Source organism: Alnus glutinosa, chromosome 12 (genome assembly GCF_958979055.1).
Source record: "Alnus glutinosa chromosome 12, dhAlnGlut1.1, whole genome shotgun sequence".
Lineage (NCBI taxonomy): Eukaryota > Viridiplantae > Streptophyta > Magnoliopsida > Fagales > Betulaceae > Alnus > Alnus glutinosa.
The window spans coordinates 2,112,335-2,171,281 of record NC_084897.1 but is presented as its reverse complement, the minus strand read 5'-3'; the positions used below and the strand labels follow the sequence as shown (position 1 = coordinate 2,171,281).

Here is a 58,947-nt window from a genome sequence, read left to right as displayed (position 1 = left end):
TCGACAATCGTGTTCATGGGTCAATGATGGTTGCACCCTTGTCGACTTCTCCTCTACGGTCCATATCTTTTATGAATTAGGCTTTCTAGTCGTTTAGTAGCGGCCGCATCTTTTACGAGATGCCTGTCTTGATGGACATCTCTTTTAGATGGCCCATAACCACGAGTCTAGAGATTGCTCACTTCTTATTTTTGGCGCAGGTGTGGGTGTGAGCCCTTTTAACATCGGCCGCCAATGCTAATGTCATTAAACTAAAACCAATCAAACTATATTCATCTAATCAAGAAAACAAATTAAATCACTAGAATTTGAGGCATAAAGTCCATGTTCTTCTTTTTAATTTTTTTTTTGATAAAATGTTTAAATTATAATTGTTTTCACTATAATTTTTTTATAAATTGATGTAACAGTTTACGATATATTTTCACACCATTCACAAACATTTTTTTTTTTTTTATAAATTTAAATATTTAATGCCACATTAGTGTGTCGTGCAAGGGACTGTTAAAGTTAATAGCTTGATTTAGTATGCCATCAACCTGTCAAACATCTATAAATCCAACAGATCTGTTGTGCATTAACAGTGCCATGACCGAACCTTATGGTACACTACAGCACGGCAAGTTACTAAATTAAGGATATTTCAATATTTATAAGACAGGAGGCGTGGCCAAATTATTTCTAAATTGACAAATCTATCCTCTTGTCACCGGGTCCCCCAGAATCTATGGACCCCATCCGTTTTGTTGTTTCTCATTTTCCCCGCATTTAACACGTAATTCTAAAAAATAATTTGGCACGAAAATCGAAGCGGTGGAAAAAGCCTGGAGCCAAAAAATCCAGTGGCCAGAAAAACATCAGAGAGCCTCAGAGTGGTGGTGTGGTGTAGTGTAGACCAGCTGTTTCGATCAAACCATTGGATGAGCGCCACGTGGATATATCATCAGTAGCTGGTGAGAGGTGCACTGTGCTGCTGGTGGCAGCAGGCGTACGGTGCTCCTGCACATCACAGCTGTCCATTGTATATGATTAAACCTAGTGAACCGTGTTCCTTGGTTGGTACAATTTTAACAGTCCGTACAGCTTTCTCATTACTTTTTTACTCCACCAGCCTGGCCTCCACTACCATTGGTGTGGGTCGGGCTTGTGGTAATGGGTCTCTAGTATCTTCAGTCTCGAATACCTATATACCCGACCCGTTAGACTTTATATATATATAATTTTTTTTTTTTTTTTAAATGAATAAAATTACTTTGGGGTCCTGGGGACATCAATCAAATCTGATCAGACGCCGTTAACTACTGAGGTAACTGTGCTAAATTTAATTAGAATTATATGTTTTAAAACTCATCAAAATGATAGGATGATGGTCTTTATTTATTTATTATTTTGTAATCTCATATTAAATATGATAGTTAAGGTACTCTTGAAACTTTTAAGTAACTTAACATAATTTTGGTTTATTTTTTATTTTTTATTATTTTAGAAGACATTAACGATAAGAGAATTTTACAAATTGAGTAAACTGACACTTCAAAATTGAACTCTTATTGTTATGGTAGGATCAAATGTCTAAACTTAATTTCTTACTAACTAAAAGAAAGAAAAACATCAGGATACTTTTCATTTTAAGTAAACCGAAGAGAATTAATTTCATGCTTCAAATTAGATTTCAAAAATATAAAGGTGTTAGAACAGTTGTTGAGATACCAATCAAAAATGTCTGCAAAGAGAAAAGTAAATAGCAAAAGAGCTTAACAAAACGGGCGGGCAGAGAATAGCTCAAATGCTTAAGTTAATATGAGTAGAAAGAAATAGGATTGAAATAAAGGATAAGAGAATGTCCATAATTGCCTATCACGTATCATATTTTTATTAGAGACCTTCCCTACATCGAATATGACTCTCCTTACGCTTATATTGCCTCATGCCGAGAATTATGGAGGCAGTTATTGACGTGGCATGGGAAGAGATTTTGCACGGAGCTATCTCCTCGTTTTCAAGTTTATGGGTCGATGGATCGGATAATGTCATCACGTACACCGTTAAATGAAAGACAATTAACAAAATGTCGTTCGTAAAATCGATTTCTCGGTTTCAATGGATCGTATTAAAAAGAAAACAAGATAGCTAGATCCTAATTAATATTGTAGTTGGCAAAATGTTATTATCACTTTCAATTCAACAGGAGTTGTCATGGGATGATCGAGAATAATGGAACACATGTTTCAACGAGTGTTACCTTTTTATTGCAATTTGCTAACATGCTCTCACATTGTTGTCTGTCCTCATGCTCTCACACGACGTTACTTTGAAAGTCTTGCCTCCATCCAAGACTTACATCCTACAGCTGTTGCTGTACCATCCATAACGTGAAAACTTCAAACTCTCGCGGTAGAGAAAGAGAGAAACATGTTGAGAGCGAGTGCTGTGCACCATCTCCCCCTCTTTGGTCGTCTCTCATCTCAACACTTTTTTCAATTAAATTGTTCCATTTTTTTGCTACAACAAAGATTCTTTTGTTTTTAAAAACAAATGACATTCTTAGCGCATTTGATTCTCACATTGTATGTATTGGTACAATTTTCAATATGGCCATGACAGCTTATTCGTCCCCTATAAACTTATCGTTCGGTCTCTACAAAAAATAAAAAAAAAGGTAAAGAAGATGCACCGGAAGTTGGCCGGAGTGCTTCCATCCAATGCCTAAGTCAATTGAAGGGATTGATAATGGTTGTTGATAGTAAGAGAGAGTGTATATCTCACACCTAGAATCCGCAGTATTTATACTTCCATTTGAGTTTGAAGTAAGGAACAAGAAGTCCCTAGATTCCCTCCCCTGGGGCGGACCCCCTGTTTCCGATCTTTTCCCTTCATTAAGAGAGGCACCTTTTTTTTTGCATTTATTGCATCTGCATAGATATTCCTACGTCGTCCACTGTCACGCATTGGTAGGGAAATCTCGGTGTGTCAGGGATATTCTTGCACCGTCCTTTGTCACTTTTTTGTACTGGCAGAGACATCCCGATGTGCCCACCGTAGAAGATATTCCAGCGCCCCTATACCATAGGGAGTATCTAAATGCTCGTACTCCTTTTGCACTGCTGTGGTCATTGTGCGCTTTTGGCTCATTAAATTCATGCCAAGCCCAAAAAAAATTTTCAAAATTTTGTTCCCAAATGATGTGTCACAATCTCATGTGATTTATCATTTTGGAAAATGTGTCATCATTTTTTAGAACCACTTTTGAGAATAAAAATTTGGGAAGTAGAACATTTCTCTTATTTTTTGTCCTAACGTGACACATAACGAAAGTAATTAAATGTTTTAACGGAACTTGACTTTAGAGACTAATTTTAATTTTAATTTTTTTTTTTTTTTTTTTTTTTTTTTTTTTTTTGCTTGCATATAGAGACCTTTGAATTCACTTTGAAATGACATGTAACGATTTGTAATTTAGGTCAATTATATATATACTGATTTTGCATTTTTTTTCCTTTATTAGTTAAACTTATATATGTTTTCAGAATATGTGATTCGTACATACATTTTTATCAAGATTAATGAAACATTCACTTACGCTAAAGACATATGTCAATTCAAAAAATTGAGTTAGAAGAATTTGTTCAAACCCAAATTAAAGGTTAATTGTTGCCTTTACCACTTGCGACTCTAACCGAGTCATTTTGCTTTTGTTTACCACTTCGTGTGGTCATGATGTTTTTTGAATTTACTGCCTATTGTTTATTTCTTTTTTTATTGCTTTTTTCGTTTAAGTTTTGTTGTTAAGGAGCACGCCCATTTCATTTGTTTATTCTTTTGAATCCATGTCCTATTATTGAATAGAAAAGACCCAAAAAAAAAAAAAGAAAAAAAGAAAAAAAAAAGAAAAAGAAAAAAGAAAAAAAGAAAAAGGTTAGTTAATGTTATTCTAAATGCTGAGGCATGGGGTGGTTATTTTTTAAGTGTTATTTTTTGGTCAACTAATAAATGGTCTCAATTTGTAGTCGTAAATAGTTGAGGACAGGCATGAGTGCAGAGAGAGAGAGAGAGAGAGAGAGGGGGAGTATTGAATGTTACCTGCAAATAATTCATTAAAAAAAATGCATATTTGTGTAATTTAATCGGTGTATTTTTTTGAATAAGTCGGTTGCGTCAGATTATAGACGTTAATTGGACTAGCCGTTAGCACTCCAATGTATTGACTAAAACTTCCTACCGGAAAAGGGAGCTCATTACAACGAACTGACCTTTCTCTCCTCTTCCGCCGTTGGATCATCACTGGCCAGGAACCTGATCCTAGCCGTTAGGTATTCCAATGTGTTGACTAAAACTTCCTACTGGAAAAGGGAGCCCCATTTTTTTATTATTTTTTTCAAATACCAAAGTCCTTTCATTACTTTTTTATCAAAAGAAAAAAAAAAAAAAAGAGTCCTTTCATTACAAGGAACTGACCTTTCTCTGCTCTTCGGCCGTTGGATCATCACTGGCCACGAATCTGATCCTATCTACATCTGAGAGACATTGACTGGGTCTTACTCACAAAAAGAGAAAACTTATTGACTAAGACTTCCTAATTCGAGATTTTCTTCGTACATTATCTATATATTTTAGCTTAGACAACATTTAATTCTAATTATGAGGAAATTGTCATGATATATGTTTAAAGCATATGATTTTATGTGAATTTTTAAAAATACATATGAGTGATAATATTGAGTGATAATCACATGCAATAATAATTAATATAATAGAACCTAAATCTACTGACTTAAAATTAAGTATCTTAAGTGGTATCCTAAACGTATGGATTTTAAGGTTAATTTTATTCTCTAGACATTTATGTTTTCAACAATTAGTTAAATTTGTGGCTCTTAATTAAAAACATGCATCTTATTAAACATGTGAATTTAATTATGTTGAATTCAGAAAATCGAGCAAGTACATAAGATATTCCCAATCATGCAGAATGTATCAATATTCATGTTTGTTGAGGTTTTTGCATTGTATAGTAGGGATTGTTAAAATATTGATTAAGTAATTCAACTTACTTATTTATATCAGTTTAAACTTTCGGGATAAATGATGATTTAACATGACATCAAAGAAGAAGTTTTAAGTTCGAACTCTGTCTATTTCATTTATCTTTCATTTCAATTAAATATTTCACGTATTAGGTCTCACATATTAAAAATGGGTTTAAGCCATACGTGAGGGGGAGTGTTAAAGTATCGATTAAGTGATTAAATTTACTTGTTCTTATAAGCTCTAGTGTTTTAGTAGATAAACAATGAGTTGGGAGGCATGCAAGATTAGAATATGGTTTTAGTGTCAATACAAAGCTTTATACCCTCTATCTAGATTGATGATTTTGACAAACCTTATTGGATTCCCTCTAAATCAGGTAAGTTTAATAACTTGGGAAATATTAGATTTAGATTACTAGTAGTTGCATGGTGGCAAATTGTTTGATTCTCATGTGCAATTCCAAAGCATGTTTTTATACTTTGGTTGACAATAAAAAATAGACTTGCTACCCAATATAAGATGCTGAAATGGGGATTTACATATGAATCTAAATTATATTGAGAGTAGATATATATCACCTCTACTTTTGAATCTTGATTTACTAGAAGACTATGGAAGGAAGCAATGAGAAAATGTACTAGGGGTGCTTCCGAAACGGATTGGAAAAGAATTATGGATGAGGGAATGGTGAGTTTGGGATTACGATTTCGTAAATAAAAAGTGTAATTTTCAAGCAAATCGCAGAAAATGAATAATTTAAGAATTGTGTTTTTTAAAAAGTTGTAATTCGTAATGCAGAAAATCTGCATTTTCAAATCCCAAACAATATGTTTTTTTTTTTTGAAAATGTAAAATTTTAAAAGCTAATATGCTATTTTAAAGGTCAAACTATGATTTTGACAAACACTTAAATTACATTTTTAAAAATTATTTTTTCAAATCAAACGTCTCAAATTCAAACAGACCCTAAAAAGAAAAGGGTTAAAGGCAGTAATATGTAAGTCGGTGACGGTGACAAGCGTATATCATATTTGGTTGCAAATTAAGGAACTGCATAATTTTTGGAGGGCAAGTAAATTCAGAAGAAAATATAATGAAGACCATTTTATGGGGATGTAAGAAATAAAGTCTTTTTATAAAAAGGGTTTTAAGAATAATGTACGTGTTGAATAGGGTTCTTTGTTTTGAGTGAATATATAGCACTGTAAATTTTGAATGAGTGGTCAGGAGTGAGTTAGAAGTGCTAAGAGTGTGAAATTAATTGTTTTCTTAATGGAATGACTTATTCATAATAATAATAATAATAATAATAATAATGATAATAATAATAATAATCATGATGATCATAATAATATTGAAGAAACCAAAAACAAGGTTCATGCCTTTTTGTTTTGTTACATGTTAGTGATACAAAGGATGATTAATTTTTTAATGAAGCGAAGAATTATCAAATTGATCGAGTGGTCCAAAAACCCAATTTATATTAAAAAAACAAAGGTTGCTTGCCAAATTGCGAACTGAAAACCAATGAATGATCAAGGGTTAAAAGCCATTAAAAATTAGGATTAGGAGCTTGTTCGACCAACGACATTAATATTGCATGTTACCGATAGCTAGTCTGCCAACTAATCCATTGACATTATTGTATGATGATCATTGAATAAATCCTCTGTGAAGTCCATGGGTATTTTTCATCAATATTAATCTTCAGCACATTTGCAAAACTAATATATAAATTCCTTGACTGTTTCTTTCGATCTCCTTTTTTGTTACAAGTAAGTGAAGTCACCGGGGATGATAATTGTACGTTGATAATGCTAATTAAACATTTCAGACTACTTCTAAGTAAGGATGGAGTCAGAAGCTCTTATGAGTGGGTAAGGGTCGGTGACAAAAAAAAAAAAAAAAAAAAAAAATTATTAATAGGGATTAATAGACTTTTTTTTTTTTAGAATTCGGGAGGGCTATAGCCTATACCATATACCGCCCCCCTAAATCCGTCCCGCTTCTAAGTTTTTTGTCCTTTTTTTTTTAAAAATAAATTATTTGAGAAAAGAGATGGAAGAATGGTTCCAATCTCTTTGATTACCACAAATTTTTTAAATCTCGTGCCTAATGTACATCACAATGGGGATTTTAACTTTTTATACGTGTGAATGCATCAAGATTCAAGATCACAAAACTCTTATTACTGCACAGATAGTGAACTTCATAAAGAGTAAAAAGATAAAGTTTTCTTTCGAATTGAATTGGGAAAAAAAATTTCACCTTAAAATGTATGCGAGTGATAGAACCTCACAATTAATAACATAAACATATTGATAGTATTAACTCATTTTCGGTAGGAAATATATACCACAATAGCTTCTTTTTTGGGTGATTCAGGTGCTTTAATGACAAATGTATTACGATCTTAAGTGTGATTCGGGTGCTCTAACGACAGATGTATTACGATCTTAAGTGTATCGTATGGATTCAGAAAACTTTGTAACGTGTGAAAGTTGGAATAATATCAGCTCCAACCGGACAGAACCATATAGTGGAAAATTATCCAAGAAACAGAAGGGCCTAAAATTTAGAATCGTTATTTTCATTCTGGGTCAAAATGATGATAAGGATTTGGCTATTGAATTGATCTTTTCGTAACCGCTATAATATTGCTCACCAAAGCCATAGAAATCGAGGGCCTGATAAACATACCTATTGACCTGAAGTCCACCCACCAACTGCGTGGACTGGAGCTTAAGAAAGTGAAGAAGTAAACGAAGAGGAAAGAAAGATATATAAGAAAGTGACCAATTCCTGTGTTTTAGTACATGTAATTTATCACATGAAAAAGACGCAGCTGATCATGACCAATTCCTTCTTAGCCTGCAATATTTTATGGCCGTTGCAACTTTCTTATTTGTGAATATAAACTGTTAAGAAATTAAACAAGCAATTAAGCAAGCCATATTTTTTTAAAAAGTCTTGAGCTTACCTAAGCTGCATAACGTACATGATTAGAAAAGATCGACGACTGTTGCAAATTAAGTGAACCTACCAAGTTTATGCTCCTTTGCTTGGGTCATAAATGGATCAGTCATCAGTGTAAGCTTTGTTTGGTTGCTCAGAAAGAAAAAAAGAAAAAGAAAAAGAAAGCTTTGTTTAATTTGTTTAAAGTTCAAACAATAATTGAGCTGAATATGCAAAGATTAATTGTATTTTGTACATATACAGTGTGCCTCGGGTCATTGTCATTGATCATCTTACATGGAACTAGCCAATTGTATTATCGTCAAAACCTTAATCGACACGTTCACTTGACAAAAAAGAAAGAAAACAAAAAAAAGTACGATTTCCTCATTAGAAGGTGAGATCTAAATAATGACAAGTTAATGGATGGAGACTTAAATAATATTATAATCTATAATTAAGTAGAGCGTAGCTGGTATATATATATTTAGTTTCCTTAGGTGCTAAGATATGCATGATTTGAAAGTAGAGCGTAGTTGGTATATATTTAGTTTCCTTAGATCCTAAGATATGCATGAGTTCACATAAAGAAGCATCTTTGGCCTCTTTGAACATTTTCATTCCACCTTTAGGGGGAGGTTAATTTGCAGTCAATATATCTAAGAAAACAGGCCACAACTAACAACAACGTACAAAATACGCATGGAAAGCCAACAAAGCTAGCCCTAGGGCTGAGCACCGCCCTCTACGGGCAGATTTCAACTTTAATTTACCCCAACCTCGTATTTTTCCCCCAACGAGAAGCGGTTTTAGAAAAAAGAAACAAAATCGACTGAAAAAACAAATGTACAGTGTAATTAGAGTACTCTAGATTATGGTTTGTGTGCATGTAATAGAGAGAGAGAGCTGAATTCCTTGTCATTTGGAGGGAGCTTGGGGGCTATCCAGTTGGACTTTCTCAATCTCATTTAAGAGAGGTCCAACGGCTGCCTAGGAGGAGTGTATATGCAGATGCAGTTATTCGCAATATTCGCAACTGCATCCGCAAATTGTGGATATCACTTTTGCATATCCGTATCTGGAGCCTGGACCATATTTTTACTATCTGCGCCGTTATTAAATGCGGTTATTATCTGCTATCAGCATGTTAGGTAATGGGTATTTTGAGCTTATTTTAGTCTTTTAAGCATTCTTCGGGTCTTTATTAGAACTTATTTTAAACGATTTTTAAAAATAATTTATGCTGATTTTTAGTATTTTGGGCTTATGTTAATTTTTTTTAGCCATAATCTTTTGAAAATATATTGATTTCACATTACTTTTGCCTTTTTGCCTAAGTATTACATGAGAAAGCAACACAATCAACCAAACTAATGTAAACATAATCTAAAATGACATCATTTTGGTATAAACACAAAAATGATGTCGATTTAGTAAATTTATTAGATAATATACATATTATATATAAACGGTATACGTATGCGGTTATTAACCGCATCAGCATACTCCAAAATTGCTATCCGCATATGTAAATAGCAGGTGCGGACGATTAATATCCGCCTCCATGTATACTCCTACTGCCTAGGTAGCCTCGCCAGTCTGTACAAATAACAAAAATGAAATACACCATTACTATTAAACTTCAAAACGCGAAAACTAAACCGAATGAGTCATTGATAAAGAATTATCATATCCACCGAAGAGGGCTTAGGGCTCAAGGCCTTGAGAGCTTTAGTGAGCTTTCCCAAATTTAACTCCTCCATTCTCTTCTTGTTCTCTTCTAGCCTTTGTCACTAGAACTCCTCATAGCTTCGCTTTGATTTGACCACTATTTTCCTCCTCTCCAACAACAATACTCTCTCTCTCTCTCTCTCTCTCTCTCTCTCTCTCCAAAGGAAGAGTTTTATCTCTTATCATTAGCGGCAATGAGTACGGGCGACAACGACAGTGTCAGCATGAAACGACGACATTAGATTGTGAGAGACATAGAGAAATAGATAAAATGACTTCTTAAATGCTTGCCATTAAGCAGCAGTGTGGTGCGACACGGTTATGTCTGCATCAAGCGACGAAGTTGAGAGAGTGAGAAATTGAGATATTCATATGAAAGTGTGATGCGACTATTCACACCAATTTATCATACTCATTTCACATTGGTTAACGTATCATGTTGTAAGTAGCTTTCATTTTCAGTCACTTTAAAAAAAACAAAAACAAAAAAATAAAAGGAAAAGAAAACTACTTAAAATACACTGCATCACTCGATGTAAAGTGAGTATGAAAAGTAGCATTACTCTAGATGAAATGGTTCTTTATACGCTAATGATATTCTCAAAGTTGAGAGAGAAAGAGATAGATTTTATTTTTAAAAATAAATTATAGTATAAGTATATTAATATAATATTAGATGGGCGGGCTTGCGGGTAGTATCCACAACTGCATACCTTCCGGCTTCCCCACGCTATTTGCTTGTTTTGGGTAATTTTTGCCAAAAAAAAAAATCTCGTCCGCAGTCCACCTGGGTTTTATTGAAGGGAAAATGATTTGTAGGGAATGAGAAACAGTCTTCCAGCAGGCCTTTTTTTATTAAAAAAATTAAGTTTTAATAAATAAGTGTCATTTGATGTCACATCAAAGGACACTTGACATCAAAGAACACTTTTTTATTAAAACTTAATTTTTTTAATAAAAAAAGCCTGCTGGGAGATGGTTTCCTGTCCCTTATGTATCAGGGCTCTTATTGAAGAAAAAAATCTACCCCATTACCTTTTCAATCGGACGGAACCTAACAGGCGGGCCAGTTGCAACTGGCCCAACTGGCCCGTTGAACACCCCTAGCTGGCTCTAAAGAGCAAAAAAAACAAACTCTAACAACAGACAAAGGATAAACAACAACCAGCAACAATGCATGCAACAAGGCCAGTAAGGAAGTATACAGACTACCCCAAAAGCAAAAGGCAAACAAGCCGAGAAGACATCCATACATTTAAAATCCTCAAGCAGCGGGCAAACTTCTGTCAAGGCAAGAAGCCTCAAAACAGAGAGAATCGAGACAGATTCCACTTGTTGAAGAGGCTGTGCCCATATTATTTATGCTGCCTGCAAAAATTGTGAATCCGATATGAATCTAACTTGAAATTAGTTGACTAAGATTGAAGGGTCTAACTCATTTAATTTAATGAGTCAAGTTAGAGTTGACATATATAATCACTTCGACACAATCCGAACTTGACATACAATATTTAGTGCAAATAATTTTCTACACGACCCGAAAAATCGATACAAAATTAGCAGGTTAGAATTGAAGAACTTGACCTATTTAATAAAATAAATATAATTAAAATTGATCTATATAATCTTATTTCAATAAGTAAACATGATTCCTCGTATATCAGTATGCTACTGGTTTCCAGTGCTATATTTTTTGTGGCCCATGTATGTTTAATTTGAAGTCTTCTTTTTATGCTCTATTTATGTTCCTATTTATGAAGGGGAGGCTGGAGATGAGATACTCTCTGACAAAGGTTGGTCCAATCAGGCTGTGGCCTACATAGTTTGTCTGTTTTTTAGTGTGGAGCCAACACATCAAATAAACAAGGCTCTGCCAGGCCTTGAATAGCAGCCCAACCCATACCCAATGTCTGAAGTTTGGTTTCTTAGCTCTGCCAGGCCTTTAATAGCAGAAGCCGAGTTGTTTTGATGGATTATGATTATTTATAATTATTTATTCGAATTTGAAAGAATTTATATAGGTAATTGTGAAACACCGCTTATAAGATTTACCTGATCAAATAAAAATTAGACTGTCTAACTACTTATGTGAGTTATGTCCCCCTATAGGTGGGAGATGTTGACCTCAAAGTCTCATTTTCTTGGACCGTCCGAATGTTATGAAATTTGAATAGGTAAATTTTAGGGATTTCAGTCAAAGAAATAGGTTCCTTTATGTGGGAGCTGCCCAAATTGCATACAATTTAAACATAATTTAATTAGTAATGTTGGAAATTAAATTTTTATCTCACATAGTTAACGTGACAATTTTTTTTTTTTAAAAAAAATTCTCAAATATTGGCTAGGACTACCACATCAGCATTTGGGAGATAGCTGTAATATAAAAATATAATTTTTAGCATTTCTCTAATCAAATTGCATCATCCTCACTCAATTTAAGCTAGTCGAGTTCGAGTTAACCTTGAACTTAACTAAGCTCTTAACAAGCCGAATTCAAACTACTTTTCAAAATTCGGCTCGAGCTCGAGTCGATTTCGAGGCCCTATTCTATGTCTTCGAACCAAATCCGACAGCCCCTATTCTAAGTTGATTAAGACTTATACTAGCTACTATATATTATATAAAGGGATAGTGTTAAATAAATATTCACAACAGAGTACGCCAATTGATTGTCCAACTATAATCTATACAAAAGTAACATACTAATTAACTACTAATATTTTCCAAGTTTTAAGTAGGATAAAACGACAAATGGAGATTGTTTCTTTAGTTAGTGATGGATATTTTTTGGTGAGCGTGACATGTGAAGAATATTGCCTAATCTCATGAGTTTCTTAATGATATGATGCTGTTCAAGAAAGAGACTGTAAAAGAATCCTCTAACTTGTCTAAATAAATAAATAAATAAATAAAACTTCATCATCTACTCGCTGTCCTCTTATTTCTCATGGCATATTCTGTCTAGTGTCTCACTTCCTCTCAGACGAATCTGCTCTCCTGAATTCCCCACCACACATGAACCTTTCAAAAATTGGCGAACACATTCATTTCACTAGTTTTTCAATGACTAAGATGGCATTCAACCATGTGTAAATAGTTCAACCTTCAATAACATATACCTGCCTATTTACAAAATGAAGTACTATGCCATTCTAAGAATTCAAAATATTCCATCGGTTGGATTTTGTCACCGCCAACAACGGTGGAGCCAGAGAGGGCGGGAGGCGACAAATGACCTTGGCCCGCTTAAAAACATATACATTTTACATTTCAAATTGCTTCGTGAGAGTTCTCGCACTACTCATGCATTGCAATTTGTTCGAATGCACTAATATAGTTCGGTGGGTGAAAATGCTCATATGGTCACCGATTTAACCGACACTCAGCCATAGCCACATCAATATGTAACATTAATTTTTATGAAATACATAAATAACTACGGTTTTGATGAATTGTTTATTAATTTATTTCGTTAGTTATATACTTTAATATTCTAATCTCGTCTAATAAGACTAAATTGTAACCACTAGAAAATTGCATAATGATTTTCATCAAATTATTTGGTACTTAAAAAAATACTTTTATTAAAGGCTGCGTCCTACTAATTGAGGACGTGAAAAGGATATTTGAAAATTGAAGTACATCCAGTTGGAAAGGAAAGCGACCGTTGAAAAATATGTAAAACGACACCAGAAGTATTAAAAAGCCTAAAACCACCAAGTATTTTGGGGAATATGTTTTTTTTTAGAAATGCTAGAACTCTTTTTAGTGTACTTCTAGAGTCTTCATATGCTGACATGATACCTTGTATTTTTTAATAAAAACAGGAGAGAGAAATCAATCTGTAGTTTTTTTTTTTTATATATATATATATATATTAAAAACATGGCACTATGTCAGCATAAAATGACACCAGAAAGAAATTAGAAAGAGATCTAACATTTTTTTTTCCTTATTTATTTATTTTTTAAAATTCAATTTATTAAACTGTCTTTCAAAACATGCATTTTTACATATATTTTTAATAGAATTAATACGAAAATGCTCACGTATTCTGAAAATATAAGTACGTGAATTTAACGGACCGAATTGCAAGAAAACTTTGTTAGGAGTAACATGCAGGCGCATGCCTCTTAATTAAAAAATAAAATAAAATAAAATTGATTAGGCATGTGTATGACCAGCGGCAAAGAGGGAATATGCAACAAGTCTTCACCAAAATCATTAATCATATGGAAATGAAATCTGGCATTTCCATTAGACAAATAGGCAGCTAGTGGTCCTTGAAATGCTCCACCTCCACGCCATGCACGGTTTGTGGCAAAACATACAAAAGTTCCCAATCTTAAGATGCCCCTCACATCCCACAACTACCACAAAACACCTCACTACCCAGTATCTAATTCCGTGATTTCACCACCTTCTCCACTTTTTAAAAGGTTTTTCCTTTTTTTTTTGACAAAAAAAAAAAAAAAAAAAACGGATATAATTAACGATTTAAACAATAAAAGTGAAAAAAACTCTTAATAAAATTCATTTGTTTGAATAAGAATCGACCGACCCGCTTTTTATCTGGACAGGTGAATTCGGTTCGAATTATTAACCATTTCAACCTCAAATTACCAAAAAAATCCAGATGAAGAAAATTCTCATTGCCTCGTTGACCAATTTTGTGGCCGTGACCAATATCTGTCATTTCTTGTTCCCCACCTTAACTAAAATTACACTCTTTGTTTGGGATGGAATCTAAATTATCCAATCAATGTGACTTGCACCCATGATCTAATCTCTTATTGGTCCGAGTGCAACAACACATGATTAGAGGTCAATTCGTCAGCACTAAAACTTTTATTATAAGTTTTTATAAGATTATATGTATATAATACATACACTCAATTATGGACTATATTTTGACAGAAAATAATAAGGCTCCAAGCTAAGAGGTGAGATAATATTTAGCATTTTTACAACGGATTACCGCCTGAAGAATGTAGTAATTGTTACAGCGACAAGAACATCATTAAAAGATACAAATAGCAACAACAAAAAAACTTGAAAATAAATTTTCTTAATTTTCTTGTTGGAAGGCTTTGTTGGAAGGTTTTTCTTAATTAAAATTACCGTCTGGTTATTCATAGTAAAAAAAAAAAAAAAAATTACCGCGTTGTGAGCCAAGTTCTGCTACATCGCAAGGCCCTGCGACATCACCGCAGTCTTGTAGATCTCAACGATCACCTTCTCATCGTACTCCTTGGTTGGGGCCCTCCCGAACGGGCCAATAGCATCGTACATGGCCCCACCGTACCCTCCGGCTCCAGAAGCGAACATCCGGGAGTTACCCAATCTCAGCATCATGTTCACATACCAGTCTCGAAGCCACAGCAAGAGCTTCTTGGGCGAGGAGGATCTGATGAGGAGCCGAACCTTGGGCGTGGTCTTGATCCTCCAGAAACGCCTCCGCCGATTTGAGCCGAGCTGCACGCGTGCCCTCCGCCTCCGAGCCGGCCCATTGAGCTGCTCGTAGCCTCTCCTCCTCCAGTACCCTGTAAACCCCTTGTACATGTTCGCAGACAAACCTTCCATTGTTATTCTTTGCCTTCTCTCTAGCTCGCTCTAGAGAGAAAGAATGAAAAGGTCAAAAAAAAAGAAGAAAAAAAGAAAAAGAAGAAGGAGATCGAGGTGGGTAAGGCATAAAAATATGCATTTATATAAGTACCTTGGAAAATAATATATACATTTGCAGAAACGTAGGCCGGAGGGAGGTGGTGATCATAAATGAGAGATGCTATTAATTAGGTACCTACATTTCTCACGGATGTTGCTGTCCTGAGACCGGACATGACACGTGCCAGACACCTAAGACGATGGCCAATGGGTTATGCTTCTGTTTTTTACTATTATTATAGATTTTATAAATTTAATTGTAAATGGCGTTATACGTAAATATCATTATCATCATCTAGTTGGTATTCGTTCTAGAATGGTAGAGTTAAAGGGCGGAATCATGATTTTTGGTAAGGGGGATGAATATTTTTTTTATTGGGGAGATGGACTTACATAAATACAAAAGTACATAGATATTTAAAATCTTCATATATTTGTGTTTGTTCATATTGTTATTAAATAAAAGCATTGAAGTCTTATATTTAATCTCATGGCATCATAAACATACAATGGTATAAACAATTAGCAAAATAGCTTAGAAAAAAAAAACTAGCAAAAAAAACTAAACATAATCTATAAGGTCCAATAAAAATACGATCGTTGATTTTTTTCCTAACAATCATTTAAAGCCCCAAATAACAATGTTATGAGTCGAGCCAAACAATGGTGAAATCATAAATGATTAAACCATTTAACTTGTATTGCAAAAACAAATATTGTGAACCCAAATGACTGCAAAATAACCACTCAAAAAATTGATTATTGGTTATAAGTCACTTAGAATAACCACTCAAAAAACCCAAACCATTTAACTTTTTTTTTTTTTTTTTTTTTTTTTTTTTTTTTTTTCGCATCTTCAGAGTCCTAAACCAAATTGAGTTTCTAGTTAGAAGCCAACTAGAATATAGAAGGAAATTAAATGAATTGGGTATTTTAGATTTTTTGTGTTAAAAGATTGGGCAAAACTAAAAAATATAAGTAAAAAGGGGATACAAATATTATTTTGGGGGGACAAAAGTATAATTTTGGAGGAAAAAAAATTATTTTTTTGGTATATTTAAGAATATTTTTAAAAAATATGGGGGGACATTTGTCCCCCACCCAAGACGTGGGTCCGCCCCTACTACTAGAATTATTAATGAGTATTATATATAGGATCCTCCAATCCTAGTTGGTTTTAGAATATTAATACAGAAGAGAGTAACTAGTACTATTTTTCACACTTATTTATTATAGTTATTTTATATTACTTATGCTCTATTTGTTTCGACGTAAAATGATTTCGACATTTTACGGTATTTGGTAGGGGCGAAAATAATGGTCAACGAAAATCATTTTCGGTTTGATCGTAGAAGCTTCTTTAATTTTCGGAAAACGATTTACGATTTTTAAAACCGTAAATTGTTTTCCGAAATTAAACTCTTCGTCTTTACACGTACGTTTGATATTCGATCGTCATAATGTAGCAATTGTCGGTCGTCGGAATCCGGTTGGCGCCGGAGTCCGACAACATCCGGTCGCCGGTAGTCGGAATCCGGCCATTGGCAGACCAAATTCCGGCCAAGCTGGAGGGACCTGGCCGGATCTGGCCAAATCGGCCAGGATCCGGCCGAATATGACCTGATCCAGTCATTGATCCGGCCGGATCCGGTCAAACTTTTTCATCGGAATCCGGCAACGGCGACCGGACGTTGCCGGATTCCGGCGGCATTTGCCAAACTCTAATTTTTGCATTTCGTAATTTTTTTTGTGCGAACCAAACACCGAAAAATATTTTCGAAAAAATCATTTTTTCTGAAAAATGATTTCGTCGAAATTATTTTACAACGGAAATCATTTTAAGTCGAAACAAACGGAGGATTAATGAAAGTTCTAGTGTAAAATGAGTAGTAATTGTGAGTTTTTAAAAATTGATGTACTAATTATTAATGATAATTTTAAAAACCCTCGTTAATTTGAATTTGAATGAATCCCCTTAGCATTACTAGCGGAGAAGTATTTGGTGATCACTGATCAGACAAAAGAGTGCTCCCGACCAACTTCCGAGCGTCATGACATCGTCGTGAATACGGTCCGGCAGTTTATAGTGGGGAGTCGAGTTGTTTTGTTGATGACTCATCTATCTGATCTGCCTGCTAATGCCTGTCGCCTAAGCCTCAAGTTTCATGCCCTTTGTGGTACCCAAAAGTTTTAGTGGTGTCTCCGGGACCACACAATAAGATGTGGATCTCTTTGACTTTTGCCACCCGTGATGGAATCGTGTGTTTTGGCAAGCTTTTCACGAGTAGTTTTCCTTGTTAAATGCTCCCTATTTTTTTTTTTTTTTTTTTTTAAATTATTATTTTTTTTAATAAAAAAAAAATTTAATAAAGTGGAGATTATCGGTTTCTTAAAAAATGGGATAAAATTGTAACAAAAAAGTGAAATGACAAATTTGTCCATCTTTTTTAAAGAATTAGTCGGCTCATCTTCAATTCAATGTAAACCGGAAAAGCTCTGATTCCATGGCCACTAGTGGTTTGCTGCCTAACCTATAATGACAATGGCTATCATGGCCGGGGCTGGCAGACAAATATAACGGCATAATTAATGAAAGTATTCAACAAGATTTGTGTGCAACAAAACTTGCTAAAGAATTTTTAGATGTCTCTAATTTTGATCACAATATTTGCTTAAGACAATCCCAAATCATCCTATAGGTAGGCATGCATGATGTGGATTGATGAGATGGGGTTTCCCGTTTCCATAATGAAAAGGTTTTTGATTTTCAAGTAGGTGGTAAAATTGGCTTGTTTTTGAGCATCTTCGTGACTTCTTCGATCTTGATACGTCCTTATCCACTAACAATATCAACAGGAAGTCATAAATGTACTGGCCCAATTTGAAGCTTTATTCATGATAACATAACAATGGTGGTGATAATTTTTACTTCTTCTTTTTTTTTTTTTTCTTTTTTTTTCTTTTTTTTTTTTTTTTTTTATTTTTATCATGTCTTGGCAGAGGAATGGTTGTTGTCTAGGTAATTAAGAATATTATTTGGGAAGATAAAAATAATAATAATATTTATGTACTACCAAACTGAGAATAAAAAAAAATTGTGTTGTCATGCATGACTCACTGGAGGAAGTCAAAGCATCAAATTAAGTGCTAACAGTCTTTGAATGACAATTTTTAAACATTAATTGTATATTAAACGAGAATGCAAAGAGGCATTTTTCATTAATCTATTTGTATTTTTTTTTTCTTATGACGGTGCTTTTTTTTTTTTTTTTAATTTTTTATTTCCCTGCCTCAAACAATGATGCTGACATAAGTTAGTGCACGGCCACTTATAACTTTTCCATTCGTATAGAGGGTGGAAAAGTTTTCTTGTAATTATTATTATTATTATTATTTAAATAAGAAAAAAAAATTGGTGCATGGCCAAAGAATATAGGGGAACATATTGGAATAAATATGATTTTGCATAATGCGAATGGATTTCTTATTGTAAGAGCATTTGCATTTGGTTCTCTAAATAATTTAGCTAATAGGATTTTTTTTTTTAAAAAAAAAATAAAAATAAATGTGACATACGTTCAATTATATATTTTTTTCTCGATACCAATTAAATGTACTTTATTTATTTGAGAAAATGTGTGAGCATTTTTTAGAGTAAAAAACTTTTACATTGAGCTATATATATATATATATATATATATATATATATATATATATATATATATATATATATATATATATGACAATTTTTAGAGTTGGAGGAATTTCTTTTAGTCAAGTTTATAAAATTGTCATATGTTTTTTTAGTATGTGAAAATACATTTTTTTTTAATAAATTTATTAAAATATTATGTACTTTTTGCATGTTAATCAAAAAATTTCGTATTTTTCATATGCTAAAACACGTAAAACAAATTAATAAATTGAATTAAAAGAAATTCTTCCGATCTAATTTAGAAAAAATTCTTATCCCTTTTTAGATATGATGATCACTGCAATCCCAACATGACCTGTTGCTCAATCTGATACAGCTATTTGGAGATAAAGTTTTTTTTATTTTTAAATTTTATTATTATTATGAATGTTTTCATTAAAACAAAGTCCTTTCAGCTTAGATCAATTAACGCTGTCGGTGGCAATGGTGAGTATTGACTATTGAGTAATTAATGAGGCATTCGCCCATCCTGTACGTTATGGAATAATACTAGTACTCAAAATAATTCAAGTATGGGTGGAAGTAAATAAGAGGTCGGCTGTGTAAGAAGTAGGTGGCCTTTTTCAGCAGGAATATTTATTAACACCGTGATTTTAAGTGGGTGAAATTTCTTCAAATTAGATTGATTTTTATTAAATCAACATTTGTTATTTAAATACATAAAAATATTTTATTAATCATATTAAAAGAAAACCAAATGCTCTAATGATTGATATCGATTTAACAAACTAAATTTGAGAAATTTCATCCAATTTATTTTGAATGAAAAATTTGTACTTTTAAATAAGATTATGACTAAGAGCATTCTCGTTCGGTTACCAAATGTTGTTTTGGCTACGCCAAGATGATAAAAATGAATCAAAATAAACCGCATTTGGCTCAACAAAAATGTTAAAACATTTGGGGAGATGCGACGGCGCTATCCAAATTTGGTGAGCATTATGTACTCACCAAATGTGTGAAAAAAAAAAAAATTAAAAAAATATCCTAATAGAGAAATCTCCTAAAAAATCTCATCACAAAGAAATAATAAGAAATCCTTGAAAAAGAATATTTAAATGCTGAACAATGAAAGTGAATATATAACTAAAATAAAGAGCCGTATGTAAATACTTTGGAAGAAAAGTTGATAGCTAAAATAAATAAATAAATAAATATGATTTTTTTTAAAGCTAAAATTAATAAAGAGTAAATTTGGATGTACGTGAATGCTTTTTAATTATCTCTTTTGTTTTTTGTTTTTGAAACTAACATATTAACAAACAATTCAAAATACAAAACATTTAAAATTATTTTTATATTTATATCATATTAGAACACTTTTTTTTTTCTTTTTCTTTTTTAATATAAAAAAACTAAAAAAAAAAAAAAAAAAAGGGTCTAAAAACTAAAAAGCATTAATAAGATGGAGTAGGTATAATATAAATGAAGTCTAGGCACAATGGGAAAGCAAATATCATTGGATCCCAAAGTCAGGGCGAATGAAAAGACCAGGTAATTATATATATTGACGTAAGCTCGTGTCTTTTTCTCCCAGTTTGGACATGGAAAATGATCATGCATGAGAAGAAGACCGAGCCTGACGAGTTGTTTTCAATTTCAATTCAACCTGCATTATATATACTCTCTTTCGGCGCGGGCTAACTAAAATCTCCCGCTTCAATTAAGCACCGGCATCGATCACGTACACTCTTGACTTCCAATCCTGTACGTACGTAGTAATTGATTGTTAAGTAATCTTTTGCATGCCTGGCCTCTTTTCCATCTGTTGAGCAAATTCCTGCTTCAACACATCATGGAAAGGAGGAGAAATGGGACCTTAAATTAAATTAAAGGATAGCGATTGGACAATATCATATTGGACTAGGCAAAAGATGGATACGGACGGACTACAATATATATATATAGAGTAATGCTACACATCATCCTTTTGTTCTCCTTTTGTCACCCCAAAATTGATGTGGCTCTTAAAATCACCATTGGATCAAAATCTAAAAGTGATATATCAAAAATTCAATGGTGATTTTAAGAGCCACATCAATTTTGGGGTGACAAAAGGAGGACAAGGGGATGATGTGTAGCATTACTCATATATATATATATATATATATATATATGCTGATTCAGATCTCCTGCAATAAAATTGTATTTTTACATTTGCAATGAACAATTTTGTGTACGTGATCGAGAAGTAATTCGGACATGTATGCACGGATTCAAATCTCGAATAATAAAGTTTTGCATTCAGATAGGTGCTCCGCCGGCCAATCCAGGTCTGATCACTTGCTCGGATTGTTCGAGAAGGTGACACTCTCTCACAGTACAATATAGCTAGAACAGTTTTATTGGAGAAGATGTTAATAATCTACTAATGACTGATACTATTCCTGAGCAAAAGTAAATATTCAAATTAATCCATCGAACCAATTAACCTTGCTGTGTGGAACGAACAGGAATTTCTCCAAGACTTTAAAAATCACCACACAAAAGGAATCAACAACTTTAATTTAAGCATTAATGGTAAGAACTTTAACTAAACATAAATTGCTTTTGAGGTAGGCTTGAGATTTACCTTTATTTCTTTCCAAATTATTTACCAAAACAAAAAAGAGAAGGAAAAAAAAAAAAAAAAAACTCAAAATAGACACCACAACCCTATCCACTGGGCGTCTTAGCTAATCAGCAGAATTAGAATCATTAGAGAATTCATTTCAGAATTCAAATTAAATTTTATAAAATAGTATATATATATATATATGGTCACATAGTGAATATGTTCTGATAATATCATAACACTTTTTTTTATAATTATTATTATCTAGTAAGCAACAACATTAAATATTTTTTTAAAAAAGTACTACATTTTCAACCCTAATTAAGTAGCTAATGCTACAACAACTTCTAGTTCATGCTACACAACAACTACTACTACTTGCAAATCACTTCCTACTTCCTAGCCTTCCCTTCTTGGAGGGCCTCGATGAACCTATTGGCCGGCTTTGAACCCTTCCTCTTCATCGGCGTCAAGGGGTTCTTCTCCGGGGTCTCAACCTGACTGAGCCTCTTCGTCTTCGCCCGCTTCTCTGCAATCTTCTTGGGCACAGCCTTCTTCTTCGTTTTCTGTGTCATGACTTTGGCGCCCAAGTACTTCAGGTTCTCGGTCGAGGAGACCTTGAAGGAGTTCTTGACTTTCACAAGCCTCTCGGACTTGACAAACTTCTTCAACTGCACCGATAAGACTTTCTTGAACTTTGATGGCAACACTTTCTTGTGCTTCTTCTCTACGAACTTCGCTATCGCTTGCTGGCTCGAGCCTGTCCGGTCTTTCAGCGTCAATATGTATTGAATATTCATATATTCAGCAAGCTGCACGTGTGTAAATTCCAGCTAATGTAGTGTGCAAGAGTTTGACTTAGTCTGAACTGAATTAGTTTGTTAGTTAACTTGTATCGGTTAGTTTAGTTAGCTTCTAGTTCATATTCAGCTTGTATATAAACAGAACACTCTGTATCATTATTCACGTATTGAATGAGAATCAGATTTTCTCTATTCCGAATCTCATTTTCCAATATGGTATCAGAGCTCTTTTTCTAAAAATTCCGCATCATCTTTCTCTTCCTTTCTCATTCTCCTTTCTTTCTCATTCTCCTCATTTTGCAAGCTTTTTCAATGGCGACGTCTGCTTCAAATGATCATTCTTCACTTTCAGAAATGGATTATACTAATCCATTTTTTCTCCATCACGACGACAGTCTTGGCACAGTATTAGTTTCGCAACCATTGACCGACGACAATTATAGCTCATGGAGACGAGCTATGGTCATGGCGTTAACAACGAAGAACAAATTAGGGTTCGTCACTGGTACTTTGTCTAAACCAGAAGTTCCTGAATTCGATCCACTGAGTTTTTCATGGTGCCGATGCAACAATATGGTGCTTTCCTGGCTAATCAATTATGTTTTGAAAGAAATTGCAGCTAGCATCATATACATCGATTCTGCAGCAGATATGTGGAAAGATCTTCAAGATCGTTTTTCTCATCTCAATGGTCCGAGAGTCTTCCAGTTGCAGCAGAAGATGTCTTCTCTTTCTCAAGAGAATGATTCGGTGAGTACATATTACACTACTTTGAAGGGTTTATGGGATGAACTCGAACATCAAGAACCATTGCCTTGTTATACTTGTGGTGCTGTGAAGGCTTTACAAGCCAAGCAACAAAGACAGTATGTGTATCAGTTTCTTATAGGCTTGAATGAAAGCTACTCGCATGTTCGAGGTCAAATTCTATTGCTTGACCCATTGCCTCAAATGAACAAAGTGTTTGCACTTGTTCTTCAAGAAGAAAGACAACGTGGTCTTTCAATTTCTAGTAGTTCGTTTAACCAAAACACTACTGCTTTACTCACCAAAGTTGCACCTTCCACTCAGCCTACTCAGCCTCGTGGCAAATTCTATTCAAAAGGCAAAGATCGTCCTGTTTGTTCTCATTGTGGCATTACAGGACATACCATGGAGAAATGTTATAGGCTTTATGGATTCCCACCTGGCTATAAGTTTACCAAAGGCAAGAATGCCTCTTCTGCAGCAAATCAGGTTTCTTCTGAAACTGATTCTCCCACAATGCCTCAGTTACCGATCACCTATGAGCAATGTCAACAGCTCATGAATATGTTCAAAACTTCTTCTTTGGAGGCTTCTTCTTCGCAAGGTGCAGCAGTGAATCAAGTGTCTTCTCCTCAAGAGCAACTGATCTCTCACATGGCAGGTAGTTTTTCTATTTTCTCCCATGCTCCCTTAGATATTAAGCATTATGTTTTTGCTTCATCATCTTCTTTAAATCAAAAAACATCTTTTACAAATTCTATTCATGCTCCTTGGATCATTGATGCTGGAACTACAGATCATATGATCTGTACTGTTTCTTTGTTTACCACTATAACTGCTACTATTTCACAGAAAGTTCGACTTCTTAATGGTCAGTTTGCATTGGTTACTCATATTGGAACAGTTAGAATTTCGGAGTCTTTTGTTCTAACTAATGTTCTTTGTATTCCTTCTTTTTCTTTCAATCTTATTTCTGTTAGCAAATTGATTAAAATGGTGCATTGTTGCCTCATTTTTCTATCTTAATTTTGTTTCATTCAGCACCTTACTAGATGGATGACGATTGGAGTGGGTAAGGAGGAAGACAGCTTGTACTATTTGCTGCAAGTACCAAATTTGAATAAGTCTTACTTGTTTCATTCTGCTGTACATACTTCACATTTCAATGTACATACTTTGTCAAATTCTATTTTGTCCAATAATTCTGTATCTTTTAGTGCACTTGATCATTCTGTAGATAATAGTTTGTGGCACTACAGGTTAGGCCACTTGTCTGATGCACCACTTAAGATACTTTCTCATGTAATTCCTCATTTCACTCATGAATCAAATAAAACTTGTACAGTTTTCCCTTTGGCCAAACAACATCGGCTTCCTTTTTCTCATAGTGATACTATTTCTCAAAATTTGTTTGACTTAATTCACTGTGATATTTGAGGTCCTTTCTCCATTCAATCTATTTCTGGTGCTCGTTATTTCCTCACTATAGTTGATGATCATTCTTGCTTCACTTGGATTCATCTCATGCAACACAAATCTCAAACCCGAAATCACATTCAACAATTTTTGGCTATGGTTGAAACTCAATTTCATACCAAAATTAAATCCATCCGACCTGATAATGGCATTGAATTTATTATGCCTAACTTTTATGCTTCCCATGGTACTTTTCATCAACTTAGTTGTGTTGAGATACCACAACAAAACTCTGTGGTTGAAAGAAAACATCAACATATTCTTAATGTGGCTCGGTCCCTTAGATTTCAATCTCAACTTCCTTTACATTTTTGGAGTGATTGTGTTCTCACTGCTGTTCACTTAATCAACTGAATTCCAACTCCGGTTCTCCATAACAAATCTCCTTTTGAAGTCTTTTTTTCTGTTCAACCTTCATATTCTCATTTAAGAGTTTTTGGATGTCTTTGTTATGCTAACACACTCACTCGAAACAGACACAAATTTGATGCTAGAGCTACACCGTGTGTCTTTCTTGGATGCCCTGCTGGTATTAAGGGTTACAAACTCTATGATCTTCTTTCTAAAACTTGTTGTCTCTAGAAATATTGTTCAGTTTCATGAAACAATTTTTCCTTTTGCTCTTTCTTCTTTTGTTGTTCATAATACTGAGTCTTCCATACACAATCCTGTTTTTCCTTTACCATTTTCTGATGTTGTGTCTTATACATGTGCTCCGTCGCCTGCATCTTCTCTTGTTCCTTCTGATTCTTTACCTTCTTCTGATGTTGTATCTGGTTCTTTACCATCTTCTGATTCTTCTGAAATTCTTCCACGGAAATCTTCTAGACTTAAAAGTAAACCTGGTTACTTGCAAGATTACCATTGCCATCTTGCTGCTTCCTCTGGTTCTCCTTCACAGTCATCTTCATCTTCAGGTATTCCTTATGATATTTCTTCTTTTATTTCTTACAATAAGCTTTCTTCTAATCACAAACAATCTAGTCTTTCTGTTTCTTCAATTGTGGAGCCGAAATACTACCATCAAGCTGTTCAGCTTGCTGAATGGCGTGAAGCTATGTTCAATGAGATCCAAGCTCTTGAGTTGAACAATACTTGGACCATTGTTGATCTTCCATCCTCCAAGAAGGCTATTGGGTGTAAATGGGTTTACAAAGTTAAACTCAAGTCGGATGGTACCATTGAGAGATACAAAGCCCGGTTAGTTGCTAAGGGCTACACTCAATGTGAGGGTCTCGATTATTATGAGACTTTTTCACCGGTTGCCAAACTTACAACAGTGAATACACTTCTTGTTGTTGCTTCACCTCGACATTGGCATCTTCATCAGCTTGATGTGAACAATGCGTTCCTTCATGGTGATCTTCATGAAGAGGTCTACATGACCATGCCTCCCGGTTTTGGTAGCAAGGGGGAGTCAAAGGTCTGCAGGCTGAACAAATCATTATTTGGTCTTAAGCAAGCCTCCAGGCAGTGGTTTGCTAAGTTTTCTTCTACTTTACTTGATCTCAAGTTCATTCAATCAAAGGCTGATTATACCTTGTTCACTCGGCATCAAGATTCTTCTTTTATTGCATTACTCGTCTATGTTGATGATATAGTGCTTGCTAGTAATGATGAAGTTGTTGTTTCTCAGCTTATTTCTGTCCTTAATGATAGATTTAAGTTGAAGGATCTTGGTCCTTTAAAATTCTTTCTTGGCTTGGAGATTGCTCGGAGCAAAGCTGGAATTTCTCTTACTCAGCGTAAATACGCTTTGGAAATCCTTGAAGATACTGGTTTTCTTGCCTCTAAACCAGCTAAGTTCCCCATGGAACCAAATGCTAAATTGTCTACAACTTCCGGTTCTCTCTTAGATGATCCTTCTTCTTATAGAAGACTTGTGGGCCGGCTTTTGAATCTTACAATTACCAGACCTAATATATCATATGCTATTCAGGTCCTCAGTTAGTTTATGGATCAACCTCGATCTAGTCACTTGGATGCAGCTCATCGAGTTCTTCGTTATATCAAAGCTTCTCCAGGAGAAGGCTTATTCTTTTCAGCACATTCTTTCCTTCAACTCAAGGCTTTTTGTAATTCTGATTGGGCTGGATGTGTTGACACTCGCCGATCAGTCACGGGTTTCTGCATTTTTCTTGACAATTCTTTGATCTCTTGGAAATCTAAGAAGCAATCCACTGTCTCCAGATCATCAGCTGAGGCAGAATATAGAGCTATGGCCTCTACTTGTTGTGAGATTGTCTGGTTACGTTTTCTCTTGCAGGATCTTCTTGTTCCTCTTCAAGTGGTTTTACTATATTGTGACAGCAAGGCTGCATTACACATTGCTGCCAATCCTGTCTTCCATGAACGTACGAAACACATTGACATTGATTGTCATATTGTTCGTGAGAAATTGCAGCTGGGTATCATTCGTACTTTTCATGTATCTTCTACACATCAGTTGGCTGACTTATTTACTAAGGCTCTTGGTTATTCCCTGTTCTTTACTTTAGTATCCAAGATGAGTCTTCATAATATTTACTCCTCATCTTGAGGGGGAGTATTGAATATTCATATATTCAGCAAGCTGCACATGTGCAAATTCCAACTAATATAGTGTGCGAGAGTTTGACTTAGTCTGAACTGAATTAGTTTGTTAGTTAACTTGTATAGTTAGTTTAGTTAGCTTCTAGTTCATATTCAGCTTGTATATAAACAGAACACTCCGTATCATTATTCACGTATTGAATGAGAATCAGATTTTCTCTATTCCAAATCTCATTTTCCAATAATATGGCCTCGCTTATCATCTGCCAAACAACCCAAAAAAAAATAAAATAAAAATTATGCAGAAAAAGGAAAAAGCATGCGAAAAAAATGATGGTTTAGAAAGGAAAAAAAAAATAAATAAAGAAAGGGAAAATTGGAGGACCTCAAAATAAGGAGGATAGAGGGTTTTGTCCTTGCAATTGCTTTTGCCATTTCTGAGAGACTCTGGGGAGAGTTTCTTGGAAGAGAGGGAGACTGTGTGTGTGTGTTAAGAGCATTCCTAGTAGCATCACCAAATTTTACTCACCAAGGTAGTTAAAAACCACTTTTCTCTATTTTGGTGAGCCAGTTTTTTAAAATTCTCCCAGCAGCCTCACCATTTTAACTATTCACTATCATTATTTCATTTAAATAATATTTTTTTTTTTCAGATTTCTTTATTCTTTTTCTATTTAATCTTTTTATACAACAAGCTATCATACACCTTCATCTTGAGATTAGATCATTGCTAAGAAATTCACAGAAGTTTTGATTTGCTTCTCAACTAAATTCAAGAAAGAAAGAAAGAAAGAAGAAAAAAAAAAAAAGATTTTTATTTATTTTTATTTTTTATGAAAAGAACCACAAAGTTTATGTAGGGATAAAGAAACCTTCATGTTCATGAAATAATGATATTATTGTGTGAGAAAGATGAGAGATGGGAGAAGAAAATGAGAGAAAAAAGGAAAAAAAAAAAAAAAAAAAAAAGTGTGCTGATCATGTAAGAGAGAAAGGAGAAACAAAATTGGTGAGAGAGTTGGTGAGTGAATATTACTCATCAGAATTGGTGAGTAATTTCTCTCATCAAAACTTTTTGGTTAAAGTGGTGAGACTGCTGGGAATGATTTTTTCATGTTTTTATCAAATTGGCTCACCAAAATAACTAAAAAACTATTTTGGTGAGGCTACTAGGAGTGCTCTAAGAGAGGGAAGTTGATGGTTAATTATGAGGTATTTGAATTTGGGCGGTTGATTTTGCGTTTAATGCGGTGGAAGTGGGCTGTTTTGACTCTCCGAGTCTTACAATTGGAGATAAAAAGATTTTTTTTTAAAAAAAGTTTGTTATTAAAGGATTAGCATCCGCTACGGTTATTATTATTTTTTAACTGTAGATTTTTGAATTACATAATTTTGGCTGTTTTTAGGAGTTGAAACGTATGAAAAATGTCACATATTAAAAATGTCGCATATTACAATTGTGAACTGAGTTTATTTTCATCAGGTTCTTACTTTCTATATTATAAAAAAAATTTGAGTAAAAAACTATTGTTTAATTTTATGAAAAAGTCTCTGCAAAAGTGAAAATGAGGCCTTTTTGGAAGAGAAATTCTTTTTAGCTATTTCGATAAAAACTATTTTGGTGAGGCTACTAGGAGTGCTCTAAGAGAGGGAAGTTGATGGTTAATTATGAGGTATTTGAATTTGGGCGGTTGATTTTGCGTTTAATGCGGTGGAAGTGGGCTGTTTTGACTCTCCGAGTCTTACAATTGGAGATAAAAAGATTTTTTTTAAAAAAAAGTTTGTTATTAAAGGATTAGCATCCGCTACGGTTATTATTATTTTTTAACTGTAGATTTTTGAATTACATAATTTTGGCTGTTTTTAGGAGTTGAAACGTATGAAAAATGTCGCATATTACAATTGTGAACTGAGTTTATTTTCATCAGGTTCTTACTCTCTATATTATAAAAAAAATTTGAGTAAAAAACTATTGTTTAATTTTATGAAAAAGTCTCTGCAAAAGTGAAAATGAGGCCTTTTTGGAAGAGAAATTCTTTTTAGCTATTTCGATAACATGACACATTTTTAATAGGTGCATTTTTCAAACGTTTTCGATGCCTAAAAATGGTCTAAATTGTGTAATTTGAGAATTTACAATTTCCATTATTGAAAGTTTGAAACACCTAGGACGACCCAAAAAGAAGAAGAAGAAAAAAAAGAATTGAAAATTAGAAATTTAAATATGTAATAGCACTACCATTCTTCCCTGAGAGTGATGCTACGAAGTAGCATTTTTTCCGGAATTCATTCCGAAAAAGTGCTGCCCCATCGCACATTTATAATTTAAAGTGCCATGAATAATTACAAATGTGCCATGAACCCTGCCTTCTACATTACAGCTTTAAAGTATGTACTATGTAGCATTTTTAGTAAAAAGAAAAAGAAAAACTATAGACCATATATATGCTCGGCTAATTAATGATCAACTTAATTTGCACCAGTTGTTTGATTAAAATTTATTTTTAATAGAACTCCAGCCATCAAGGTTGGAACTAGAATTTTTTGCATCGTCTAAAGTTAGATAAAGTATATATAAATATATAAAATCAATATTTATTGGATAAATTTCAATCACCTAGGGGCATATAGCTCCTTATAAATAATACCACAGATACAAATTGAGATTTCTTCAATCCAAACTCTATCTATGACACATAAAATAACATCTTTGGCTATGGTATGAGCGGCTAGATTCACATCCTGTTCCACATGTTCAATTCTCTAAGATCTCAACTGGCTCAAGCTAGCTTTGATGCCATCCATGATGTGTCCAAACGTGCTCCAGTTGTTTCCTATTGCTTTAATTGCATTTATAATCTGTAGAGTATCCCCTTCCTAAATGATATCCATAAAGCATATCTCCTTGCATAACTCCACAGCATGAAAAGCTACCAATGCTTTAGCAACCACATGAACAACCATAATATTCTTTGTGGTTTTCGTGCCGCTACAATGACACCCTCATAGTCTTGTACAACAAATCCAAAACCAATGCGCCCATTCTTGTTATTCACTGTTGCATCTCAATTTACTTTATACAAACCTGTAGGTAGGGGTGTTCAAGCGAGACGGTTATTAATCGAAAATAACCGATAACCGCTAACTGGAATAACCGCAACTAGATAACTGGGTACCCAGTTGCGGTTACCGGTTATTTATATGTATATATGTTACTTCACGCGTTAGTATTTTAGTCAGTATCTATAACTTGGACACAATGAATTCATCACGTAATTAGGGGTGGGCAGAACCCACCCATACCCGTGAAACCGACCATATATATATATGTGTGTGTGTGTGTGTGTTACTTCATATATCAGTATTTTAATTAGTATCTGTAACTTAGACACAATGAATTCATCACGTAATTAGGGGTGGGCAGAACCCACCCATACCCGTGAAACCAACCCGGTTTGCACTGCCCCGACCTGTGAAGAACGAATATAAAGCATGCGGTTGAAACTCTCGAACCCTGCATGTGGAAATCCGTGTATTTTGGGGCGGGTTGCGGTATTAATTTTTTTCCCAACCGCAGACCCGCTTTGCCCCGCATTCCCTTCACTGTCTCATACCATCAGATTTCCCCCCCAAAAAACCCAAGACTCACAACAAAAGCTTTCTCATGAAACCCTCAAACAAGAGTCGGCGCATCCCCATCCATCCTCAAACTAGATTTTCCCCCAAAAAAACCCTAAGATTCTCTAATTCTTTCCTATTCTAGCCAATTATTTGATTTCTTATACGGGTTTAGGGTTTGAAATCTAATGGGTGCTTCACAACCTTCACTCTTTAAAGCTTTGATCGTTGGCCATCACTCATCTTCCACACAATTTGTGCCTTAACTCCTCTGTGCTGAAGAAATCTTAACTCTTCAACTTTTACCGCCGGCCGTTGGTATAGGTAGTTCAATCTCTCTCTCTCTCTCTCTCTCTCTCTCTAAAAAACGACTCCTTTTCAAACTATATTTGCTTATTCTCTACTGAATAGTGGTCGTGGACTCGTGAATCTAATGATTTTGAAAGTTAATCTAATGGTTGTGACTTGTGAAGGTTACTATACGGTCAAATCATATTTTTATTCTGGTCTTCAAACACTTACTTTGTTACTCATTTACGGCCAAAGCATGTTTGATGTTTCTATTTAATATTATTCAAAACAAAATTATCTTATAGTCTTCAAATCAGAGTATTCTGCCTTTCACTAGGTCTAACAAAGCATGTTCGATGTTTCTAACAATAATTCTTTTATATATTTCAGTTGATTTTGCCCAAATTCAACCCCAGTCTTTCAGTCTCGGAGTCTCAACGGGTAACAAAATCTGATCTCATCTTAATGTGGTTTTTTTATTTTAATCCGTGTATATTTTGTTTGCATGGAAAAAAAATATAGTGTATCGATAATCGAGCTATCTGTGCATGTTCTGTTATGTTCTGAATGTTTTGATGGCATTGATGCAGTGAGTGCAGAAACATTGATTAGTAGATGTTGTAATTAATGACATACTAGGATGAATAGTTTCTGCATGCATTCACCTTTACAGAAGTTTGCACATGTTCTTGAGCTCTTTTCAATGATTCTCAATGGCTTATGCTCTATGTAACATTGATTCTTACTGGCTTATGCTCTGTTTTCCCCTCTTGTTTTGCTTAGGCTCTATGTAACATTGATTGTCACCGACTTCAACTTGTAGTTTCACGATATGAGGGATCATGTATAATTGTGGGATGGCTTTATTATACTGTCACCGTGCTAGTCTGTCATTCTATATTTATTTATATATGTATTTTGCTACCTATCAATCCATATATAACAATATATATATGGATTGTATCAAGTTTTGTTATGAATCCTTATGTGAATCCTAAGTTTAATTGTATATGTAATGATCTGTTGGTTGGGTTATATGCGAATTATCTGTATTGTATATGTATTTGTTATGAATCTTTTTATATATATATATAAATAAAGTTCAATATTTTATAAATTGTTGATATTTTTTTTAAAAAAAACTAATTGTAGATTCATGGATGATAATGCAAATAGTGGTGCTAAGAATATTGGTTTTATTTCTGGTGCTTCGGCTTCATCTAGTCCTACTCTTAGTTTTTTAGATAGCATTGTGCCTCCCATTAATACTGAGAATGTTGAATGTGTTAGTAATGTTAGTACTCAGAATTCTAATTCCGTTGAAGCTCTCCCACAAAAACCTAAAACAAATGTGCAGAAATCAATTGTATAGAAACATTTTACCAATGTAGAGGGGGGTGCTCCCGAAGATCCTAAATCAAAATACAACTATTGTAGCAAATTGTTTAGTTGTCACCCCAAAAGGCTAGGCACATCATCCATGTTATCACATTTGAGGAATAGTTGCAAGAAATGTCCCGGTAGGTTTGGCAAATTAGATAAGTCATAGTCAACGTTGAGTTTTGATGCTAAGAAGGAAGGACAAGTGGGAGAATGATCTGTTGGTAATCTTGTCATTGCGAGATACAATGTTCAGAAAATAATGGAGGCATTGGCTAAGATGATAATTGTGGATGAGTTGTCTTTTAAGCTTGTGGAGGGTGAAAGGTTTCACGATTTCATGAAGACAGTTGAGTCAAAGTTTAAAATTCCTTCCGATTACACTGTGATGAAGAACTGTATGGAGATCTTTATATCTGAGAAGGAAAACCTTAGGGCAATGTTCTTGACAACTGGTGCTCGGGTTTGTCTTACCACTAATACTTGGACTTCAGTTCAAAACCTTAATTATATGTGTATAACTTGTCATTTGATTGATAATGATTGGAATTTACACAAAATAATTATAAATTTTTCTTTAATTCCTAATCACAGAGGAGAGACTATTGGAAAAAAGATAGAGTCTTGTATGCTTGAATGGGGTATTAGTAGCATTTTTACTGTCACGATTAACAATGCTAGTGCCAATGATATTGCTATTGAGTACTTGAAGAGGAAAAGCAGAGATAAGGTGGGCGCGATATTAGATAATGAGTTTATGCATATGAGGTGTTGTGCACACATACTAAATCTTGTTGTCACCGATGGTTTAAAAGAGGTTAGTGACTCTATTGTGAAGGTTCAAAATGCGGTGAAATATGTGAAGTCTTCACCTTCAAGATTTGAGAAATTTAAGGCTTATATGGAGACGAAAAAAATTTAGTTTAAGGGTTTGTTGTGTCTTGATGTTCCAACTATATGGAACTCCACATATAAGATGTTAGAAGCCGCTGAAAAATGTCAAAATGCTTTACATCTAATGGAAGAAGAAGATGGATACTTTATTTCTGCGTTACTTGAGGGAGGGCAAGGGAGAAGGGGTTTGGGACCTCCTACTTTTGAGGATTGGGAAAATGTTAGGGTTTTTCTCAAGTTTTTAAAACTTTTTTATGATGTAACCATGCGACTTTCGGGTTCTTTGTATGTGACATCTAATATGTACTTTCAAGAGATTTGTGATATCCAAGCACATTGACAAGCTTTTAGTGAGGGTGGGGATTATGTATTAAGTGTCATGGCGAAGAAGATGAAGATGAAGTACAAGAAATATTGGGGAGATCTTGATCTTGATCTTGATAGGGTTAACTTGATGTTATTTGTTGCGGTTGTACTTGATCTACGCACCAAATTGGATTCATTAGATTATTGGTTCAAAGAAGTTCTCAGTGTTGAGCAAGCAACTCGAATGATTACAAAATTGAGGTACCACATGGACAAATTATATGATCATTATGACAACAATGGCGGGAGTTCCTCCCGGGTTCATCATAGTAGTGATTCATCAACCACAATAGATGAAAGTGAGAGTAGTGACCATTCATTTCAGTTCATGAATAAGTTTCATAAGTATCGAGTTTCTAAAAGTGATGTAGAAAGCAAATCGGAACTAGATCGGTATTTGATGGAGGATGTAGAGAAAATGAATGTTAATTTTGATATTTTGACTTGGTTGCAGGTGAACTCATCCAAATTCTCAGTAATTGCCCAAATTGCACGAGATATTTTAGCAATTTCCATTACAACAGTTGCTTCAGAGTCAACTTTTAACACTGGAGGTCGTGTTTTGGACCCTTTTCGGAGTTCGTTGGCACCAACAACAATCGAAGCCTTGATATGCTCACAAAATTGGTTAAGGTCAAAACCCATAACTGGAGGCAATGGTTATAATTCGAAGATAGTTGATGATGCTAAAAGTCATAGGCTCAAATCATGTAAGCTTTACATTATTCACAAGTTAATTTATTTAACTATTAACTTGCTCTATTTATCAATTTGATTTTTGATTGTAATTGTAATTCATTTTTTTTTTCATTCTCCTTTGTAGAAATATCTTTAAAGAATGCCAACATTTTGCTTGAAGATGATTAGTTAAAGGTGTTGCTATGCATTATTGGGTTGCTATTTTTTGTTGCTGGACCTTTTATGTGTTGAACTAAGTTTTTTGTTGGACCTTTTAGTTTTTTGTGTTCATTATTATGCTTAGCTATTGATTTAAAATTTGTTCTAATTCTTGATGCAGCCTGCAGTGAACTACAATATATTTTATATTACTTGTATGATTGCTAGGTTTGTATCAATAGCAATGAACTACAATATATAATATATATTATTTGTTTGTATATACCAATATACAATTTGCATTGATGAGAACGGACCAGTGGACACATACCATTCCTGTGGAATGGTTTAGGCCTTTAGGGTGATAAAATAGAATATATTTCAAATATGCCACAGCCCACCTTATTTTGGGCCCAGAAAGTTTTAAAAAAATAAAAACAACAAACAGAATACTCGAACCCTCAGAACCTGCCCCCAATTCGTGCTTCCCAAAGCCCAGCGGATTGACCATTCATTATGCGGGTTGCGGATCCCAATTTTCTAACTCGTTCACTGCAGGGCGAGTTGTGGAAAACATGTAAATCCGGCCCACCCCTACACGTAACTTGGGCGCATAGCCCAGGATTTTTTAGTTAGTATCTGTTTCTTCGTAACAAAATTAACAGAGGTTAGTTGGCTTGTAGCATTGATGGAGGTTGACCTGAAATGAGCCATTTGAAACATTTTCAATCTTCACATGAGCTATTTGAAACACTCTTCAATCTTCATTATGAGTTATATTGTCTCCTTAAACACCCATGGCCATGGATCAAAATGCAAGTTTGGAACCATTCGAAGGATCAAGAAGCACCGTATATAACTTGCCAAATTTCTATCACGAATTCTCATATTCTTAATGAAATTGTAAGAATCTCTTGGGAAAGAGACAAAGGCTAAGCTCATCTGACATGATCTTATTTGTAATCATTTTATTTATATTGAATGAATGGTGATATTAGTATTTATTATTTATTATTTATTATTTAGTAGTTAGCATTGAATATTGAATGGCCTAATATTGGATTAAAAAAAAAATTGAAAAGATTCACCACTATATGAAAACTAGTTATCCGGTTAATAACTGGATAACTGGCAGTTGGTAAAAACCGTAACTGGTAGACTGGTTGCGGTTGCAGTTGCAGTTATTGAAATAGAAATAACCGGGTACCCCGGTTGTGGTTGCGGTTATGACCAAATAACTGCAACTGCAACCTGTTGTACACCCCCTACCTGTGGGAGGTGGCTGTCATAATAATGATGGAGAGGCTATAGAGGTAGAGTTACTAGCACCCCAATCAGGATCAGTCACCCTTCGAAAGTCATCAAGAGATAGGCCCACTACAAAAAAAAAAAAAAAAAAAACATTTTTTAGCCACATCCAGTTAGCCACGTGGATGAGGGTCATCCACGTCACTAACGGATCGCCACGTGGCATTAGCCACATGCGTCCCGCGTCGCTAATCAGGTTGTCGCTAAATGAAAATTAGCGATGTGGCATTATAAGTATGTGGTTATTTAGCGATGTGGCACTTCTAGCCACATGCCACTAACATGTGGCTAAATGCAATTTTTATTTTTATTTTTTAAAATTTTTTTAAAAAAAAATTGCATTTGGGAAAATAGGCACTTTTAGCCACCTACCCCTTTCCCACATCGCTAAAATCATAATTTTTTTAAAAAAGAATAGAAATATATGTTCCTTTTTTTTTTTTTTCTTTTTTTTCTTTTTTTTCTTTTTTTTTTCCCAATATCGTATATTTCTTTGGATCTCCGGCGAGGGATCTGGCTTATCCGGCGAGATCCGCGTCGGATCTTCGTCCAACTCATCGTCGAGATCCGACGTGGGTCGGTGAGATTTGGACTAGACCTTCGTCCACCTCCTCGTCGAGAACCAGCGAGCTCAAGGCCCGGAATTTTCCTTCCCCAGCAACCAAAAAAAGAAGAAGCACCGGCCACTTTTCCTCATCATCAACTGCCACTTTTCCTTCCCCTTCCTCCCCCATGAAATCCAACCCAAAAAAGTACCAGCTCCTCGGCAAGACAACGACAACGAGTTTCTCCGTCACTAACAACGAAAACGAGCCTCTCTGGATGGTGGCAATCGAGTCGTGCGGCCGGGTGGGGGTGAGTCACTGTCTTCTTAAAAAAAAAAAAAAAACAAAGATTAGCTAGCTTAAACACAGAGAAAAAAAAAAAAAGAACAAAGAATGAGAGAATTGTACAGTGTTCGAACAAAAAAAAAAAAAAGAGAACACGTGTTTTGACCAAAAAAGAAAAAGAGAGAGATAAAGATGAGGGAAATTTGCATAAAGAGAGGGAAATTAGAAATGGGTTGGAGGGAAAATTCCCTCCAACGTGTTTCAACAATTAATGGTAATTAGCCACGTGGTTTATTTGACACATGGCTAATTGGCGACGTGGAAAATAAAGCACTTGGCTAAATTTTCAAATCCTTAAAAAATTGATTTTTTTTTTAATAAATTAGCCACGTGGTTTATTTGCCCTGTGGCAATAATCCACGTGGCAAATTACCCACGTGATGAAATTGCGACGTGGCTACAGTGCTACTTCTCAGAACACTTGTTAATGATGAAGGAATGCCTCTCCATGTACGACCCCATTTCTACGGAACCAAATTTTCCGAGCCACAACCACCATAAGCTCTAACTCCATAATATCAAAGCGCTTAATAAAATGCCTCAAATAAATTAATGAAAGTATGAGCCCCATCCGTACTTTTTTGGAATTTTTTGGGACCACAGCCCCATACATTTTGCGCCGAAGGGTAGCTCCAAAAATTATGTTGCACAATTTTTGCTTCTTTGATGCAAAGTGGACACTAATCATCTGAGACCACACCGCATCATAATAGATTTGATATATCTAATTTGATTCCCATATACCCCACATTTCCCCATAATTTGGTCTGCATAGAATGTAATGTCTCATAAGCTGTCAGGATGTTATCCGAGATTATCCTGTTTGGGATAAAGACACTTTGATTCACAAAGATGACATGGGGGAGAACCAATTTTAGCTTGTTCGCAAGCACTTTGGATATCAACTTATATATAAATCACATTGCACAGACTAATAGGCCGGAATTCCGAAACATGTGTGGGTTTCTTTACTTTAGGAAAAAGGGCAATATTGGTGGCAATGATCTTCTCATAAAAAATTCCAGAATTTAAAAAGCTAAGCACAACCATACATACCTCCTCTCCAACTGTTGCCCAATTTTGTTGGTAAAAACCAGACGTGAACTCATCTGGCTCGAGGGCTTTCATCGACTGCATCTATTTCAGGGCAAAACTAACTTCTTCCACAGTAAATTCAGTTAGCAGCTGTGCATTCATGTTGGCACTCACTTTACTTTGAATTGCATGGATACAGTAACCAATGTTAGCCAGTATAGTGGGAGTAAAAAGATGCAAATAGTTTTGAGTGAAAGCGCTTGCAATATCACCACTGGTAGTACACTGACAGCCATTTTCATCTAGTATTTGTGAAATCAAGTTACCTTTTTTCCTCTGATTGGCAAGTCATAACTATACACAAAAATTGTATGTTTATAAAATCATCTTTAAAAAGAACTTTCCTTTCGAATACAAAAGTTTTCTATTTGCTACAGACATGTCAAAAAAAAAAATTCCTACTAAGAACTTGGCATTTCATTCGAATTATTCTTGCTAACAGTCTTTCAAAGAATAAAATTAATTCATTATCATCTATGTAGTTAATCTTTAACAATTTTTTTTTTTTTCAATATAAACTACCAAATAATTTGCTAGAAACTCATCTTCCATCTAGGGGTGAAAAAATTATATAATTGACAAGGGCAATAATATAAAAAATAATATTCTTTTAAAAGATTTAAATTTTTTTTTGGAGTTGCCGAAGACTTCCCCGAACCATTAAGGTAGGTCCGCCCCTACTTGCCATTACATTTTTATGGTCTCATAAACTCTTGTATTTAACTTTGTAAATCCCATTTTACCATGTTAAGTACTACAAGGGAGAAAATAAATTTAAGGAAAATACTTGGTATGCTACAGTTTTTATTACAATTTCCTTACAAACTAATGTATCCGTTCATAATTAGCTAAATAATTAAAAGTGTATGGTTGGCAAGTGACTCACTAACCAACTAAATTGACAAGAAATATTGTTTGCTTAGTCATTTTATCACTGAGTAATATTGTTACTCTTCACACTAGATTTTCACACCTGCTTTACACTGGCTGAAGTGGCGTGTTTTAAGTGTCATTTTCATGTAAGAAACTTAAAAAACCAAAAGTATCAGCGACTTAAATACATCGCATCAAGTAATATAAAGCTAATGTAAAAATCTAGTGTGCATAAAGAATAGCATTGCACTTTACCAATTAGAACTATCACATTAGCTTGTAAAGAATTTTGCAGGGACTCTAAATTTAACATCTCATGCTCATACGTCCTCGATCTTGATTTGTCAAAGATATAATAAATATTAGCATGAAGTCTACAAATTAGACAAACTCACGAAAGTGAATCTTGTCCTGGCCTTCTGCAATTGGCAGTGATCATTGAAACTGGAGGACCAATAATTATTGTAGAGGAACCAAATCCACAAACTGTGGTGGTGGCCCGACAGCTGAATAGCGCCAATATTGTGCAACCCCACGACCACGACCACGACCCCATTCTCTTCTTTCTATCTCGTTCTCCATACGCGCGTTATATGATCAGTCTTTTATCTCTTTCATGGCTTCGATCGAGAAGACAAAAAAAAAAAATTCCACTGACATGTGCATGCAGCAGCATATTTCGAAACCTAGAAACCCTATCTTCAACCAACCAACAGTGATGGACACGATCCGTAGTGGACTCCAGATGCGCAGAATCTGCGCCCCACTCTTGCTTCTCTCTTAGAGAACCTGCCATTTTACCTCATAAAGGAAACCACGTACGTAACTGAATCCTAAGTGTGTATATATATATATATATATATATATATATATATATATATATATATTAAAATTATCCCCATATTAAGAAATGAACACTTTCAAATATGTTATAATAACCTTATATAAGAAGGTTAGAGCGTTAAATTACTATTTATCACAAAAGTTTAAGTTTATCAGAAAAGGTCAATACTTTAACGTTCTCACTCACATGTGAACTCAACATAGGGTACTTATAGATCGATATCGAGATTGGCTTGAACTTTCTATCTTTGCAGTACGTCTAATTGTAATTGTGAGAAGTTTTCAGTAAGACCTACTTATTTGAGTAGGTGTTCGAATAATTCATGACATGTTCGGACATTGAACCTTGTTGGGAATAATTCTCATTCAGATTGGCTCATCTAAAGAATCATGGGCTTTCAGGTCAGTACCAGTCCAAGAAGAATTGGCGGCCATAAAGCCAAAACAACAAGACTCTCGAGTAGTCCTATCCCGGGACATAGACACCAAATAATTATCTCTGTAAAAGCTATTCCCAAGAATACGCGACATGAGGTATATCCTAATTGAGTCCCAGGAATGTAGATATCCCGAGACCGAGAGTCAACACAGTCAATCAAGGCCCAGGACAAGCATGTCCCGGGAAGCTAGCTCATTCAACTAAGGTTAAAGACAAGCATGTCTCGGGAACTCAGGTCCAATAAATCCGGTAACAGTCCTATTCCCAGTAAAATTGGGATACGACTCATTGTCCAGATCTAATCCTTGAAGATCCGAACCAGATCCTACGTCTATTAAGGAATTGGAGTCCAAATAGAACTCTGATTACACTCTTAAGTCAAGAAGGAGCAGGAAACCTAAGTCATGTTGATCTCTATCTCTTTACCTATAAATAGGCTTATATCCCAAGTATAAACGAAAGACTGATTATTTTATGTATTAAGCATATTTTTCTCTCATAAGCTAATTTAGACATCGGAGACGAACATGCCGTCCACACCGTATTGAAAACTCTACCAACAAGCCCCATTGAGAGCCTCTTCCGATTGCCTCGAGAACCTATATACAAAGCTGAAAGTTTGCAACTGGCTAGCCGGCTCATTTTGACAAAAGATAAAAAAGGAAACGAAAATTCCGAGATGAACATATATAGCTTCGTGGAATATAACAGAACAGATTATCGAAATAAACTTGAAAAAGGAAACGAAAAATAAGAAATGATTAACGAGGATATAATAACAAGAAAAATTACAAATTGCTTTATTTTTCAACATTAACAAAATAATAGAGTACAGGATATTACACAAAACAGGTGAGAGATATATAATTCTTTGACCAACAAGCTTTATTACTTCTTCCTTTTCTCCAATGGAGTGTGGCATAATCAGTAGGAATATTGCTAATACACAGAAATTTTCTAATGATAGAGATAGCAAGTAACTGAGAGAGAGAGAGAGAGAGAGAGACACTAAGACCCACTACTTAATGTAATGCATCTAGATGAAGCAGAGAAAAGTAATGAAGAGAACAATGGAGGAGACAAATGGCTGCATTTTCAAATGGACAGAGTTAGAATTAATGACGGCGCCCGGTGGAGTGTAGTAATAGTAAGGAAAATAAGGAACAATCTGGTTTGGCGGCGCCGGCGGGAAAGGTTGCGGTCTATCTGGGGAGAAAGGTGGCCTATTAGGCGGCCCCAATGGTGATGGCGGCGAGTAGCAATCGTTAGGACATGAGGGCTTGGGTGGTGGTGGGCATTCTGGGAGTACTGGTGGCGGTGGTGGGTACACAACCACTGGTGGTGGTGGTGGCGGGCACACAACCACTGGTGGTGGTGGTGGTGGTGGTGATGCCGGCACAGGGCATGGGTTTTCACACTCACTGCACATTGTGCATGATGTTTGGTCTTTGGACACTGTCGTTGTTGTTGTATTTGTAGTTGATGTGGCAAAGGAGAAGTTGGAGTGTAAGATGAGAAGGAGAGTGAAGAATGAAAGCAACATTTTTACAGGGTTTGGAGTACTCCCTGTGTTGGGATTGAAAGAGTAAGGAGGAGGGTTGAGGGGATCGGAAGAGATAAAGAGACGATGCTGATATGGGGTTGAGTGAGGGAAAGGAGGAGGAGATAGGGATCGATGCACATGTGTATTGGTGACCGCACCATTTGTCGGTGTTTTATCTTCTAGGGTACCCACCATCGGAGGAAGAAACAAAATGAGCATAAAGTAGAGTAGAAGTTCATAAAAAAAAAATATAAAATAAACATTGCATGCTCTAATTTCATCCACATTTTGCATGATTTTTCACTACTAGAGAACAAGAGTTTGGCCGTGCCGGCTCCATTGGTTCAAGTTCTTGGACCATATGGTCCATATATACAATGCGCGCGTGAAGAATGATCTTAATATATAAGTTGTATAAAACAGAGCAAATGAATGCAGTACCAACAAACCCTCTTTTCCTCAAGAAGTAAACGTGTAAATCAAAAGTTTCGTGCTAACCAAGCGTATATATATTACTGTGCTATCCAGGAAATACATGTTTTTTTTTTTTTTTAAAACAATATATAATAGTAAAAAAGAAAAGACAAAGTTCTATTAAAAATGCATGACTTTAAGGACACATGTGAGTCTACTGAATTAAAAGAATTTCCTACGACCCAATTTGGAGGATATCCAAAAAGAAAACTTGGGGTGAAAGAAGAGTTGTCTTCTTTTCACAAAAACTCAACACAAGTTGAAACAAGGACTAAAATTCCTATTGCATGCTGTCAATGCTGAATTTTCATTAATTATAACGGTTGTGAACTTATAACACCATTCAAAATAGTAAATTAAAGGTATGGAAATTTCCTAATATGGAATATAACCACCAAAGAAGGAAAATTAGAACAATTAAAGACAAATCTAATGCCGGAAAATCGTCCGAAATTCGTAATGAGATCAAATTGTGGTGCATGTTGTCCAAATAAAAGACTTCTCAATACTGTTTTTGCAGCTAGTGGATCCGCTCAAACCTTGAGTCGAGTGTGGCCGGCTTGAGCGGATGATTTTGTAACAAGATCGCTCGAGCCCTCGAGCAGTGGTCAAGCGATCGATTCTGTCTGACCACCACCCAAGCGCTAGCTCAACATTGCCACCACCGCCACCGCTTGAGGGCACTCCCCCTGTTGTCATACATCACCTTAATTGATACAGTAGCTCAACCAAATGCTTTTGGCCTTATGCTAAAGCCATTCCTTCTTACGTAGGAGTTATAGCGGCGACAAAGAGTCACAGTTAGCACAACATACAAAAGGATTATGATGAATTAATTAATATCTTGTTAATACATTAATATATTTCAGTCCCATCCATTAAAAGAACATACAAATTATTAAAGAACCCGGCCTACAATTGTACACCTGAATTCATTGTTCTCCGATTCTACCCAAAGCCAACCCCCTCTCTCTTTCTCGGAGTAGAATTCATCAACGGAGAGATTGAAACCTTACGCCAACCAATCCAAAGAAAAAGACAAGAATGAACAGTACCGTGCACCAACAACATAACATAAATATTGTTCATGTGCTTCGCCCAACATGGGTACCAACAAAACATTCTGTTTTCATTGTTTTGTTACCTTATCTTTTTGAACCTAGCTTCTTGAAAGTGAAATTCCAACCTATCTTTAATTTGGTTTCTCCCTAACAAAATCTTTAGCACTCTAATTGTGCAATTTTTTCTAAAATAACTACAAAATTACCATTTCATTTTAAGGCACACAACCTTACAATTACATCAGAGATTCGCACTCATAAAAAAAAGAAAAAGAAATCCCAGTCTCCTCCTCAAAACCATTCACCACGTACGAAGCTCTCTAAGAACCCTCGAGTGCGGAAGATCAGGGTCACCACGCATCGCGTTCTGCCTGAATATCTCAGCGGCCCTCCGAAGCTCCTCCTCCGCCGTGTCAAGCTGCTCCGGTCTCCACCCAATCACATCGCTAGCAAGACCCTCATGCTCGTCGGCATCCGCTGTCCCATCAGTGGCCCTAGTAATGGGCTTCCTCGTATCGACCAGTTTGATCTCCGACAATGGCGAGGCCTTGTGATGATTGTAGTACTCTCTGTAATCCTCAACTTGTTCCTCTCTGTCGACTCTCTGCTCTTCCTCCTTGTCCTTTAGCCCCGGCGTCCCCTCAAGCCCTGCACAACAACTGACTTCTTCCAGGCTGCTTGTTACATGGCGACGCTTTTGCTGGATGATGGGGTCCGAGGGCGGGTTCAGCCCGCCAGTGCTCTCCAGCCTCGTAGAGGAAGCATAAGGTATTCTTGGAGGCTTCAATGGTCCGGTTTCTGTTCTTGGTTCGTGTTCCGTTTCTTGCTTGCCCGTATCATCAGCATCCAGCGCAGTTCCTTGACCCTACGAATTTCCAACAAATAATATTTAGTAGGATTAAGAATTTGAGGTGTTGTAAGACTGAAAATCAACCTTTAATTTTTTGTTTTAGTAGCAACTGTTCATAACTCTGGAATAACCTAACAGAGTACAGAGTACTGAGTACTGATAGTAAAAATGAACCTCAGCATGAAGGTGCAAAAAGAACAATCTATGCCTAACTTAAGGTAGAAGAGAGAGAGAGAAAGTTACTTCGTTTTTTCTGTAACACACATCAGGGCCAGCTTCGACTTCTCCGGAATGAATGTCAGGGTCAGCGGTGCGACCAGCCGAGGACGAGGCAAGTCGTCCTCTGCGCCAGCGGAGAACATGGTTGTGGGCTAGAGAGAGAACCAAAGGCGACCTTCTTGTGGTGTCTGCTACCCTCGATTGCATTTTGCCTTTCCTATTCTAATATTTTCTCCACGGATTCGTGGGTACGTCGTCCTTGATCGTCGTCTGCTTGGAACAGAGACACAAAAGAAAAGAGAGTGGAGGGACTCTCTGTTTCTGGGGGAAGAAGACACGTGTGTAGATGAATCGACGTGTGAGCAGTTTTATAGTGCATTGCTGTGCTTTGCGTACGTGTGTCATCCTGTGGTTCTGCCGTGGAAGAGGCATCCAGAAGCATGGAGTTTCGCGCGCGCTAGATAGCATTAGCAAAATCCTAAAAACTAGAAGCATGGAGAAGTTGCTTCTTGTACCTAGAAGAATCTCAGTTTTTTTTAAAAAAATCTTGATGGATCAAGTTTTCGTTGATGGGAATTTTTTTTTTTTTTTTTAATTCAATCTTTTTTTTCTTTTTTCTTTTTTTTTTTCTTTTTTCTTTTTTTTTTTTTCTTTTTTAAGAAAAGTTGAAACTTTTATTACATAAAAAAAACATTACAATAGCAAACACCATATAGGTGAGCACAAGCAACCACCCCAAGGGTGTACATTCAACATGAGTTTAAAAGGCTTACACAAATATAGACAGTTGCTACTAAAAAAATCACGCCAACAGAATGGTGTCTAGTCTATGCGTTGACATAAACATTTACTTGAACATGAAATCGGTCACACATTCTGGACGAAAACCAATAACTAGGTTAATTAAAACAAAGCAAACAGCCATATAACCAAACTACAACACAAACAAATAAAACAAAGGATTAAATACAAAATTGTCCCGTGTTGTTTGCAAACTTTATTTTTAGCCCTCAAAATTTTAATTTTTATCATAGGTGATACCTGTGGTATATGAAAAGATAGAAATGGTACATTCGTCTAATTTTTCATTCAAAACTGATGAAAATCCACATCAGTGACAAATAGCACCATTCAAAATGCGACACAGGGCCACACTACTTTTAAAAAAAAAATTAAGGCTTTTTTTTTAAAAAAAATAAAAATAAAATTGTAGGAGCCACCCTTTTTGGGCCACATGGGGGTGGTCGACCACCCTCATTTGTCCTGGGGGTGGTTCGGTCATGGGAGTAGTTCGGCCACCCCCAGATCGGCCCAAGGCAAATTTTTTTTTTTTTTTTTTTTGTTCTTTCCCATTTGTCCCTTGGGGGTGATCGGCAAAAGTCACCCCTACAATTTTATTTTTTTATTTTTAAAAAAAAAGTCTAAAATTTTTTTTTAAAAAAAATAGTGTAGCCACGTGTCGCATTTTAAGTGGTGTCACATGGCGCTGGCATGGATTTCCGTCAGTTTTGGATGGAAAAATGGACGGAGGTACCATTTTCTTCTTTTCTAATACCACATGTACCATTTATGACAAAAATTAAAACTCAGAAAGAAAAAAATAAAGTTGCAAACCACATGAGTGCGTATGGTATTTAACCCTAAAACAAAACAAGAAGCATCCCCACAAATCCACCTCTAGGAAAAACCACCGTCTCCTTAAACACCTTACAGCAAAACGTACGCCACCAAGCACCAGGTATCACCCAATACAGCAAAATAGATGGTGCGTGACCGTCACGCGCAATGAAATAAAAGCAAATAAAACTGGGTGCATGCTGGCCACAGGCCAAGCACCGAGAAACACCACGGCCATAGAAGGCAGAATCCGAACCAGAGGGTGACGTCGAAAACGGCTGAGGTACACGTACCTAGTAGAAGACGGCGAATCAGAATAGATCTAGTTTCAAAATGGGAGAAAAATTTGCACTCAGCCAGATCTCACACCGTTGACACTATCAAAGACACGGCCACTCCCCTTCGGCACATCTGGAGAGATCCTTCCTGCCATAAAACCACAAAGAACACAAAAACAAAAACAAAACAAAAAAAAAAAAAAAAACCAAACCAAACCAAACCAAACCAAAACACTCTATAGTCTTAAAAGGACTAGGAGACTTTCAACCACTACCAGATCTAGTCCGGTGGGACAAAACTCCACAGCCCTAGTGGCTGGGAGACTTTACCTCTACTAGAAAAACTTGAGGAGGAATAAAAATTAACGTTAGAAATTACATTTTTATCTTACTATTATCCCATAATGCTCACATGACAATTCCAACCAACCCTTGATTTTTTTTCTCTTTTATTTTTTTTTAATAAGAGTTAGTCCAAAGATTAGTTGGAACTGTCATATCAGTATTACATGATAAAAATGTACTTTATATAGCATTACCCTTTTAGAAATACATGCGATGATGCGAAGATTACATGTATTTTGAAGGAATAATTTTTTTTTTAAGTACTGAATAATATTATATGTCACATTTTTATCCTATAACTATTATACAAAGCTAACATGACAATTCCAACCAACTCTTAAATTTTATATTATTTTTTATTTTTGTTAAATACCCTATTGGTACTTGAGTTTTAAGCTTTTTTTAAAATTTAATTCCTAAGTTTTCATTTGTTTCATAGGTGGTACCTAAGTTAGGAGTAAAAAATCATTTGGTACCTCTGTTACATTTTCCGTCCAAATATTAATGGCTTACCACCTGTCAATCGTTGAGGTTGACATGTGACACTACATAAAAAAAAATTAAAAATCTTTAAAAAATTATATAAAACTAATAAAAAATACAATTTTAAAAAAAATTGAAAAAAAAAAAAAAAGAAGAGAAGCCACCCCCCTTGGCCATCATAGGGTGATCGGCCACTCCCATTTCGGCCAAGGGGGTGGCTGATATGAGGTGGTTACCCCAAGGGCCAAAACCCATCTATTTTCTTTTTTCTGCCATGGGGTGGTTTGGCCACCCCATACCGGCCAATGGGTGGCTCAGCCACCCGGTATCTTCTCTTTTCTTTTCTTTTTTTCTTTTTTTTTTCTTTTTTTTAAAATTTTTTTAATTGTTTTTTAAAATTTATTATTTTGATATAATTTTTTAAAGTTTTTTTTTATATATATATATATATATATATATAGTGCCACGTGTCAACCTCAGTAGCTGACACGTGGCAAACCGTTAATATTTGGACGAAAAATATAACAGATGTATCAAACAGATTTTTATTCCTAACTTATGTATCACCCATGAAATAAATGAAAACGTATGTACTAAATTTAAAAAAGTCTAAAACTCAGGTATCAATAGGGTATTTAACCACCTTTTTTTTTTTAAGAGTAATGTTATATACTTCGCTTCATCCAATCTTCATTGGCCATCCAATTAAATTGATGTGGCAGTACCCATGAGCCTTTATATCAGCCCTCATAAAAAAAATTAAATTAAAATTAAAACAAAAGATTTATGAGCTCTGTCACATCAGCCTAATAGAATGAGGATAAGATAGCGGCGTAGTACTATATAACATTTCGGTTTTTTTTAACAAACCTTGGTAGTGTAGGGAGCCATCTGAATAAATTGTAGTAGTTTGGGGGGCTAAATTGTATTTTTTCCCTTTTTAAAAAAAAATAATGCTAGAAATTACATTTTTATCTTACTATTATCCCATAATGCTCACATGACAATTCTAACCAACTCTTAAATTATTATTTTTCTTAAAAAAAACAATAACTAATCCAAAGACTAGTTGAAACTGTCGTATCAGTATTATAGAATAGAATGTATTTTATATAGCATTACCCTTTTATAAATACATGCGAAGATTACATGTATTTTGAAAGAATAATGTTTTTTAAGCACTGAATAATGTTATATGTCACATTTTTATCATATAACATTTCCTCAAAGCTAATGTAACAATTCCAACCAACCCTTGAATTTTTTATTTTATTTTTTTAAGAGTAATGTTATATAGTATATACTACGCCCCATCCAATCCTCACCGGCCATACAATAAACTAAAATTAAAATTAAAACGAAGGATTTATGGGCTATGTGCCATCAATCTAATAGAATGAGGGTAGGATAGTAACGTAGTACTATATAACATTTCCGTTCTTCCTTTTTTTTTTCTTTTTTCTTTTTTAACATGGAATGATCTCAAGATTAGTTGAAATTGTCACGTCATTTTTATAGGATAGTTGTAAGCATTACTCATTTTAAACACATATCAATTTAGTAGACTAAATTTAAGTAATTTTTATAAGTATATGGTGATTAAATTGGTATCAAAACAAAGTTTGCCTGCTTAATTAAGCTTCTTGATAACAATTTAACATTAATCAGATCCTCTAAACAAGACAGTTGAAAAAAAACAAGAAGACGAAATCAAACACTCATAAAAAAAAACACACACACACACAAACAGCCTTAACACAGGCAGCTAAATTATTTATTAGAGGCGATACAAATACAATCTTGGTCTCGCGGGGTCAAACAGAAGCTAAATTAGACTACCTAATATGTCTCAATTTTGTATTTACACATCAAGTTGTCGAGTTAGCCAATGTCAAATATCACCTACTCATAATCTAAATACTAAAACACAGATCAGTAGCCTAGACTACACAGTTTTTTTTTTAAAAAGAAAAAAGTTAAAAATAATAAGCATCGCTCAAAAGGAGCTTATACCGTGAAAACCGCAGACGCTCCCTCAAGAACGACCCAATACTCCTACCTATATTAATTCTTCACAACTTCATAAGTTTCTCCTTCTGCCCAAGTTTGGAACATACATCAGCAAGGAAAGCGAAGAACGCAGCAAAGAAGCACATCAGCCATGACAATATGAGGACTGCCCAGTCCCACACATTTTTCTTCGGAAAGTGTCCCCTTTCTGATATGAGCAACGCTCTGTAAACTGCTTCGGATAAGGCATAGGCTGTGACGGGGTCTGATTCTTCTGCAAGATATCCGTACTCTGTGAGGCAAACAATGTCATACGCCCCCGTCGTCTCCGATACATCAACCCATTCACATATTTTCAGGCGGCCGTCGATCCTCTCCTCGGTTGATAACATGTCACCATGGGTCAAGATCAAGAGAGGGTTCTCATCTGCAGCCCAAGTGCTTATAATCACATGTATATATTATTAAGTACTACAAATGCCATACAAATCAACATTAATTTGCCCCCTAAAACAGTAATTAAGCTTTTAACAGATCCTAAGCTGAGGCTCTAAAGCAATTTAACCAGGCGTTTACCACATCTATATTGAAATTTGACCATCTACTACTGGGCCTATAGGAAGTGGTCTATATATCCAAGAAATTGACATGCTAGAGAAAAACGTACACCATGACCCCAATGAAGATCAAGATCACTGTTCATTTAAAATAAACCGTCACGATTTTGTCACGTCATTTATTTTAAACTAAATTATGAAACGAGTTTCTTCAACTGACTTACCATCTTAAAAAGATGGTCGAATCACCTCTCAAAATTTTTGAGAGGGTCGGCCACCTCATAAGAGTACTAATCAACCACCAACATAATTGATTTGGGTGTCGCCGACAATTTATGGTTTAGGGGCAATCGGCCACCTCTCTTTTAACCATCCTTTCAAGAGTTTTGAGATGGTCCAATTATCCTTAAAAGTCATTGAAAAATAGTCAAATTCCCTCTCAAACACTCTCTTAATCCTTTAAGGGGTGATCCGTACACTCCAAAGGTCTTGAGAAGTGATTTGGCCATCTCTTTGGATTTGTTGGCTAAAGGAGTCCAAATTTTCAATTTTCTTTTTTTTCTGCTCAAAATAGTGATCAAATCTTGATCCCGACCTTAAAAGTCGAATAGAGTAGGGATCAAATGTTAAAAAAACTTTTTATCATATAAAGATTGGGATATATATATATATATTTCCTAGCTAGGTAAAATTCATTAGTTATAGGGTCACAATCCTCTTCGTGTAGGACACTAGGATGTCTACGATTCAGACATGATTGAGACAAGACTGATTAAAGAAAATCAAGTTTTACATATTGCACTAAATGCAGCTGTGAGGTGACAGACAGATGTCTGTAATGCAAAGCTAAGACATTGTGCTTAATGATTAAGCTTTGAATTAATTAATGATGAGGTTTTATCAAAAGTAAGTACACAAATGTTGCTAACTCGGAAAATGTTTATCAAAATAAACGAATTTTAAGCTGTAGAAGGCTTACTGGATTTTCTCAAAAGAGGAGAGCAGAAGAGCTCCCTAATGGCTTCCAATGGCTTGAAGTCACCTGCTTTATAAGCATTGTAGATCTCTGCTATGTTAGCTACCACCATTGCACAATTCACTCTCCTCCTCACGAATTTTGAAGATGATTTCGAGGCAAGATTTTCCATATCATGTTTGGTCAATGCATTATCTCCCGACCTTAAGCACAGCTGATTATGATGAACCCCGTCAGTCATCCAACTGGACAATTCTTCAAGATTCTCACCCATTTGATCAAACTCAAAGCCCCTTGAATCATACACGCAAAACCCACTTTTCATAGACCTCGACACATTGTGCTCTTCCATGAACATGGTAGTGTAGTTTGAAGAACTTCCTACAAATATATAAATCATAAAACTGTTGGCACAAAAATGCACATTATAGGCCAAATCAGAGCTTATATATATAATTTTTTAAAAAAAAAAAAAAAAAAAACTGTGGCTTTGGCTTACCTAGTGAGGTTTGAGCAAAAGGTATGATTCCAGAGCGCCCAAGAACACTGTACATAAGGTTCACAAGTGAGCTTTTGCCAGAACCCGTGAAACCCACCAAGAGAATCGTAATAGTTGGCGGAATGTCCATCTCTTCCTTGCTGATTCCTCCTGTAGGCACCCAAAAATCGCCGGAACGATACATCTGAAGCTTGTGCCGGAGCTCGTTAAGCCCTTCCGGCGCAATCAAAGCCAACCTTTCCATCTCCCTGAGCACTTTAAGCCGAGGTGTTAGAGTCGAAACATTTGGGATTTCATACTTGAGCTTCACGCATTCATCAAACTTGGCAGCCGAGCGCCACCAACAGTACTGTGCCGATCTTGATAACTCATTATACTCGTCTTCCTCACAGGAAGATAGTTGGCCTTTCATCTCTTTCTTCAAAGTTCTAGAAATATTGCAGCAAAGATGTTGATAAATTGTTGATTCAAAAGCTCTGTGTGAACAGTTCTTCTTGGTTCCACTGTTCACACATGGAGACAAAAAAATTCCTACGTTGGTTTGTCCATATCCGACAGTAGAGCACAGTCTTGCTCACGGGTTGGCCGGCAATGTATTCGAGGAGATGGTTCCTTGCGCTTTCGTGTACAAACACGAAGATGTCGAATCCTATGCATTTTACGGGAAATACCCATGTGGGTAAGTTCCTAAATACAGACACTTGAGATCACAGAAACGTCCACCAAGATCCAACTTAAAGCCACTGGGATTGACAACGGCTCTTTGGCTCCACTCCACCGTAGTAGATTCTTACACTTTTGTCGCTCCTGGACATGGGTTACTTCAGATTATTCTGTATAATTATCTACTTTGATAGTTGAAGTACTGGTCGTTCTTGCAGGGGATGAAAGGATGAAAGACCCGGGAAAACCCCAAACCCTTGGTGAAAAGTAGTGGTGCGAACTCTTTAGCCTTTGTAGTATGTCGAAAGGAAACATCCCCTTTTTTTTGTCTTTCTCATTTTGATGAAAGTTCAAAGACTTGTACACAAAAAGTAATTATATCTAGTAAAGACTCCATATGAGATATGATACTTATTACATATTTAATAGTTAATTTTAAAAAAATTATTAAAAGTAAGAGATAATTATCTTTTCCTCCCATGAACTACCAACTCAACCAAAATAGAGCATTCAACTACCAAAGATAACTATTTTTCCTCATTCCGTCAGTTAGAGGGATTAAAAGAAACAGTCAACAGGTCATGTGCCGTTTTACATAGGGGTATGTTGGAAGATGGTAGGGGTGGGCAAATTATCCGCCTATCGCCTACCGACCACTTACCGAACCGACATCGACCGCCTACCGACTTTAACCGACTAATTTCTGTTCGGTAGTCGGTATAAAATTTTATTCCGAAAGCCGGATCGACAGCCGAACCGAACCGCCTTTTAAGCGGCAACCGAACCGAACCGCCTTTTAAGCGGTAACCGAACCGAATTCTATTCCAACTGATTAACCGAACCGACATAAAACGAAACGACGTCGTTTTAGTAAGAACGAAACGTATGATCATTTTTTTTCCTTTAAAAAAAATCAAAACGACGCGTTTCATTACCCATTTTAACCGAATGTTAACCGATTTAACCGACTTAACCGACCGCCTATTAACCGCCTTACCGACTTAACCGACCGCCTATTAACCGCTTAACCGACTTAACTGAAATAAATTCATCGACTACATTCCGACAAAAGTTGGTTAACCGACTTAACCGCCTACCGAACCGACGCCCACCCCTAGAAGATGGTGGTAGTTCATTGGGGAAAAGAAGAAGAAAATAAAGGTAAAACGCCGTGTGACGGTTACGTGACTCGTTGACTGTTTGTTTTAACCCATTTGACTGACAGAAGGGAGGAAAAATGGTTGTCTTTGGTAATTGAATGCTTTATTTTGGTCGAGTTGGTAGTTGATGGGACATCGCGCATTTTTTGGTAGTTCATGGGGGGAAAATATAATTACCCCTTAAAATTATATAAAATTTATAAACGTATCATATCTCGACTTAATATACATTTCTCCGGTCAGGACGCTATCTGCCACCTTTACTTGGTTCTGCATCCAAAAGTGGAACCTTCAACTCGAGTTAAATCCACCCTAAGGAGCAGAAAATTCATTCCCTAAGATGAACAAGGAATCAAGGATCCCTCCCAATTTAGCTACCTGACATGTGGGATGTGTAAATTGCACAGCGAATAATAAGGAGATTTCAACTAAAGCCGCTAATTTTTTACTCGACCCATTAAGTTGACAAGAACTCAACAAAAAAATTAGCGAGTTAGGTTTAGAAGCCTGACCCGATTAATTAAATTAGTCGGGTTAGGGTTAACCTATGTAATTATATACGCATGTCTTGACAAGACCTAAACTCAACAGGTAACTTAAAGACTGATAATTGTTTACACGACTCGTTAACCCGACACGAATTTAATACGAAATTAGCGAGTTAAGGTAAAGAGGTTTGGCCCATTTAAATCAATGGGTTAGGTTAGGATTGATCTATAGTCTTATATTTCAACTTCAACACAATCCGAATCTGACACGCGAACATAAATTGTCACCCTTAATCTCAATCCTCTTCAAGCATCTCCAACAATAAAATGTAAAATACCTAAAAAACAAAAACACACTTCTCTATTTTATTTCAATATAAACTCAAACAAATTATTTATTATCTTTTCTACTTTCTTTTAAATATTATTTTTCAATTTTTTTTATTATATTCTTGCCAATATGACCTCTTGGAGAGTAAGAGAGAAGAAATAAAATATTAAAAAAAAAAAATCTAGTGTACTACAGTGAATAACAAAAGATTCTTATTCACTATAGCACAAAACATATTTTAACTAGCCTCAAGCTAATTTGCTGGAGGTAAATGGGCATTTTTACCTACTGAGAGTCTGAGATGCTCCTCGTTTTACAAATTCATTTGTTACAATTTTAAATTAATTTTGGCTGATGCCCTTCTTGAGTCTTCTACACCTACAATATTATCTCGTTTATTTCTTTTTCAGTTCATTGTTCAATTTAAAGGAACAGGAAGAATATATTGCCCTTTTTTTTTTTTCTTTTTTTTCTTTTTTTAACATGTCCACACAAGAGGGGAAAGAAGAATTTAAACTAGTAACTTCCGCTTCATGAGACGTGATTCTCAGCCAATTGAGCTACCCCTCGAGGACCGTTTATGTTTTCTTTTGGCCCAAAGACCTGTAATGACCATTTTTATTTTTGTATTTGTATTTTCGAGGAACCTGAACCTCCAATTTGACTAAGAACAAAGATGACTAATGATTTTCGATGCCTCGACCCAATTAGACTGGGCATATAAAGCCCACTAACAAACTAACAACCCATTACAGATGGCTCACTAAACTATTGGATCCATTACAACTTAAGGCCCACTTATCTAATAGACGTATTACCATTAAAGCCCACACCTAATATATTCCTTACAAGACCCTAGATGAAAACACTTGCACTTTGGAGGCACGCGCCTCAAAAGCAAATAGAATGAAAACGAAAACAGATGGTTGACACCAAACAAAAAAAAAAAAAAAAAAAAATCATGGAAAGAAAATAATATAACAAAACATAAGTTATGTAATCCATAACTTTTTGACAGTAATACAACCAACAAAATTTCATTGATCGCCAGAAACAAAAAGAAACATCCAAGAAGAAATCTTTCTTACTTGGATGACAAAAAATGGGATAATCCCTAATTATCATCAAAATATGACCTCCACAAGGAGAACAAGAAGTAACTTAAAAGTAGCATATCTTTTCTTTTCCTAATATCTCTTTGAGCTAGATAGGGGAAGGGGCTTTGCTTCATTGTATTAGGCGGTTTCCTCCTGCGATTGCTTGGACTCTTACTGTATTATCTCAGCTGCCTTTACTGAATATGCACTCATACTAACAGTTGAGGAGTTAAGCATGCATACCTTCAACTGAAGTTAAATCCACCAGAAGGAACAGAAACTTCATTCCCTCCAAAACCAAAGCTAGATTGGGGAGCTTCGCCTGGGGGTAATGGCTCGTCGTCATCCTCAATCCAATATGTCTCAAGAATCTTCACTATCTTTTCATATATCTCATTGTTGTCATGACTCTGAAGGTTTTCAATCTTATCTAAACCATCAGCATCATCAATCAATTGGGCATACAAGTTTACATCTCCTGTTTTACCCATATTCTTCTCAGCTTCCCCAACCTTTAGAATATTCTCGAGCCCTTCCAAGCAAACTGTGACAATTCTTGGGTCTGGACAAATGAGGAGATCGCACAAAGGCTTAATACACCCCTGGCTCACGAAGTACCTACCAGACATAAATAGACCAAACACTTAAATGTAAGACAATTATTTGGCAAGAGCATTTAAAAGGAACAAGAGATTATTGCAAGGAAAGAAATAATACTTGATTTGATCGTGGATGCCACCAGATGTAGCATTTGAAATTGCCCAAGCAGCTTCTTTCTTGATCTCAAACTCATCATTTTGAAGTAGTTGGACAAGGGGGGGAATGATGCCAGCCTCAATTACAGCCTGCAAGTTTTCAAAAAGTATGCCTTAATATCACCTTCACAGCAGATTAACTAGAAATGAGATCACCACCATAATACAACAATAATCAGGTTGCTTCCGTAGGCTCCTTACTACCATACTGAAACATGCCTCAAATAACACTATCATAGATGCAGACATTTTAAACGAAATACAGACATCAAAGATAATTGTGACAACATTCTAATTAGTGCATGCATTTGTTGCGGATGAATTTACTTGCTCACCTGTATCTGATTTACATTTCCAGCTGTGATATTTGAGATGGTCCAGCAAGCTTCCTTCTTGATGCTTTTCTTATGATTATGTGTCAACAGGTTCAGAAGGCAAGGAAGAGCTTGATGATTTATTATACACTGAAGAAGGAAGAGTAAGAAGCATTAAGTTCCAAAACTCAAAAAGATCCCATATTTCATATAGTGACCAACATTCCAAAAATAGTTTTAAGAAACACATACATACATAGTTCTTTTGAAAAAAAATACACAGATGAAAACAAAAAAGTACCTTCAAAAGTATTAAACCTAAAAAGTGAGTAGAATAAAAAGGAATTAGAATAGGTATGCCCAATCCAAACGAGAATGTTTCCTAATTCTTTTTTTACGACTCTATTATTTAAATGCAAAGGCTGCTATTATCAATCTAATTACAAAAATTACTCTCATTATTGGAGTCCCAAAAAAAACTTTGGAATGCCAGTTCCAAGCCAATATAAAAAGATTGTATTGGCCACACTGGCAATAACAACTTTGGGCTAGTCTTCATCAAAAGGAATCTAATAGTACCAAATATTCATCATCACTGTGACAATAAGCCCAACAAAAAAAAAAATAAACATAGAATTGGAGCCAATGCCCAATGATTTATGTATCCTTGCAATTCAAATGGAAAACAGCATGTTTAAAGCATCCTAAAAGCATCTGATACCCAATATAGATACAATGTTGTGTTGAATTACAAGGATAAGTATGACATATTTTCATTTTCTGTATAAAATTCAGTAAAACAGAAAACCACTGCCACTGGAGCGTTTACACTTTACAGATATATCAGACTGTAAGTAACACTATGCAGTTTGATTTTAATACTAATATAACTAGTCACCTCATTCATGAACTAATATTGTATCCCATCCAATTATAAATCACGAGAACAGAAAGATCAAAAGCAACTTTAAAGAAACAAGATTAAAAAGAAAACAGTACGGAATACATTATTATTGCACACCTGAGTTTGCATATGATCTCCAGTGACAATATTTCCAACTGTGCGAAGGGCAGGTATGAGCACTGTTGTAGATGGATGGCTAACCAAACAGAATTTCAAGCATTAAGATTTTATAGGAAACAACCAAAAAAAAAAAAAGGAATTCTAAATCAAAAACTAATTCAAATAGTCTAATAAAATCCAACACTCACGTTAGAAGTTCAACAAGTCGGGGGCAGGGACCTGCGTCAATTACAGCTTGGATTTTTTCATTGGTGCCATCTGAAAGATATGATAGTGCCCAGCATGCATCAGTGAGGACTTCCTCATCATTTGAATGTATAAGACGCTCAAGAGCTGGGATAGCCGGCTTTGTCTGCGCATTAAGATTCAAAAGGACATCAAGAACGCATTTTGAGAATGAGAAAAAGATGCATTGGGCCCCTAATCACTCAGCTTAAATTTCCAACCTGCTCAAACAAAGGCGGTGGCTTGCCCCTACAGAAGTTGGATAATGTCCATGTCGCATTTCTCAACATAGATAGTTTAGCATGATCATTAAACTGTGCCAGCAACGGCATTAAAGCCCCATGACTAAGAACAAGATCACGACATTTAGGCGAGTCACCGGCAACATTTCCTAATGCCCAAACAGCCTACAACTCAACCAAGGATTATCATCAACTATATGATCCCCGACAAATCAAACACAAAATAAAGCATATAAAAACTTAATGCCCATTAAAGATATACACCTGTTCACGAACATCATCACTCGGAGAGCCTAGAAGTTTGACAAATATTGGGATGGCTCCATGATCAATCGCAACCCGGGTGTTTTCTGTTGTCCCGGAAGCAATGTTCGTGAGGGCCCATGCGGCCTCAAACTAAAAGAACACCCAATACCATAGAACAACACAATCAACAACATAAGATGAATTCAGTAACAAAAGGAATAACATAAACGCACTAGAAATCAAACCTGAAGTTGTGGGAACTCATCCTTCCCAAGGAACTCGACAAAGCGAGGAACAACCCCGGATTGCACAACTTCGTTAATCGGAGGACTGCGCTCTGGAGAATCGATCGTAGTAAGAACAAAAACAACCCACTAAAAACACAATCCGAAACCGAATTCAAACATAAAAGTTTTACCGATCGAAAGCAGCTTTCGGAAATGAGTGGTTGCCTCAAGCTGCAAGCTCTTGTCCTCCGACCAAACCCCACTAACCATTTCCGGCAGACTTTCTAACTGCATTTACAGTAACAATTTAACAAACACAACACATTGACATGCTTACTGCAATACTAGATAAAGTTGAAAACGGCGGCGTACGGTTGAACGACGAATACCTTCGTTTCGGTCCTTTCGGAAGTGCGGGTGGCGGCGAGAGAGGAGGATATTTGGTGAGGTACGAGGCCTTCGCGACGCTTCTTCTGCAAGCTCTCTTCTCTGCGGCTCTTTCGGATCTCGACCATGTTGTCCTCCCTTCGGCGACGACCTTCCTCGACGTCCACGGCAACCTTGTACCGGTTCCGGCGGACCTCGGTCCTCGCGCTCGGCCTCAGAGACATTGCTCTTCGCTGTGCGATGATCAAATCAGTCAGCACAAGGTTGGCTGAGTAAAAGCCGTAGTAGGAATAGGATGACTCAATGAGAGTGAGAACCCACAGAGAGAGGGTTTTAATTCGAATGGGATGCAGAGGAGGGCTGCGAAACTGGGCCTGGATTTGCACGTTATTAACGGAACCACCACTCCGTTTTTGAAATTTGAAATATGCGGCGCTTGGCGCTCACCGTGACAGGGCGTGACTAATGCAAGTCTATACTAATCGGTCTCTAATTTCATATTTTTTTCATGAATTAATATATCTTATTTTGAATCTATGCGTAATAAATATTAAATACACCCTTATAAACAAAACACAAATACAATATTCACATTGCCTCGTTTGGTTTGCGAAATGAGTATTCTATTAAAAAATAAAATAGTTATTACTTAAAATAAATTAGACTGGAATAGAATGATTATTTATACTCTTTAGTTTAATAATAACTCATATATTTTAATTACAATCCAATCAAAATTACTAAAAAAAAAACTTACATTATTTTTTTTTCCAAAAAATAAGTTATAAAAAAATTCAAGTTACAAAAAAAACAAAAAAAAAATTGAAAATTAGTGGG

General features: G+C 35.6%; 4 protein-coding genes and 1 pseudogene across 5 annotated transcripts; all 5 read right to left on the bottom strand.

Annotated features, from left to right (window-relative positions):
* Positions 1-10,868: 10,868 nt before the first annotated feature.
* LOC133851796 (uncharacterized) lies at positions 10,869-15,575 on the bottom strand. Of its 2 annotated transcripts, XM_062288374.1 has the most exons (3): positions 15,431-15,575; positions 14,875-15,267; positions 10,869-11,082 (listed from the first exon to the last, which is right to left on the bottom strand). In XM_062288374.1, the coding sequence occupies exons 1-2, from the start codon at positions 15,485-15,487 to the stop codon at positions 14,896-14,898; spliced, it is 429 nt and encodes a 142-aa protein (XP_062144358.1). In that variant the 5' UTR covers positions 15,488-15,575; the 3' UTR covers positions 10,869-11,082; positions 14,875-14,895. The 2 variants fall into 2 exon arrangements, with proteins under 2 accessions (XP_062144358.1, XP_062144359.1); XM_062288375.1 differs by lacking the exons at positions 10,869-11,082; positions 15,431-15,575 and having other exon boundaries at positions 14,639-15,411.
* Positions 15,576-22,032: 6,457 nt separating this feature from the next.
* LOC133851491 (histone H1-like) lies at positions 22,033-32,731 on the bottom strand (annotated as a pseudogene).
* Positions 32,732-43,097: 10,366 nt separating this feature from the next.
* On the bottom strand, positions 43,098-44,616 carry LOC133883055 (uncharacterized). Its single transcript, XM_062322242.1, has 2 exons — positions 44,211-44,616; positions 43,098-43,982 (listed from the first exon to the last, which is right to left on the bottom strand). The coding sequence occupies exons 1-2, from the start codon at positions 44,391-44,393 to the stop codon at positions 43,419-43,421; spliced, it is 747 nt and encodes a 248-aa protein (XP_062178226.1). The 5' UTR covers positions 44,394-44,616; the 3' UTR covers positions 43,098-43,418.
* A 4,034-nt stretch (positions 44,617-48,650) lies between these two features.
* LOC133852056 (uncharacterized) lies at positions 48,651-51,666 on the bottom strand. The gene is made up of 3 exons (XM_062288727.1): positions 50,952-51,666; positions 50,456-50,833; positions 48,651-49,346 (listed from the first exon to the last, which is right to left on the bottom strand). The coding sequence occupies exons 1-3, from the start codon at positions 51,361-51,363 to the stop codon at positions 48,982-48,984; spliced, it is 1,155 nt and encodes a 384-aa protein (XP_062144711.1). The 5' UTR covers positions 51,364-51,666; the 3' UTR covers positions 48,651-48,981.
* Positions 51,667-54,601: 2,935 nt separating this feature from the next.
* Positions 54,602-58,434, bottom strand: LOC133852338 (importin subunit alpha-like). The gene is made up of 10 exons (XM_062289079.1): positions 58,113-58,434; positions 57,915-58,011; positions 57,742-57,833; positions 57,515-57,646; positions 57,230-57,415; positions 56,972-57,135; positions 56,781-56,859; positions 55,781-55,909; positions 55,408-55,535; positions 54,602-55,308 (listed from the first exon to the last, which is right to left on the bottom strand). The coding sequence occupies exons 1-10, from the start codon at positions 58,332-58,334 to the stop codon at positions 54,936-54,938; spliced, it is 1,602 nt and encodes a 533-aa protein (XP_062145063.1). The 5' UTR covers positions 58,335-58,434; the 3' UTR covers positions 54,602-54,935.
* Between the last annotated feature and the right edge of the window lie 513 nt (positions 58,435-58,947).

What these genes read in the sequence shown, in the direction of transcription:
- LOC133851796 (XM_062288374.1), bottom strand. Translation starts at nt 15,487, where the DNA reads ATGATCACCACCTCCCTCCGGCCTACGTTTCTGCAAATGTATATATTA. An exon ending in TGTATATATTATTTTCCAAG is followed by an intron (nt 15,268 to 15,430) that starts GTACTTATATAA and finishes AACATGTACAAG; the next exon opens with GGGTTTACAGGGTACTGGAG.
- LOC133883055 (XM_062322242.1), bottom strand. Translation starts at nt 44,393, where the DNA reads ATGCAATCGAGGGTAGCAGACACCACAAGAAGGTCGCCTTTGGTTCTC. An exon ending in TGTGTTACAGAAAAAACGAA is followed by an intron (nt 43,983 to 44,210) that starts GTAACTTTCTCT and finishes GGAAATTCGTAG; the next exon opens with GGTCAAGGAACTGCGCTGGA.
- LOC133852056 (XM_062288727.1), bottom strand. Translation starts at nt 51,363, where the DNA reads ATGAAAGGCCAACTATCTTCCTGTGAGGAAGACGAGTATAATGAGTTA. An exon ending in TTTTGCTCAAACCTCACTAG is followed by an intron (nt 50,834 to 50,951) that starts GTAAGCCAAAGC and finishes ATATATTTGTAG; the next exon opens with GAAGTTCTTCAAACTACACT. An exon ending in TCCTCTTTTGAGAAAATCCA is followed by an intron (nt 49,347 to 50,455) that starts GTAAGCCTTCTA and finishes CTTGGGCTGCAG; the next exon opens with ATGAGAACCCTCTCTTGATC.
- LOC133852338 (XM_062289079.1), bottom strand. Translation starts at nt 58,334, where the DNA reads ATGTCTCTGAGGCCGAGCGCGAGGACCGAGGTCCGCCGGAACCGGTAC. An exon ending in GAGATCATATGCAAACTCAG is followed by an intron (nt 55,910 to 56,780) that starts GTGTGCAATAAT and finishes TTCCTTCTTCAG; the next exon opens with TGTATAATAAATCATCAAGC. An exon ending in GAAATGTAAATCAGATACAG is followed by an intron (nt 55,536 to 55,780) that starts GTGAGCAAGTAA and finishes GAAAACTTGCAG; the next exon opens with GCTGTAATTGAGGCTGGCAT.